Source organism: Anomaloglossus baeobatrachus, chromosome 11 (assembly GCF_048569485.1).
Source record: "Anomaloglossus baeobatrachus isolate aAnoBae1 chromosome 11, aAnoBae1.hap1, whole genome shotgun sequence".
Classification (NCBI taxonomy): domain Eukaryota; kingdom Metazoa; phylum Chordata; class Amphibia; order Anura; family Aromobatidae; genus Anomaloglossus; species Anomaloglossus baeobatrachus.
The window spans coordinates 22336206-22397581 of record NC_134363.1 but is presented as its reverse complement, the minus strand read 5'-3'; the positions used below and the strand labels follow the sequence as shown (position 1 = coordinate 22397581).

The 61376-nt window shown below is 44.5% G+C and overlaps 1 protein-coding gene across 1 annotated transcript; it reads left to right on the top strand.

Annotated features, from left to right (window-relative positions):
* Positions 1-30512: 30512 nt before the first annotated feature.
* On the top strand, positions 30513-60287 carry LOC142256711 (sialic acid-binding Ig-like lectin 13). The gene is made up of 9 exons (XM_075328563.1): positions 30513-30599; positions 36750-36907; positions 38686-39063; positions 41328-41594; positions 45163-45195; positions 45417-45674; positions 46229-46357; positions 55827-55876; positions 56869-60287. Exons 2-9 carry the CDS (start codon positions 36865-36867, stop codon positions 56917-56919), a joined length of 1209 nt encoding a protein of 402 aa, XP_075184678.1. The 5' UTR covers positions 30513-30599; positions 36750-36864; the 3' UTR covers positions 56920-60287.
* Positions 60288-61376: the final 1089 nt, after the last annotated feature.

The following is a 61376-nucleotide window of genomic DNA, read 5'->3' as shown; positions in this document are numbered from 1 at the left end:
GTCAGCTCTGCGGTCCGAGTTTAATAAATGGTTGTCTCCACTCAACCTGCAGCCTGGTAAGGCCGTGTGCAACAATCCTGCAAACCTGGATGCGGCCCTTCGCCTGGGCAAGGTGACACACGTGCCTTGTATGGCTCACGTGTTGAACCTTGTTGTCCAGCAATTCTTAACACACTATCCCGGCCTAGATGGCCTTCTGACCAGGGCACGAAAACTGTCTGCTCACTTCCGCCGTTCAACCGCCGCAGCTGAGCGACTTGCATCGCTCCAGAAGTCTTTCGGCCTGCCGGTTCATCGCCTGAAATGCGATGTGGCGACACGCTGGAATTCAACTCTCCACATGTTACAGCGACTGTGGCAGCACCGCCGAGCCCTGGTGCAATACGTCATGACGTATAGCCTGGGCCAACGAGATGCAGAGGTGGGGCAGATCACCCTGATGGAGTGGTCTCAGATCCATGACCTATGCACCCTTCTGCACAGTTTCGACATGGCGACGAATATGTTTAGCGCTGACAATGCCATTATCAGCATGACGATTCCAGTCATTTACATGATGGAGCACACGCTAAACACTATTCGGAGTCAGGGGGTGGGACAACAGGAAGGGGAGGAACTACAGGAGGATTCATATGCGCAAGACACAACAACATCACCAAGGTCCAGACGTTCATCACCACCAAGGCGGCAGGCATTGGGACCATGGGGGACAGGGATCAACAAGGGCGCATGGTAGCAGGCGAGATGTTGAGGAAGGTGCAGGAGAACATGAAGAAATGGAGGACGAACTGTCCATGGACATGGAAGACTCAGCGGATGAGGGAGACCTTGGTCAAATTTCAGTTGAAAGAGGTTGGGGGGAGATGTCAGAGGAAGAAAGAACGGTTAGCACCTCTATGCCACAAACACAGCATGGACTTGGTCCGCATGGCCGCGCAAGACACATGAGCGCCTTCTTGCTGCACTACCTCCAACATGACCCTCGTATTGTCAAAATTAGAAGTGATGATGACTACTGGCTTGCCACACTATTAGATCCCCGGTACAAGTCCAAATTTTGTGACATAATTCCAGCCCTAGAAAGGGATGCACGTATGCAGGAGTATCAGCAGAAGCTGTTACTCGATCTTAGCTCGGCTTTTCCACCAAACAACCGTGCAGGTGCAGGAAGTGAATCTCCCAGTTGTAACTTGACAAACATGGGACGGTCTCGTCATCTCCAACAGTCTACCCATACCAGTAGCACCGTATCTGGTGCTACTGGTAACAGCAATTTTATGGAATCTTTTCAGAATTTTTTTACACCGTCCTTTGCAAGGCCACCAGAGACAACAAGTCTGACACATAGTCAACGGCTGGAGAGGATGATACAGGAGTATCTCCAAATGAACATTGATGCCATGACTTTGCAAATGGAGCCTTGCTCATTTTGGGCTTCAAATCTTGAAAAATGGCCAGAGCTCTCCACTTACGCCTTGGAGATCTTGTCGTGTCCAGCTGCCAGCGTTGTCTCTGAACGTGTCTTCAGTGCTGCTGGGTGTGTGCTGACAGATAAGTGCACGCGTCTGTCCAGTGACAATGTGGACAGACTGACGTTCATCAAAATGAACAAGTCATGGATCCAGAAGGAATTTACTACCCCTGTGTCATCCTGGGGAGAGTAAATGCTTGTGGATTTGGAATGTGCTTGATGCAAATCAAAACATCCTGTTTGCAACTAGGGCACAAGTGCTGCCACTGATGGGGTGTGTGTGGGGCACAATTTTTGGAAAAAAAGGGAGACTCCGCTTGGAGTAACTCTTGCTTGCTGTGTTTTTTAAAAGGAGCCAAGATGAACAAGTCATGGTTCAGCAAAGACTTTGCTACCTACCCCGGTGTCATCCTGGGGACGGTTAAGTATGGCGTATTTTTGAATGTGCTTGATGCAAATCTAGCTGTGAAGTGTACAACTAGGGCACAACTGCTGCCACTGAAGGGGTGGGTGTGTGTGGGGCACAATTTTTGGAAAAAAAGGGAGACTCTGCTTGGAGTAACCCTTGCTTGCTGTGTTTTTTAAAAGGAGCCAAGATGAACAAGTCATGGTTCAGCAAAGACTTTGCTACTTACCCCGGTGTCATCCTGGGGACGGTTAAGTATGGCGTATTTTTGAATGTGTTTGATGCAAATCTAGCTGTGAAGTGTACAACTAGGGCACAAGTGCTGCCACTGAATGGGTGGGTGTGTGTGGGGCACAATTTTTGGAAAAAAGGGAGACTCCGCTTGGAGTCACCTTGTGGTGTTTTACATGATTTTAGAAGGGCGTGCCATGCCTATATCTGTGTCTCCTCCTCTTTTCCCTTGTCCAGCTCTTTTGTTTTCGCATGAGTATATGTCCTTGTCACTTTCCCATGTGTTTGTGTTGTGTTGTGAGTTGTTTGTCACCTTTTGGACACCTTTGAGGGTGTTTTCTATGTGTTTTTATGTGTTTGTGATTGCCTGCCATTGTTTCCTATGCGGTTCGAGTTCGGTTCGTCGAACGTTCGACGAACCGAACTCGAACGAGACCTCCGTTCGGCGAACCAAACTCGAGCCGAACCGGGACCGGTTCGCTCATCTCTACTCCTGAGAGGCATTTTGAGTACCTAGTGATGTCTTTTGGGCTCACTAATGCCCCCTCCGTCTTCCAGTCATTCATGATTGATATTTTCCCAGTAACTGATTGGTAAATTTCTGATCATCTATTTGGATATTTTGATTTTTCTCTGATGATTGGGACTCTCATGTGGAGCAAGTTCGGACTGTTTTTCAGGTTCTTAAGAACAGTGCATTGTACGTTAAGGGGTCAAAATGTCTCTTTGGCGCACACAAATTTTCCTTTTTGGGGTTTATGTTTGTCCCCTATCTTCTATTGAAATGGTTCCGGTCAAGGTTCAGGCCATTTATGACTGGGTTCAGCCTACTTCTTTGAAATCCCTTCAGAAATTTTTGGGTTTCTCAAATTTCTACCGTAAATTTATAAGCAATTTCTCTAGTATTGTTAGGCCTTTGACGGATTTGACCAAAAAGGAGCTGATGTTAAGAATTGGACCCCAGAGGCCATTATGGCCTCCCAGGAGCTTAAAAAGAGGCTCACTTCTGCCCCAGTCCTGCAGAAACCTGTGGTTTCTCCTCCATTTTAGGTGGAGATAGATGTCTCAGATATTGGAGCAGGTGCTGTTTTGTCTCAAAGAGATCATATAACTTCCAAACTGAAGCCTTGTGTCTTCTTCTCATGGAAATTTTCTGAATCTGAACAAAACTATGATGTGGGTAATTGGGAATTATTGGCTATGAAGTGGGCTTTTGAAGAATGGAGACATTGGTTGGAGGGGGCTAGATATCAAATTGTGGTGCTCACTGATCATAAGAATCCGACCTACCATGAATCTGCCAAGAGACTGAATCCTAGGCAGGTCAGGTGGGCTTTATTTGTTACGCATTTCGATTTTGTGGTCTCTTTTCTACCGGGCACCAAGAATATTAACACTAGAAGTCCCAGAGAGGGGTCATTTGACATTTCTACCATTGAAACCCTATGGAGCTCGAAATTCCTGGGATTTCTAGTGTTAAAGCAGATGCCCTCTCTAGAGGTTTCTTTGCTGATTCTCTTGATGTTGCTGCGCCATCTACCATCCTGAATGAAGGTGTGGTCCTCTCTGCCATTTCACCCGTTTTGAGGTTAGCACTTGAGAGATTTCAGGTGGACAAACCTGATAGATGTCCTGTGGGGAAACAGTATGTTCCTGATCAGTGGAGGTGTAGAGTTATGTCCGAGATTCTTGGTTCCATCTTGGCTGGTCATCCTCTGATTTTTGGTGCTAGGGATCAGTGACGCCCTGGACCCCCAGGGGTCACAGTACACTAACACCACACACACACTCCGTCCCCTGGTAGGTGACACCAGTCAACCAAAAATCCTTGTTGCCATTCTCCAGGCTTGATGGCCACACCAGGTGGGGCGGAGCCAGGCGGTTGACCCCATCCACCGAGGAGTTCACAGGCCTGGAGGCGGGAAAAAGACAGAGTGAGAGTTAGACAGTGAAAGTGAGAGAAGTGAAAACTGTCGGTGTCTGGGTTGGAGCTCAGGCACGATCAGCAAGGGCCAGGTTAGGTGATTCGATCCCCAGAGGGGATACAGGTCCATTTACGAGCCGGGCCTGGAGGCCGAAATCTTTGTGGCTCGCAGAGATGTGAACTCCCATCTCCCGACGGGCCACCCTAGCTGTGACCTGCAACCGGGTGACCTGGTGATGTACACCAGACACTGTGGGGAGAGGGGCTGGTTTGCCCTTGATGTGAAGGAGAGGGAAAGCCGCAGTGTCCCTAGGCGGCCCCAGTCCCCTCCCCCACCATACTGTCCGCATGTGGAGCTGGAGGAGTATGAGGAAGGTGACCTCAAGTAAAGGCAGCGGATCCCCGTTGCAGTGGAGCTGTTGTCCCCCGTTGGGACCCTATGTTATGTTTTCTTAACCCTTAAAAGCCCTTTTCACATGAGAAACTGCTCATGAACATGGCCGAGAACTCGCAGGCCACCCACAAACTGGTGGGCTTGTAAATAATTCCGGGCTGGAGTTCCGTTAACCCCCTCCGGAGAGGCAGGTTGGAGGAAGGACCCGCAGCAGAGCAGGCTGGGATTCGGTCACCACCGGAACCGGTGACCATCCTCTGGGGTCAGGGGTCCCCCTGGACGTGGGTCCCCCTGAATGACAACCGGGTGCGAGACACCGTACCCGTTCCCGCTTGGGCGACCTGAACCAGGTTCCTGTTTTCCGGACTAGAGTAAAGGGGTGCTGCCCGCTTCTTAGGGGCAGCATCAAGGTTTAGGTTGTTTGGGAGGGAAAGCGGAAGAACTGGGACCCGTCCGTTGTTATTAAAAACGTTTTATTACAGTTTGCAACATTTAAAGTGACATGCCTCCCATCAGGGAAGATTTGACAAAAATGCATACCGTTGTTTGTTTTTTCCCTGTTATTTATCTTTTTCAGAAAATAAAACCGGTGGTGGACGGGCAGTCCGTGGATGGTCTGCGTTTTACCAAGGGGGAGTGTGACGCCCTGGCCCCCCAGGGGTCACAGTACACTAACACCACACACACACCCCCTCCCCTGGTAGGTGACACCAGTCAACCAAAAATCCTTGTTGCCACCCTCCAGGCTTGATGTCCACACCGGGTGGGGCGGAGCCAGGCAGTTGACCCCACCCATCGAGGAGTTCACAGGCCTGGAGGCGGGAAAAAGACAGAGTGAGTGTTAGACAGTGAAAGTGAGAGGAGTGAAAACTGTCGGTGTCTGGGTTGGAGCCCAGGCACCATCAGCAAGGTCGGCAGACGGACGATGTTGGCCGTCTGCAGGAGTTGGTGGAGGTCAGCAGAACGATAGGACTGGCGTCGGGTGGTGGCCCGCCGGTACCAAACCGGGGAGCGGATTGAAGTCAAGAACCAAGGCAGGGTACTCAGACCCCGACTAGGCTAGGAGCCACCGAAAAGGTCAAATTCTCTGATTGCGGTCTGGACCTCAGGGGTTCATTCCCACCTAAGTCCCGTCAGAAGGCAACAGCCCAACCCGTCCGGATAAGTGCCACTGCCAAGGGCCAGAGATCCAAGGGCCAGCGCCTGCGGGCAAAACGGGCTCTCCCGACACGTACACACTGGGGATCGGACTACCCGTGGGAAGCCATAGGAGTCAAACACACTTACACAGGTACAAGAAAACAACAGCCACCGTCAAACCGTCCGGGGAGAGTGAGAACGTCCATCCAGCCATTTAGTTTACCAGAGACTCTGTCCTTTTGTGTCTGAGTGAGTACAACAGTGCCATCCGGCACCGCGCTGCACCGCAACGTTGCACCCACGCCCACGCTGCCTCCCCGCATCGGGACCTGCACCTATACCTCCTCTCTACCTCCCCCAACCGGGGCCCCGGGACCAACGGCCCCTACCCACGGAGGGGTCAACACCTTAGCTGCTCTCCGCCATCGCTCCCAAGATTCCCCGTCACCAGCAGCGGTGGTACCCACCATCACCACAACCCGTGGGTGGCGTCACGACCGACATCCCCAAACATCCCACCACAAACCTCCCCTTTTCACTCATGGGCGAGGAGGCGCTGCTCGAGCCTCGGGTCCGGCCCAGTGCTCGAGCCACCAAGGAGCAGAAGCACCGGACCCGAGCGCCAGCGATTCCAGACGAGCGGCGTTCCCATCCCCTCCGCCCGCGACAGATCTAGTGAGTAGCTCTTTTTGGGGGCCTTCTTTGTCTTGCGATGTCAGGAGTTTTGTGCAATCTTATGGGGTTTGTTTTAGATCCAAGCCTTGTTTATGTTCTAGTGGGTTGTTATTGCCATTGCTTGTACTTAAGAGACCTTGGACTCATATCGCTATGCATTTTATTTCGGATCTTCCTGTCTCTCAGAGGATGATGGTTATTTGGGTTATTTGTGATAGATTTTCTAAGATGGTCCATTTGGTACCATTGCCTAAGTTGCCGTCTTCATCAGAGTCGGTGCCCTTGTTTTTTCAACAGGTGGTTAGTTTACATGGTATTCCAGAGAATATTGTGTCAGACAGAGGAGTTCAGTTTGTGTCCAGGTTTTGGAGAGCATTTTATTCTAAATTAGGCATTAAACTGTCTTTGTCTTCTGCATTTCATCCTCAGAGCAATGGTCAGACTGAGAGAGCAAACCGGAACTTGGAAACCTATTTGAGGTGTTTTGTATCTGCGGATCAGGATGACTGGGTTTCGTTTTTGCCATTGACAGAGTTTGCTCTCAATAATAGGGCTAGCTCTGCTACTTTGACGTCTCCATTTTTCTGTATTTTTGTGTTTCATCCCAGGTTTTCTTCAGGGCAGGTTGAGGCTTTGACCTGTCTGAGAGTTAATTCTGTGGTGGAGAGAATGCAGCAAATTTAAGGTCAGGTAATGGACAAATTGTTTCAGGCACAGGAGAATGCCCAAAAGTTTGCCAACTGGCATAAGACTGTTGGTCCCCACTGCCCAGTCTAAAGTGGGGGGACATGGTTTGGTTGTCCTCCAAAAATATTCTTATGAGACTTTTTTCTCCTAAATTTAAGCCAAGATTTATTGAGCCATAAAAGATTTCAGAGATTATTAATCCTGTATAATTTTGTTTGGCTCTCCCTGAGTCTTTTAAAATTCACAATGTTTTTCATAAGTCTTTGTTGAAGAAACATGTGGAACCAGCAGTTCCCACGGCAGCACCTCCTGATCCTGCGTTGGTAGATGGGGATCTAGAGTACTAAGTAGAGAAAATTTTGGATTCCCACCTTAATAGACGAAAGCTTCAGTACCTTGTGGAAGGGTTATGGCCAGAAGGACAATTCTTGGATTTTTGCTTCTGACATTAACATTGACAGATTGGTTTGTGTCTTTCATCATGCCCATCCTGACAGACCCGGTGGCTCTGGTGAGGGTTCGGTGACTCCTCCTCAAGGGGGGTACTGTTGTGAATGTCATCTGAGTGCTGAGTGAGTGCTGATATGGAGCTTCCTCTGGTGGCCAGGAATGATAATGAAGCTGAGTCTGAATCAATCTGTGACTCAGACAGGTGATGGAGTTAATTGGGAATTCAGGAATTCCTATTGCAGATCAGCCTAGTGGATCTAGAAGAGCATTTTCTGCCTGGCGGCCGCCAATGATAGTTGTTTTCTTGCTGCTTCTGAAGATGGCTGGGAGTTTTCCCTTCAGTTTCTCCCATTTATTCTGTGCCTGAATCTACTCCAACTAAGTTTGCTAGTTTCTGTGCTTAATTGCTAAATTGCACTTAAGGGTGTTTCTGCTTATTCCATTCCATTCTGTGTTTGGTTTCTTGTATGTGAGGATCTGTCTCTCTGCTTTTGGGAGCAGGGCTTTTCCTCCATCAAGAATGGGAGCTTGCTCCCTGTTCATGTTTGGATTATTTGCACTCTAGAATATTGTTTGTTCTGTGATTTTGTTTCTTCCCATTATATCTTCAGTTCACTGTAAAGTATCTGGCACAAGAGTACCTGATATAGGGGGGGAAGACCCAGTGGTCTTAGTATTTTTTTCCTATCAGGACTTTGGTATCTTTTACAGGGTTTTTTACTGGCTGCAATCAGTTATCTATCCTGTACTGTCATATCTAGTAACTTGGGCCTCCCCTTTGCAAATCTATATTTTCTTTCTGTGTATTGTGTTTTCTTACATCACCATTGTTGCATGTTGGGGGCTTGCTATTTCTTTGGGGACTGCTCTGAGGCAAGTTAGGATTCCCCAATTCTATCCTTGAGGTGTAGCAAGTTTCTCCGGCAGTGACGAGGTGTCTGGGTGTGTTAGGAACATTACACTGCTACTTCTAGTGTTGTCTCATAGGGGATTGCAATCAAGTTAGTTTCCAACTACTCTTGTGGTTTTGTTTTTTCCTGATTAATGGGATTTTTTGTGATCATCCACGGTTACCAGATCATAACAGTGCGTGAGGAAGCTGCTAGGCTTCCATGAAGAAACCTCATGCAGAGGTGTGTGGACTCACTTTAGTGAATGTGTGCAAAGACTACTAAATCTCTTGAGAGGAACGGACTGAGAATCTGTGCATTAATCCTGACTGGGGTCAGTGAGATATCTGGGTGAGTCCACAGTTAAACGGACTGTAATACTGTGTACATTCCTTTAAGCCAGAAGAGGTTTTTGTGCTTAAGTTACAATGTGGATTATGCGGCTTGAAATAAACCAACTGGACTTTTAAATGGGAAAGTTTTCCTGTGTACCTCAGTTATAGCAGCCAAGTGAGTGTCCCCCAATACATTCAGTGAGCGGAGCCTCAGAATATTATACATATATAAAGTAGCAAAGTAGAGTATTTGTAACCCTCATTACCTGCCCTTGAAAATAATGTATTTTGTAGATAGACATTTGTAGGACAAATTTCACAAAAAAATGGAAATATACTGGTTATTGTCATGGATTCCATATAGAAAAGTTAGCGCTTATTAGCCTCATGTGCATTGAGCTTGTTGAATAATTCTTGGGCAGGTTCTCAACAAATCAAGCCGCAAATCTGTGAAATAAATTCAATGGTCAATCTTGACATGAATGGTCATAGGACCCCAACGATTTCTAACTCTTATTTATTCAAAGTAGCATCCTTTTCTCTTCTTAGATTTGATGCCCATAGTTTATTTTAATTAAACATTTCCTTAGTATAGATAACATCTCTATATTCCCTATTTATTCTTGGAAATCACTTTTTATTTTTATGCCCCAATGATATTTAAGTCACGATAGGATGAAGCTCAAGTATCAAATTAGTAAAAAATGTGTAACTGTATTGTTTTTTTCAGTCAAGTGATTGGTTCTTCAAAGCATGTGTTGGATCCATTCTTGTAGATATTTGTCAGAAATCCTAATACATTCTTATTTATTGTGTAGATCTCACAGAAGAACCGGTCATCTCAGATCCTGGGACCCTGATTGCTGGTATCGATAAGACCCTGACCTGTTCTCCACCAAGAAATTGCCCTGGAACATCTCTATATTTCCAGTGGAGGAAAAGTAATGTGGCCGACGTCTGGAAGAGAAATTCATCTACCGTAACATTCACCCCATCTAGAGATGATCACCAGGAACACATCACATGTGAGATGACAAACTTCAAAGGGAAGACGACCAAGAAAACCATTCTTCTTGATGTCTACTGTAAGTACGTATGAAATAACCATTTACAGGGTTAAAGAAGGCCAAGAAAAAAATATAAGATTCCCATTCCCTGGTGGACCCAGACGTCAACTGAAAATGGGCCCCAAAGGCTTAGGAAAGGGCAACCCAATTTTGACTTGATGTTTGGGTCAATCACTTGCCACTTTTGGTCTATCTCCACTTTGATGATTCATCAACAACAATATCAAAGCAAATGTGCAACGTAAGGATTACTATTATACAATAATCATATTATAATTTAATTACCCTGTTGCCCCGAAAATAAGAACGTCTTATATTATTTTTTGCCTCGAAGAAAGCGCTAGGGTTTATTTTTGTGAAAACACGGTAAATAATTATCATTCTCATTATTTTTAATATTAAATCTAACTTTACTTTACTTGGAGACTACAGCATTTAAGAAGGTGAATTATCAGTAGGATATGTATGACTCTCTCTAGCTCCTCCTCCCCACTTTTCTCTCCATAGACTATTATGAGCAGCAACTGGCATTTCCTATCTAGTAACGTGAAAGTCTATAGGAGGGGAAAAAAGCAGCTTTCTCTGAAAAACTCCTAGAGTACAATATAGTAGTTTTTAGGGAACACATTTGGAAACAAAGACGAATTAAAGGGGAAAAAGTCGAATTAGAGGGGAGAAAGCATCCAAAGAGCAAAACCGCATTATATAGGAGATAACACATCATGAATTGTTACACTGTTATAATATAAAGACTTCATCATTAATATCTTTATAGCTTGTGCTCATACAACCATGGATTTTACCATCATTATTGGGATAGTAATTGGAAATATTGCGGCCCTCATCCTCATTTTTGTGGGAACCTATTTCTTTATGAAGAAAAAAATGGAAAACAGACAATTAGGTAAGAAGATATAGTAACTGTTCAATATTATAGCGCTTTGACTTCCTATCTCTATTGTTGAGCTGTGAACTGTGACATCCTCTCACTACTAGTGATGAGCGAGTACTAAAAAGCTCGGGTGCTCGAAGCTCGGGCCGAGCCTCCCAAGATACTCGTGTACTCGGGCCGAGCAACGAGCCCAATGTTATCCTATGGGAGACCCGAGTATTTTTGTGAAATGACCCCCCGGCAGCATGGAGAAACCCTAAAAATGTCACAAAAGTCTCAGAAGAGTGCTCAAATGACATGGCAACAGCATGGGGAAGACCCCTTGAAGCATTTATCACTCAAAAGTCACAGCTGTGAACAATTTTGTCCGCGTTTCACGCCATTTTTACGGACTCACCAGAAAACCTTCCAAAATGACCCCAAAATGATTTTTCATGGCAGAAATGTTAAGGGCACATACGCAAGAGTGAGATAGAGCTGGTGTATGTTACTTTTTGAGATTAATACATGAAAGATTTTACGTGAAAACATTGTGTGGCACTCCGATGTCCCTGAGAAGAGACGTACATGAAGGCCTCTTGAGTCTAATGTGCCCATTTTGAGGAAGTGAGTCTTTGTAGTATTTTCCTTTGCCAGGGCAGTCCAAAATTGTGAGGTTCACCAATGCCCCTGCATACAGACGTGCATGAGGGCCTGTAAACCTGAAGTGCCCATTGTAAGGAAGTGGGTCTATTTTAGTATAGCCCTTAGGCAGGGCAGCCAAAAATTGGGAGGCTCCACATTGTCCCTGGATAGAGACGTGCATGATGGCCTGTAAACCTGAAGTGCCCATTGTAAGGAAGTGGGTCTATTTTAGTATAGCCCTTTACCAGGGCAGCCAAAAATTGGGAGGCTCCACATTGTCCCTGGATAGAGACGTGCATGATGGCCTGTAAACCTGAAGTGCCCATTGTAAGGAAGTGGGTCTATTTTAGTATAGCCCTTTGCCAGGGCAGCCAAAAATTGGGAGGCTCCACGTTGTCCCTGGGTAGAGACGTGCATGAGGGCCTCAAAACATTAAGTGTCCATTGTCAGGAAGTGGGTGTATTATAGTATAGCCCTTAGGCAGGGCAGCCAAAAATTGGGAGGCTCCACGTTGTCCCTGGGTAGAGACGTGCATGATGGCCTGTAAACCTGAAGTGCCCATTGTAAGGAAGTGGGTCTATTTTAGTATAGCCCTTTGCCAGGGCAGCCAAAAATTGGGAGGCTCCACGTTGTCCCTGGATAGAGACGTGCATGATGGCCTGTAAACCTGAAGTGCCCATTGTAAGGAAGTGGGTCTATTGTAGTATAGCCCTTAGGCAGGGCAGCCAAAAATTGGGAGGCTCCACATTGTCCCTGGATAGAGACGTGCATGATGGCCTGTAAACCTGAAGTGCCCATTGTAAGGAAGTGGGTCTATTTTAGTATAGCCCTTTGCCAGGGCAGCCAAAAATTGGGAGGCTCCACGTTGTCCCTGGGTAGAGACGTGCATGAGGGCCTCAAAACATTAAGTGTCCATTGTCAGGAAGTGGGTGTATTATAGTATAGCCCTTAGGCAGGGCAGCCAAAAATTGGGAGGCTCCACGTTGTCCTTGGGTAGAGACGTGCATGAGGGCCTCAAAACATTAAGTGTCCATTGTCAGGAAGTGGGTGTATTATAGTATAGCCCTTAGGCAGGGCAGCCAAAAATTGGGAGGCTCCACGTTGTCCCTGGGTAGAGACGTGCATGAGGGCCTCAAAACATTGTTCCCATTGCAAAGGAGCGGGTCTCCTGTCGTTGTAATGTCCATTCTCCAAAGAATGGGCGAAAAAATTTACCACTGGGGGTATACCTGAAACAAAGGCCTAAGTATTGCAATTTGTAACGGTCATCATCATGGTGGCGCATGAGGAGAAGGAGGAGCAGTCCAGCGATTATCCAAAGTCCAGAAGTGTGTACCCATGGGTGAGTGGAGGTACATGGCAAACTTTAAATTCCGCTCTCATTTGCTGGTGGTGTGGTGAAGTCTGGCCCAATCCAACCCTTGTTCATCTTGATCAGAGTCAGCCTGTCAGCATTTTCAGTTGACAGGCGGGTGCGTTTATCTGTAATGATTCCACCTGCGGCACTAAAAACACGCTCTGACAAAACGCTAGCAGCAGGGCAGGCCAGGACTTCCAAGGCGTAGAGAGCCAATTCATGCCACGTGTCCAGCTTGGATACCCAATAATTGTAAGGCACAGAGGAATGTCGGAGTACAGTTGTTCGATCTGCAAGGTACTCCTTCAGCATCTGGGCAAACTTAGGATTTCTTGTGGCACTACCCCGCACCTCAGGGGCTGTGGTACGTGAGGGGCTGAGAAAACTGTCCCACATCTTAAAGACTGTTCCCCTACCTTTGGCGGATTGGACTTGTGCCTCTCTCGGCTGTACGCCTCGGTTGTCCACTGATTCCTGACCTATGCCGCTAGCGTTTCGTGAGGGGAATGCTTTGCCTACTTCCGTGACTATGGCCTTCCGGAACTGCTGCATTTTGGTTGACCTCTCCTCCACGGGAATAAGAGACAAAAAGTTCTCCTTGTAGCGTGGGTCTAACAGTGTTACCAACCAGTAATGATTGTCGGCCAAGATGTTCTTAACGCGAGGGTCACGAGACAGGCAGCTTACCATAAAGTCAGCCATGTGCGCCAGACTCTTAACAGCCAGGACTTCAGTAGCCTGACCAACAAGATGACTGAACATGCTGTCTTCCTCCTCCTCCTCCTCCTCCTCCTCCTCCTCATCTACCCTGTCCTCTGGCCAGCCACGCTGAACCGAGGATATGACTGGTGTGCATGTCATATCCTCAATTTGGCTGGAGAGTTGCTCCATGTCTTCATCCTCCTCCTCGTCATAGTCCTCCACTGCACGTTGTGATGAGACGAGGCTGGGCTGTGCGTTATCACCCACACCCACTACTGTTTCTTGCTGCAACTCATCGCGCTCCGCCTGCAATGCATCATGTTTGTTTTTCAGCAGAGACCGTTTTAGAAGGCAGAGTAGCGGTATGGTGACGCTAATAATGGCGTCATCACCACTCACCATCTTGGTGGAGTCCTCAAAGTTTTGGAGGATGGTACATAGGTCTGACATCCATCTCCACTCCTCAGGTGTTATGTGTGGAGTTTGACCCATTTCCCGACGGCTTAGGTGATGCAGGTACTCAACAACTGCCCTCTTCTGCTCACATATCCTGACCAACATGTGCAGAGTTGAATTCCAACGCGTGGGGACATCACACACCAGTCTGTGAGCCGGAAGATGCAAACAGCGCTGAAAGCCGGCAAGGCCGGCTGAAGCAGTAGGTGACTTTCGAAAATGTGCAGACAGGCGGCGAACTTTTACCAGCAGATCAGACAGCTCTGGGTATGACTTTAGAAACCGCTGAACCACGAGGTTGAGCACATGGGCCACGCATGGAACATGTGTCAGCTGGCCTCGCCTCAAAGCCGCCACCAGGTTCCGGCCATTGTCACACACGACCTTTCCTGGCTTTAGGTTCAGAGGTGTGAGCCAGTGATCTGCCTGCTGTTTCAGAGCTGTCCACAGCTCTTCTGCATTGTGGGGTTTGTCACCTATGCAGATTAGCTTCAGCACAGCCTGTTGCCGCTTTGCCGAGGCAGTGCTGCAGTGCTTCCAGCTTGTGACTGGTGTGGAGGGTACAGTGGATGAGGATGCGCAGGAGGAGGAGGAGGCTGAAGAGCATGACATTCCGGAGCTGTAGAGTGTGGGTGAAACACTGACTGAGGTAGGGCCTGCAAACCTTGGTGTGGGAAGGACGTGTTCCGTCCCTCGCTCAGACTGGGTCCCAGCTTCCACAATATTAACCCAGTGTGCCGTCAACGAGATGTAGCGGCCTTGCCCACAAGCACTTGTCCACGTGTCTGTGGTTAGGTGGACCTTGGGTGAAACAGCGTTGTTCAGGGCACGTGTGATGTTTTGTGACACGTGGTTATGCAACGCGGGGACGGCACACCGGGAGAAATAGTGGCGGCTGGGGACCGAGTAACGTGGGACAGCTGCCGCCATCAGGTCACGGAATGCTTCTGTCTCCACCAGCCTAAAAGGCAACATTTCCAGCGCAAGCAGTCGCGAAATGTTAGCATTTAGAACTGTGGCATGTGGGGTGTTGGCAGTGTATTTGCGCCTGCGTTCAAAGGTTTGCTGAATGGATAACTGAACGCTGCGCTGGGACAAGGACGTGCTTGATGATGGTGTTCTTTCTGCGTAGGCAACTGCAGGTGCAGGAGTGGAGGAGGCTTGTTCGCAGGCAGCATGGACAGGGGATTGGCTCGCATGCACAACCAGCGAAGACGTAGCAGTGACATCAGCAAGCACTGCTCCTCGACTCTGTTGTACTTCCCACAAAGTCGGGTGCTTGGCTGACATGTGCCTGATCATGCTGGTGGTGGTCAGGCTGCTAGTTTTGGTACCCCTGCTGATGCTGGCACGGCAGGTGTTGCAAATGGCCTTTTTTGAATCATCTGGATCCAACTTAAAAAACTGCCAGACTCGGGAAGACCTAACATTTGTACAGGCACCTTGTGTCGTCGTGTTGTTCCGGGGAACGGTTGCCTGACTTCTGCCTGGGGCCACCACCCTGCTTCTTACTGCCTGTTGTGATGCTACACCTCCCTCCCCCTGTGCACTGCTGTCCTCGCTCTGCATATCCTCCTGCCAGGTTGGGTCAGTTACTGGATCATCCACCACGTCGTCTTCCTCTTCCGCACCCTGCTCCTCCTCCTGACTTGCTGACAATTGTGTCTCATCATCGTCCACCACTTGTTGAGACACGTTGCCAACTTCGTGAGAACGTGGCTGCTCAAATATTTGGCCATCTGTACAGACGATCTCCTCATGACCCACTTCAATATGAGCTGGCGAGAGGCCAGAATGTGTGAATGGAAACGTGAACAGCTCTTCCGAGTGTCCAAGTGTGGGATCATTAATGTCCGAGGAGGACGTGTACTCAGCCTGGTGGTAGGAAGGAGGATCAGGTTCAGAAATGTGCGGTGCAGTATCACGGCTACTGACACTTGACCGTGTGGAAGACAGAGTGTTTGTGGTGGTGCCAATCTGACTGGAAGCATTATCTGCTATCCAACTAACAACCTGTTGACACTGGTCTTGGTTCAAGAGCGGTGTACTGCTGCGGTCCCCAAGAATTTGGGACAGGACGTGCGAGCGACTAGATGTGGCCCTTTGTTGTGGCGAAATTAGAGCTTGCCCACGACCTCGGCCTCTGCCTGCACCACCATCACGTCCACTTCCTTGTTCCTTGCCAATGCTCTTGCGCATTTTGCAATGCTGTGCACTGCTGACGTGTATATTCACTACTTGTGCGTTATATCAAAGTTTCTGGAAATTGCACACAAGTGCACCTGTACGCTGCCACCAACAGGCACACACGTGCGGTTTTAAAAACCAAGCACGGACGCAATAAGAACCTAACAGGTTTTTTTGGGGAGCGACAATTACAGACAAGTCAGACACTATCTGGACTGTTTTACACTGTGTACACCAGCCCCAGATATGATGAAGGCTGGTATACGGTCACCACTACCCTGCCTGCCTGCCTGCCTGTATACTGGTACAATAGTCCTGACAAGGACTCTTCTGGTCACTAGCCTGTATTCAGACCTGGCTATACCCTGCCTGTATATAGCAACAATAGTCCTGAGAAGGACTCTGCTACTGTACTCCGACCTGGCTATACCCTGCCTGCCTGTATACAACTAGAATAGTCCTGAGAAGGACTTTTGGTCACACTGTTTGCAGCCCTGCAACTGAAAAAGCTATAAAGGGCCGCAAAGCTTTCCCTGAATCAGCGACACTCTCCCTGCACTGACAGTCTGGATAGCTGTGAGCAGAGCACAGCGCGCCGGCCGATATAAAGGCTCGGTCACGCTGTGCAGGCCGGCCAATCACTGCAATTCCACAACTAACAGGGCTGTGGCATTGCAGTGGTCTGCCAGCCAATCCCTGCATGAGGGCTGGCTCTCAAAAGAGCGCCAACATGCAGAAATGAAGACCACGAGTACAGCACGAGTATCGCGAGATTACTCGGTCCCCGCCGAGCAGCCCGAGTACAGCGATACTCGTGCGAGTACCGAGTAGTTACAAGCATGCTCGCTCATCACTACTCACTACCCTAATGCACACTAAAAATGGTTGCTGCATTCCCTGCCTTGGCTTTTATACAGTTTTTTTTCATCCCTCCCTCTTGTTTGGCTGTGTGATACCTACAATGCATTATGGAGAAGACTTTGCTGTTGTGCCTGATGTCACCTAAACCTTCTCTGACTGTTACAATCTTCCCCAGTTTGTAAAATGGCATTAGAAACCCGAGTGCAATTTGATGATTTCCATACACACATAGACTTGTATGGGTGCGCTCCATCCAATATACCCTGACAATGGTAGCATGCTGCAATTTTTTTTTCTCTTGCTAGATCATCATGAGAAAAAAAGAGCTGGTTGCCCCTGCAGTCTTAGCATAAGATTGGTCCGAGGACTCTCCGATAAAACCTCAGATAGCACTCATCCATGTAACAGTGAGGAAAATAAGAGTTTGATTTACTGCTGATTTTGCAAGTTTTCTTACCTACAAAGAAATTGTGACAGACTGAAAAAAAAAAATCGAGAATATCACGTTGTATAACTCTAACCTCTCCATCATGGCCAGGACCAAACACCTGCCTAATGACACAAGGGACAACATTTCAGACCTGCACAAGGCTGGGATATGCTACAGGACAATAGGCAAGCAGCTTGGTGAGAAGGCAACAATTGTTGGCGCAATTGTTAGAAAATGAAAGAAACACAAGATGACTATCAATCTTACTCAGTCTGGGGCTCCATACAAGATCTCAGCTTGGCAGGTAAGGATCATTCTGAAAAAGGTCAAGAATTAGCCCTGAGCTATATGGGAGGACACGGTCAATGACCTGAAGGAAGTTGGGACCACAGTCTCAAAGATTACGATTAGTAATATAACCCGCTGTCATGGATTAAAATCCTGCAGGGCACATAAGGTCCTCTTGCTCACGCCAGCACATGTCCTGGGAGATCTGGAGAAGATCTCTATGGAGGAATGACCGGAAAGATCCTGGAGAAAATATGTATGGAGGAGTGACCTGAAAGATCTGGAGAAGACCAGTATGGAGGAGTGACCTGAAAGTTCCGGAGAAGATCGGTATGGTGGAGTGACTTGAATGTTCTGGAGAAGATCTGTATGGAGGAGTTACCTGAAAGATCTGGAGAAGATCTGTATGGAGGAGTGACCTGAAAGATCTGGAGAAGATCTGTATGGAGGAGTTACCTGAAAGACCTGGAGAAGCCCAGTATGGAGGAGTGACCTGAAAGTTCTGGAGAAGATCGGTATGGAGCAGTGGGCCGAAATCTCTGCTGCAGTGTGTGCAAACCTGGTCAAGATCTACAAGAAACCTTTAACCTCTGTAACTGCAAACAAAGGTTTCTTCCAAATATTAGGTTCTGTTTTTCTATTGTATCAAACACTTATTTAATTCAATAAAATGCAAATTAATTATTTAAAAATCCTACAATGGGATTTTCTGGATTTATTTTTTTAGTCTGTTCGTCACAGTTGAAGTTACCTATGATAAAAATTACAGATCTCCCCATTATTTGTAGGGGGTGAAAACTTGCAAAATCGGCAGAGGGTCAAATACTTATTTTCCTCATTGTATGTGCTCATGTGAGTAAGACCTAATGGTGGTCACTGCAAAGAAAATACATCTGAGAAGGGTTAGTTATGATGGAATAAAGTCTGTCTATATATATATATATATGCTGTTTATGCTGTATATACTGTATATAATTAATATTAGATTATCCAAGTAATATTTATGAAAATGCGCTGCACAGTTGGATGATTAAAATACAATCTCTTTTTTTAGAAAAGCCATCTCCTGACCTTGGAAAGGAGGAAACAGAATCCACATATGAGGTAAACGCTGCTTATGGCCTAAAACACACTTCGGCAAAAAAAACGTACGTGTCTTACGGTCCGTTTTTCGGGTCCGTGTTCCGTTTTTGGGGCGTTTCTCCGGTACGTATGGCATCCGTGTGATGGCGTATGCGAGCCGTGTGTACGTGTAAAATGTCCGTGTTTGTGTGTAAAATGCCCGTGTATGTGTACGTGGAATGTCCGTGTGGAATGTCCGTTTGTGTGTTGCACAATGTCGTTGATACATGTCGGCTGACAGCAGACAGAGTTGCGCGATGAGAATGAACTCGGGTGAACTTCTCCCGACTTCATTGTCATGCCGCGGCTCTGTCTGTGTGCCGCGTACTGATTAGCGGTCACCTGTGAAGGATTCACCAGTGACCGCTAATCCACCGAGTGACTGAAGTTAGCAGCCCTCTCTCATACTTACCGCTCCCCGATCACCAGCGCGGCAAGGAACAGTTGTGCAGAGAATACGCGGCAACAATTACTTTGAATATGCTGGCCGCTCATTAATCAATCTCGTATTCCCTGCTTTCCCCACCCACAGATGCCTGTGATTGGTTGCAGTCAGACACGCCCCCCACGCTGAGTGACAGCTGTCTCACTGCACCCAATCACAGCAGCCGGTGGGCGTGTCTATACTGTGCAGTAAAATAAATAATTAAAAAAACGGCGTGCGGTCCCCCCAATTTTAATACCAGCCAGATAAAGCCATACAGCTGAAGGCTGGTATTCTCAGGATGGGGAGCTCCACGTTATGGGGAGCCCCCCCGCCTAACAATATCAGTCAGCAGCCGCCCAGAATTGCCGCATACATTATATGTGACAGTTCTGGGACTGTACCCGGCTCTTCCCGATTTGCCCTGGTGCGTTGGCAAATCGGAGTAATAAGGAGTTATTGGCAGCCCATAGCTGCCACTAAATCCTAGATTAATCATGTCAGGCGTCTCCCCGAGAAACCTTCCATGATTAATCTGTAAATTACTGTAAATAAACACACACACCCGAACAATCCTTTATTAGAAAAAAAAACACTAACAAATTGCCTGGTTCACCAATTTTATAAGCCCGAAAAAGCCCTCCATGTCCGGCGTAATCCACGGACCTCTAGCGTCGCTTCCAGCTCTGCTGCATGAAGGTGACTGGAGCTGCAGAAGACACCGCCGCTCCTGTCAGCTGCACGCAGCTAATGAAGGGAATAGCGCGATCAGCTGTATTCAGCGGTGGCCGCGAGTAACGTCAGTGACAGCTCAGCTGATCGCGCTATTTGGGCTTATAAAATTGGTGCACCAGGCAAGGCAATTTGTTAGTGTTTTTTTTTCTAATAAAGGATTTTTCGGGTGTGTGTGTATTTATTTACAGTAATTTACAGATTAATCATGGAAGGAATCTCGGGGAGACGCCTGACATGATTAATCTAGGATTTAGTGGCAGCTATGGGCTGCCAATAACTCCTTATTACCCCGATTTGCCAACGCACCAGGGCAAATCGGGAAGAGCCGGGTACAGTCCCAGAACTGTCGCATATAATGTATGCAGCAATTCTGGGCAGCTGCTGACTGATATTGTTAGGCTGGGGGGCTCCCCATAACGTGGGGCTCCCCATCCTGAGAATACCAGCCTTCAGCCATATGGCTTTATCTGGCTGGTATTAAAATTGGGGGGACCGCACGCCGTTTTTTTTAATTATTTATTTTACTGCACAGTATAGACACGCCCACCGGCTGCTGTGATTGGGTGCAGTGAGACAGCTGTCACTCAGCGTGGGGGGCGTTTCTGACTGCAACCAATCACAGGCGTCTGTGGGTGGGGAAAGCAGGGAATACGAGATTGATTAATGAGCGGCCAGCATATTCAAAGTAATTGTTGCCGCGTATTCTCTGCACAGCTGTTCCTCACCGCGCTGGTGATCGGGGAGCGGTATGAGCCGGGGGAAGAAAAAAACCGAGCGCCAATGTAAGTATGACTGAGAACAGCAGAAAAAAAGGTAAGTATACTGAATTTAATAAAAAAAAAAATAAAAATAAGATCGCTAGTGTAAAAACGCACACGCACGAAACGTGCTGAACACGGACATACTCCGTGTGCGGTACGTGCAGGCACGGACCCATAGACTAAAGCGGGTCCGTGCCTGTGTGCTGCCGGCCAAACACGGACATGTTGTCCGTGTAGAAAAGCGCACACACGTACTTACCACACGGACACACGTTCCGTGCGATTTTACGTGTGTGTGCCATCTACCATAGAACAACATGGGTCTCCGTGTGTACGTGTCTCCGGTACGTGCAAATACGTACCGCACACGTACAAATTACATGGATGTGTGTTGCGTGTCTATGGGAAAGTAACATTATTAGTTTTTTATTCTCCTTTCTTTGTATACGGAAAGTATTTAGGAGAAATAATTATTTTTTGTAAATTAAGTTTCCCAATAAAACATAAAACCAAATGATTATTTCACAGCCTAATGTGTTGTCTTCGGTCTTCAGCACCACTCCACTATCTCCTGGCTTCCGATTAATGCGGGTGGTGTCCTCCTGAAGATTGACAGTTGAGACCATCATTACAGCTGCATCACTGGTCTGATTTGTGCTCTCTTTGATGGCATGGTGTTCTCCTGAAGATTGACGGTCCAGACCATCATTACAGCTACAAGACTGGTCTGAATTGTGCTCTTCTTGATGGCGTGGTGTCCTCCTGGAAATTGACAGTCCAGACCATCATTACAGCTGCATCACTGGTCTGATTTGTGCTCTCTTTGATGGCATGGTGTTCTCCTGAAGATTGACGGTCCAGACCATCATTACAGCTATAAGACTGGTCTGAATTGTGCTCTTCTTGATGGCGTGGTGTCCTCCTGGAAATTGACAGTCCAGACCATCATTACAGCTGTATCACTGGTCTGATTTGTGCTCTCTTTGATGGCATGGTGTTCTCCTGAAGATTGACGGTCCAGACCATCATTACAGCTACAAGACTGGTCTGAATTGTGCTCTTCTTGATGGCGTGGTGTCTTCCTGGAAATTGACAGTCCAGACCATCATTACAGCTGCATCACTGGTCTGATTTGTGCTCTCTTTGATGGCATGGTGTTCTCCTGAAGATTGACAGTCCAGACCATCATTACAGCTACAAGACTGGCCTGAATTGTGCTCTTCTTTATGCCGTGGTGTCCTCCTAAAGATTGACAGTCCAGACCATTGTTACAGCTGCACCACTGGTCTGAACTGTGCTCTCTTTGATGGGGGTGGGGTCTTCCTGAAGATTGACAGTTCAGACCAGCATTAAAGCTGTGCAATCGTCTGGACTGTGCTCTCTCTGATGCAACTCTACTGCTATGGTCTGATCCAAAACTTGCAAACTATATAGGAAGCAGCTACTTCTATGCCTTTTTACTGACCCGAGGAGTAAGAGAATAGCACCTCCTAATGAGCAAAATAATTACAGCATCTCTGACAATGTCTTTGGCTGAAAATAACGTTCAGAACCAAAACACTTTTACATATCTGGTGGCTAAAATAGGTCATGAATTGACATGACTTAACATGTAGTATCATTTTTAATAGTGGGGGAGGTTTCTGCTGCAGCAGGCTGCCGCCCAGTCAAAGACAGAGAAGCATAAACTTCATCCCTTTTTCTAAAAAAATTATTTCACACACATTTACATTGAAGGGATTATGAGCTTGTGTGATTGGATGTGGGTAAGCCACCTGACTTGTTTTTAATTTTTTTTTTTGCAGAGCCTTAAATTGGAGTTGCTCACTTCATTCATGTAAAAAATAAGATTTTCTTTTCTTTTTTTTAGGAGTTGACAGGACAAAAAAATGACGTCTACCAGAGCTTTAAAATGCGGTGAAAAGTAAAAGCCGGAATTTTGTCAGAATTCAAGTTAGAAGAACTGCAGTGATACAAAACAATACTTGGAACCAGGGTACCACACTGCTGCCAACCACGCATAAATGCTTATTTCATGTGGTAAAACTCTGAATAATCTAAAGCCTCATTCAGACGTCCATGTAGCCCAGTCTGCTTATGGTCCATTAAACATAGAAGGGCCCAGATCTCTTTTTCCAAGTTTGACAGTCTCATCGGCATAAAGATCACTGCCATGTTTAGGTCAGTAGACCAGATGCCAGTCCATGTATCACTGTCCATAAATGGACTGTGCTACATGGACATCTGAAGGAGGCTTTACATCAGCCCTACAACTGACCCAAGACATGGACATATGAATGAGGCTTTACACCAGCCCTACAACTGACCCAAGACATGGACATCTGAATGAGGCTTTAAACCGGCTCTACAACTGACCCAAGACATGGACATCTGAATGAGGCTTTAAACTGGCTCTACAACTGACCCAAGACATGGACATCTGAATGAGGCTTTACACCAGCCCTACAACTGACCCAAGACATGGACATCTGAATGAGGCTTTACAGCAGCCCTACAACTGACCCAAGACATGGACATCTGAATGAGGCTTTACACCAGCCCTACAACTGACCCAAGACATGGACATCTGAATGAGGCTTTACACCGGCCTTACAACTGGCCCAAGACATGGACATCTGAATGAGGCTTTACACCAGCCCTACAACTGGCCCAAGACATGGACATCTGAATGAGGCTTTACACCAGCCCTACAACTGACCCAAGACATGGACATCTGAATGATGCTTTACACCAGCCTTACAACTGGCCCAAGACATGGACATCTGAATGAGGCTTTACACCAGCCCTACAACTGACCCAAGACATGGACATCTGAATGAGGCTTTACACCAGCCCTACAACTGACCCAAGACATGGACATCTGAATGAGGCTTTACACTCCCTGACAGAAGTTCTGTCGCTTATCCATGTTATCTAAATAAAAGCTTATAACTTGACTTTAAATTCAACCATTGGTTTAATAAATTACTCTTTTGAAAGCTGAAACCCTCCCAAACTTGATTTAGGTTATGAAACTAAAGTTTCTGCAAAGCTGAAATATGGATCATTTAATGAACACAGAAAGGTCAGATTTTGGCAAGACAAAAGTTTTGTTGCCTTGTCATATAATGCACCCAATCTGAGTTTACGTCCTCACCTGTGCTCACTAAATGATCGGTTAATTAGTGGGTGTGTATAAAAAGAAACCCAGCACCCCAGACCTTCAGTTGAACTGCAACTTGACCTCTGACAACATGTCAAAAATCCACCCTGCAACCAAAGCCTTGACTATCAAGAGGCTGAAGACCAGATCCACTGCAGAGGAGGCTGGCACCTTTAATGTGTCTCAGAGTGAAGTACAAAGAATTAAAAAAAGATTTGAAGAGACTGAAGATGTTTTTTGACAAGCCCAGGTCCGGCAGACCCCGCATGACAACTGCTCAGGAGGAACGTTTTTTGGTTAGAAAATCCAAAGCCAGCCCCTCTACCACTGCAGCAGAGCTCCAAAAGGCCTGGCCACTTCAAGTGCCTGTGTGAACTAGAACAGTTTGTAGGATTCTGTCTAGAAATGGCCTCCATGGTCGAATCAGTGCCCAGAAGCCAGCACTAAACAAAAGGCAATTAAAAAAGGTGTGGCATTTGCCAAGTCCCACAGCCTGCTAAACAGATGGACGCTGGAAAAGTGGCAGAAGTTGGATTTCTCTGATGAATCTTCAGTTGAATTACACCACAGCCGCCGCTAATACTGCAGGAGACCTACTGGAGCCCATATGGATCCAGAAAACAGTTAAATTTGGTGGTGGAAAGATCATGGTCTGGGGTTACATTCAGTATGAGGTGTGCAAAACATTTGCAAGGTGGAAGGCAATATCAATAGCCTAAAATATCAAGAAGTATTAGTTACCTCTTACATTCCCAATCAAAAAAGGGGTCAAATTCTACAGCAGGATGGCGCTCCATCTCATATATCGATCTCCACAACAGAGTTCCTCCTGGCAAAGAAGATCAAGGTGCTCAAGGACTGGCCAGCCCAGTCACCAGACATGAACATCATTGAGCATGTTTAGGGTAGGATGAAAGAGGAAGCTTGGAAGACAAAACCAAAGAATCTAGATGAACTCTGGGAGGCATGTAAGACTGCATTCTCTGCTATTCCTGATGACTTCATCAATAAATTGTATGAATCATTGTTGAACCACATGCATGCAGTCCTTCAAGCTCATGGAAGTCACACAAAATATTAAATATGGCTCTAATAGCACCACAACTTCATTCACCAATGTTATGCAACATATCTTTGTATTAGAAGTTAATTATTTGTTTCAATTTCACATTACTTTCTGTGGGCAACAAAACGTTTGTCTTGCCAAAATCTGACCTTTCTGTGTTCATTAAATAATCAATATTTCAGCTTTGCAGCAACTTTATTTTCATAACCTAAAACAAATTTAGGAGGGTTTCAGCTTTCAAAAGAGTAATTCATGAAACCAATGGATGAATTTAAAGTCAAGTTATAAGCTTTTATTTACATAACATGGATAAGCAACAGAACGTTTGTCAGAGACTGTACACCAGCCCTACAACTGACCCTTGACCTGGACATCTGAATGAGGCTTTACACCAGCCCTACAACTGGCCCAAGACATGGACATCTGAATGAGGCTTTACACCAGCCCTACAACTGACCCAAGACATGGACATCTGAATGAGGCTTTACACCAGCCCTACAACTGGCACAAGACATGGACATCTGAATGAGACTTTACACCAGCCCTACAACTGGCCCAAGACATGGACATCTGAATGAGGCTTTACACCAGCCCTACAACTGACCCAAGACATGGACATCTGAATGAGGCTTTACACCAGCCTTACAACTAACCCAAGACATGGACATCTGAATGAGGCTTTACACCAGTCCTACAACTGGCCCAAGACATGGACATCTGAATGAGGCTTTACACCAGCCCTACAACTGACCCAAGACATGGACATCTGAATGAGGCTTTACACGAGCCCTACAACTGACCCAAGACATGGACATCTGAATGAGGCTTTACACGAGCCCTACAACTAGCCTGTGACATGGACATCTGAATGAGGCTTTACACCAGCCCTACAACTAGCCTGTGACATGGACATCTGAATGAGGCTTTACACCAGCCCTACAACTGGCCCAAGACATGGACATCTGAATGAGGCTTTACACCAGCCCTACAACTGACCCAAGACATGGACATCTGAATGAGGCTTTACACCAGCCCTACAACTGGCACAAGACATGGACATCTGAATGAGACTTTACACCAGCCCTACAACTGGCCCAAGACATGGACATCTGAATGAGGCTTTACACCAGCCCTACAACTGACCCAAGACATGGACATCTGAATGAGGCTTTACACCAGCCTTACAACTAACCCAAGACATGGACATCTGAATGAGGCTTTACACCAGCCCTACAACTGGCCCAAGACATGGACATCTGAATGAGGCTTTACACCAGCCCTACAACTGACCCAAGACATGGACATCTGAATGAGGCTTTACACGAGCCCTACAACTGACCCAAGACATGGACATCTGAATGAGGCTTTACACGAGCCCTACAACTAGCCCAAGACATGGACATCTGAATGAGGCTTTACACCAATCTCACCACAACCGTGGGTGGCGTCACGGACAATAATTCCCCCAAAACCATCCACCCTTTCACTCACGGGCGAGGAACGCCGCTCGAGTCCCCGGGATCCGGCCCACCGCTCTAGCCACCGCCGAGCAGCAGCAGCAGCCGGACCCGAGCAGTGTGGGAGAGCGTAGCGTCCCCTCCTCCGCCCGCGACACATAGCGCTAGAGACATGTTGAGACAAGCATAATTGCTTCTATGGACTCTTAATCTGTATTAATAAAGGTATGTTTTTTATTGAAACTCGCTTTGTACATAATTTTTGACTAACAAAAAATTGTATAGCTTTACATTACATGCATGAAAGAACCTGAAGATGTGCCTGGTGAGGGACGGGGTAAAATGGCCTGGTCTCCAACTGGATAAACTAAAGGCTGCTTTACACCAGGCAATCTATCGTGCGATAGATCGTCGGGGTCACGGTTTTTGTGAAGCACATCCGGCATCGCTGGCGATGCCGGCCTGTGTGACACCTCCTAGCGACGCAGTATCACTCACAAATCGTGAGTCGGGTACTGCTCGTTAGGTTCCATAATATCGTTTACTTTAGTTGACCATCGTTTCCGTGGTAGCACACGTCGCTCCGTGTGACACCACGGGAACGATGAGCAGCTCACCTGCCTCCCGCGGCGGCCGCCGTCTCTATGTGGAAGGAAGGAGGTGGGCGGGATGTTTACGTCCCGCTCATCTCCGCCCCTCCACTTCTATTGGCCGGCGCCCGTGTGACGTCGCTGTGACGCCGAACGTCCCTCCCACTCCAGGAAGTGGACGTTCGCCGCCCACAGCGAGGTCGCACGAGAGGTAAGTATGTGTGACGGGGTTTACTAACTTTGTGCGAAACGGGCAGCGATTTGCCCGTGACGCAAAAAGGACGGGGGCGGGTACGATCGATTGTGAAATCGCACAATCGGTCGTACCGTGTAAAGCAGGCTTAACTGTAAAGAGGTTGTCCGCTACTTAAACATTGACAACCTCTCCAAAGGATAGGCCATCAATGTTTATCAATGTCTGATTGGTCTGACTCCGACACCGTGCACCCCCAACGATCTCTTTTGATCTGATTGTCCGTCCAAATCAAAGTCATCAGTGATCACATGGAAAAATTGAAGTGCAATATTTATATGATATATATGAATAATAATCTACTGAGAACACAATCCAAAGTTAAGGCCCCGTTACACGCAATGATGTATCTAACGATATATTGCCGGGGTCATGGATTCCCTGACGCACATCCGGCATAGTTAGCGACGTCGTTGCGTGTGACACCAACGAACGTCCGTTAACAATCAAAAATACTCACCTTATCGTTGATCGTTGACACGTCGTTCATTTTCAAAAAAATGTTCATTGTTGCAGGACGCAGGTTTTTTCTCGTTCCCGAGGCAGCACACATCGCTACATGTGACACCCCGGGAACAACAAACTACAGCTTACCTGCAGTCGCCGGCAATGAGGAAGGAAGGAGGTGGACGGGATGATATGGTCGCTCAGCTCTGCACCTCCGCTTCTATTGGGCGGGCGCTTAGTGACGCCGCTGTGACGCCGCACGAGCCGCCCCTTTAGAAAGGAGGCGGTTCGTTTGCAACAGCGACGTCGCTAGGAAGGTAAGTATGTGTGATGGGGACTAGCGATATTGTGCGCCACGGGCAGCAATTTGCCCATGATGCGCAAACGATGGGGGCGGGTGCTTTCACCAGCGATATCACTACGTGTAAAGCCCCCTTTACATCTGTGGCCTGGGACATAATGTCTTCTGTGTATTTATATAGAAGGATTTACAGCCTTGGGATACAACAAAAAAGCAATAGCAACCAAAATGATGGATATCTCACACTCATGTTTGTCTAGGACGGTGAGATTATGATCAGAAAAATGCCGGTCATACTATGTCACTAGAATATTACAGTAGGAAAATAGGACATAGAATATAATTATGTCCTGCACCTATTTTTCCTTGCATACAATTAGCCATCCTGTTTTCTCTTGACCATGAGAGGAGTGTGGATGAAACCCTTTGCAGTATCTTCTCCCAAAAAAGTCTCATTGTCACATATCAGGAGATTACCAAGGATTGTGGATCCTTCCCAATTTCTTCAGTAACTCCTTTGCACCCAATTGAAAAAGTTTTCTTTCTCCATTTTTGTTTTATACTGTTTTTGCTTTTGTCTTTTTGCTATTTCCTCTTTGTAACTTCCACCTTTTTTTCATATGGTAAATCTAAAATGTAGTAAGTCGGTTTCTTGTTGCTCTAAACACAACCACAACCACGAAGATGGAAGATATAGACCGAACAATTCTGGTTGACCGCGCAGCCACTGGAAGAGTAGTCACGCCACACTGTCATACTATTTAATAGAAACTTTATTATGTAAAACTCTTTTTTAAAAAAATAGACTAATACAAAGATCAGTGTAATAAAGAGGGGTTTACATAGTGGGTGAAGGAGGGCCAATATTCAAAGACACGCCCTACATGCGATCACGCGCCGCCTCATTATGCATGGGCTCACTCAGCGCAAGTGAATTGAACAAGGCCACAAAGTCTAGTCGGCATGTGAATGCATGTATGCAAAATACCTACAACCACAGGTCCGCCCTATGATGGGGGTTGTGTATAATTTTGTGTAGGTTTGTATATTAGGTGTGGTGCTCTGTCCATTCTGTGTTTTCCTTGTGTCTACATTGTCCTGTTTGCAGGTTAATCACCCCCTCCCTGGCTTTTGTCCCTAAGTCTGTCAAGGGGGGCCTGGGATCCACCTAAACTCTCTGCTTACCTGAGGGATTATTCAGTCTGGTTGAGAAAGACAAGAAATAAGGAGTAAAGGTGGCTTTACATGCTACGACATCGCTTAAGCGATGTCGTTAGGGTCACGGAATTTGTGACGCCCATCCGGCTGCTTCAGTGAATTCGTTGTGTGTGACACCTATGAGCAATTTTGAATCATTGCAAAAACGGTCAAAATCGCTTATTGGTGACATCCCCCCTTTTCCCAATTATTGTTGCTGATGCTTGGACGATGTAGTTCGTCGTTCCTGCGTCAGCACACATCGCTACGTGTGACACCGCAGGAACGAGGAACCTCACCGTACCTGAGGCCGGCGGCAATGCGTAAGGAAGAAGGTGGGCGGGATGTTACGTCCCGCTCATCTCAGCCCCTCTGCTTCTATTGGCCAGCTGCTTAGTGACGTCGCTGTGACGCCGAATGAACCGCCCCCTTAGAAAGGAGGCGGTTAGCCGGCCACAGCGACGTCGCTAGGCAGGTAAGTACGTGTGATGGGTCTGTGCAATTTTGGGCGCCACTGGCAGCGATTTGCCCGTGTCGCACAAACGATGGGGGTGGGTATGCACGCTAGCGATATCGGTACCGATATCGCAGCATGTAAAGCCCGCTTTAGATTGATCCTCTGACACCCCGAGAGACAATAATAATAATAATTTTTATTTATATAGCGCCAACATATTCCGCAGCGCTTTACAATTCAGAGGGGACATGTAAAGACAATACAAAATAACAAAATTCAGATACCAAGAGGAGTGAGGGCCCTGCTCGTAAGCTTACAGTCTATGAGGAAGAGGGGAGGGGAGGGGAGGCACAAAAGGTGAATGGGGGGGGGGGGAGACTGAAAACAAATGAAAAGTCAAGAAAGAAAAATGGAAGTGAAGTAAACTGAAACACACAGCGGAGAGGCTCCATAACTGGAGATCATCATGCCGAAAAGGAAAGCCGCCATTTCTGATGTCGCCCCAAACAGCACCAATCACCCCCCTAGTAGCGACCTCGCACATGCTGGGTAAAGGCTGGGCCCGTGTTGGGAGTGAGTGGTTGGCAACTATTTAGCTGTGACTGTGAGAAACCCCAATTTCCATGGAAAAGGACTGCTGGAGGATTATGACTAAACTTCTGGGACATTTATTCCATTACTGGAATACATTATCCTCTGTGTGGTTGATTTTTTAATAGACATTCTGACTTGCCTGGAATAAATGTTCTTTGGATTGTTCAATCATCTCTCTTTCTGTTGATTGTGTGATATGGGAGGACCCCGTGACACGCCCGCTCCTATTGCCGACCACTGGAGAATCCTCACAGCTTGTATTGTGCGCACTTTGAGGATTCATAAGTCTGCAGTCACACAGAGTCACTGCAGACTTGTACCACAAGATCTGAGAACCCCTTTAATGTCATATACCACATAAGACAATTGAGAAGAGGACAGTGAAGTAAAAAAAAAAAGAGGAAACAGAGGAAGAGCGGCCGGGAGGAAATTACAATATACAAACATTAGGCAATGAGTCTGAAAAAATAACACAGTAAGCAAATCAAGAGGAAGACTCGGGAGACAGAAACTGAGGGGCAGTGGGGACTGGATCTTATTCTTCTAATGTTATATACTTTACAAGGTGAGTGCAGACTATTATTTATATAGACCATATGTGGGCAAAGCGCAGCCTGAGGGACACATGGGGCCCATTAGCAGTTCTGGTGCGACCCGCAGCCCGAAAACTCTCCCTTTCACTTGTATCTGTATTCTTAGGATGCAGACACCAGTGATGAAATGGGGAGCTCATGGCTCCCCCTTCATCATCGAGCCTGTGTGTCTGAGAGCACAGCAGACATGATGTCACTACATCGCACCAGCTGTGCCTAAGAACACAGCATAGACCGGAGCTGTGGAGGAATGAGGTTATGTGAGTAGTTTAGTATTATTCTGTGGGGAAAGGGAAACGAGGATAAAATAATGTAACGGGGTAATGTGGGAACTTTTTTTGAATGGGAGACTGTGTGGAGACATAATACCGTGTAATGGGGCAGAGTGGGGACATCTTTCTGAGTGTAGGACTGTGAGGGGGCAAAATACTGCGTAAGGCTGCAGTGTGAGGACATGTTTCTCAATGGGGGACTGTGTGGGGACAACATTCTTGTGTAAGGGGGCAGTGTAGGGACATCTAAAGGCCCCGTTACATGAAACGACGTATCTAACGATATATCGCCGGGGTCACGGATTCCGTGACACACATCCGGCATCGTTAGCGACGTTCTTGCGTGTGACACCAACGAGGGGCCGTTAACGATGGAAAATACTCACCAAATCGTCCCTCGTTGACACGTCGTTCATTTTCAAAAAATCACTGATTGTTGAGGACGCAGGTTGTTCGTTGTTCCCGAGGCAGTACACATCGCTACGTGTGACACCTCGGGAATGACGAACTACAGCTTACCTGCGGCCGTCGGCAATGCGGAAGGAAGGAGATGGGTGGGATGATACGGCCACTCATCTTCGCCCCTCCACTTAGTGACGCCGCTGGACGCCGCATGAACTACCCCCTTAGAAAGGAGGCAGTTCACCGGCCACAGCGACGTCGCTAGGCAGGTAAGTCCGTGTCACGGTTACTAACGATATTGTGCGCCACGGGCAGTGATTTGCCCCAGACGCACAAATGACGGGGGCGGGTACACTTCCTAGCAATATCGCTGCGTGTAAAGCAGCCTTTACTGAAGGGGGGACTGTGTGTGGACATAATACTGTGCAACAGGGATATATGGGGGCACAATATTCTGTAAGGGGGCAATGTGGAGACATCATTCTGCATAGGAGGCTTTCTGAGGATATAATTCTGCATGAGGAGCTATGGTGGTGACATAATACTGAGGACGGGAGACATGGCATGAGCCAAGGATGGGAGACATAATTACAGGAAGAAGCTGAGGATGGGAAACCTAATTAGAGAATGGAGCCAAGGATGAGGGATATTATTCTCATGCGCTGTCCGGATCCGCACACGAGAATTACTTCTACGGCGTCAGAATCTGTTCACATTTCAGAGTCCGACAGGCAACCAGGACTTTCTTGAGTGCTAAGCTCAGCTGGGCATTGGTTGAGTTGTTCCACTGCTCCCAGCCATGCAGGAGTTAAATGTTTTTGGAGAAGTGTGCAAATTGTCTCTCCAGTAAAGGAGACAAACTCTAGCACAGCGCCACCTATTGGAAGTAGCGATCCTAAAAGTCACAAGTGGATTTTCAACAATCCTTTGAAATATGACTCAGGATATATAAGCCAGATCAGAATCCCAATTTGCAGACACGGTGTTTCGGGGTGCTTGCCCCTCGTCAGTGCAAAGTATGGGGGTGTCTGATCTGGCTCATGAGAAAGCTATGTGGGGACCACGGGGGAACACTATTCTCCTTAAGGAGACTTTGCAAGCCAGTCTGGCTGCCAGGTAAGGGGACTTATAGCTGCAATGCCCCTCTGGGAAATATTCAAATTGTCTCTCCAGTAAAGGAGACAAACTCTAGCACAGCGCCACCTATTGGAAGTAGCGATCCTAAAAGTCACAAGTGGATTTGGAGAAGTGTGGTACTCTTCTGAGAGCCAGGTTGTTGATACCCTCCCACAGCTGATCTCCTCCTATTTAAGGCTGGGGAGTGTAGTAGGAGGCTGCTGAAGATAGTTTCTGCTTGCAGTTGTGATATCTCAGCATCCGTGGCGATCCTCTGTTTGGTGACCAGCGATTTGTTATCTGTGCTGTATGATAGCTCCCTGGTGTGACTTTCCCCTTCCCTTTGGTTCATTCCCTCTGGCGTATTTTTGTCTCTTTTCTGTGGATATCGGAGGTGTGAGTTTGAGTTTTACCCCCTTGTCTTTGTCTTGTGGGAGATGTATTTCTCTGTGTCCTTCTCAACCCTGAGTTGGGTGTATGGGGTATTAGGTCAGGGCCCAACAGGAGACAGGGCCAAATCGGGGACCCGGACCTCCCTACCCTTAAGGGTACCTCCGGGGTGAGGGTGAGCGTAGGGGTCACAGTCTTAGAGCCAGCATAGGTTTCCTTGTGTCCCCTAATCACCCATGACAATTATTACAGGAAGGAGCCGAGAATGTGAGACATAATTACAGGAAGGAGCCAAGAATGGGAGACAAAATTACAGGAAGGAGCTGAGGATGGGAGACATTACTACAGGAAGGAGCCATTATTACAGGAAGGAGCTGAGGATGGGAGACATTACTACAGGAAGAAGCCGAGAATGGGAGCCATTGTTACAGGAAGGAGCTGAGGATGGGAGACAAAATTACAGGAAGGAGCCGAGAATGGGAGACATAATTACAGGAAGGAGCTGAGGATGGGAGACATAATTACAGGAAGGAGCTGAGGATGGGAGACATTACTACAGGAAGGAGCCGAGAATGGGACACATAATTACAGGAAGGAGCTGAGGATGGGAGACATTACTACAGGAAGGAGCCGAGAATGGGAGCCATTATTACAGGAAGGAGCTGAGGATGGGAGACATAATTACAGGAAGGAGCTGAGGATGGGAGACATTACTACAGGAAGGAGCCAAGAATGGGAGCCATTATTACAGGAAGGAGCTGAGGATGGGAGACATAATTACAGGAAGGAGCTGAGGATGGGAGCCATTATTACAGGAAGGAGCTGAGGATGGGAGACATAATTACAGGAAGGAGCTGAGGATGGGTGACATTACTACAGGAGGCTAGTACAAATGACATTTTTACAGCATAGGGGCAAGGACGGGATATTATGACCAAAAGGGGGACATTGTTACAGGATAGGGAATATTATAATCATAGTGGATTTTGTTCAGCAACAGGATGATGATTATATTCTGACCTTATGTGATGATAATATATTCTCATTGTTTGATGGTATTTATCCCCTTTAAGTTGATTATTAGTTTAGATATAACAGACTTTAGTTCAGTAACAATATGTGTGACTACTAAGCAGAAGAATTAATTAGAAAATGATTTTATTGCTATTTACTGTATATATGTTATGTACATTCTTATTCTTTTGTTTAATGAGGGGTTGAAATACAATTGTCTTGATGGTGTTTAGAATGCTATGGAGGCCATATATCTGACCAACAGAAGTTGGGGGGTACAAGTCAAAATTTTGTACCAGAGCCCATAAGACTTTAGTTATGTCTTTTACTGTAGAATTTATTACTACATAAGAAACTTGCAATGTTTTACTCTCTTAGTCAGGATCAGTGAATATGACAATAATCACATAGGCTATAAATCACAATTTATATGTTGGTTTTTCTTAAAGCTAAATAGTTCCAAATTATTTAACTTCTAACTACTAATGTGACACAGACTAGATCTGATATTTATTCTACCTTTTCTTTTTTTACAAAAAGTCAGCACTCAAGTTAAAAAATGGTAAAAAGTTGATTTTTAACCTACCAATTAGTAGATAGATAGATACTGTAGATAGATAGAGGGATAGATAGATAGATAGATAGATAGATAGATAGATAGAGGGATAGATAGAGGGATAGATAGATAGAGGGATAGATAGATAGAGGGATAGATAGATAGATAGATAGATAGATAGATAGATAGATAGATAGAGGGATAGATAGATAGATAGATAGATAGAGGGATAGATAGATAGAGGGATAGATAGATAGAGGGATAGATAGATAGATAGATAGATAGATAGATAGATAGATAGATAGATAGATAGATAGATAGATAGATAGATAGATAGAGGGATAGATAGATAAATAGATAGAGGGATAGATAGATAGATAGATAGATAGAGGGATAGATAGATAGATAGATAGATAGATAGATAGATAGATAGATAGATAGAGAGATAGAGAGATAGAGGGATAGAGGGATAGATAGATAGAGAGATAGATAGATAGATAGAGAGATAGAGGGATAGATAGATAGAGAGATAGAGGGATAGATAGATAGAGAGATAGATAGATAGAGGGATAGATAGATAGATAGATAGATAGATAGATAGAGGGATAGATAGATAGATAGATAGATAGATAGATAGATAGATAGATAGATAGATAGAGGGATAGATAGAGAGATAGATAGATAGAGGGATAGATAGATAGATAGATAGATAGATAGAGGGATAGATAGATAGATAGATAGATAGATAGATAGAGAGATAGAGGGATAGAGAGATAGAGAGATAGAGGGATAGATAGATAGATAGATAGATAGATAGAGGGATAGATAGAGGGATAGATAGATAGATAGAGGGATAGATAGATAGAGGGATAGATAGATAGAGGGATAGATAGATAGAGAGATAGATAGAGGGATAGATGGATGGATGGATAGAGGGATAGATGGATAGATAGATAGATAGATAGTTAGATGGATGGATAGATGGATAGATGGATAGATAGATAGATAGATAGATAGATAGATGGATAGATAGATAGATAGATAGATAGATAGAGGGATGGATGGATAGATAGATAGATAGATAGATAGAGGGATGGATGGATAGATAGATTGTAAGCAAAATACATTCCTCCTTTGGCTTTTGAACTCCAAATTAATAAGATTTGTTTTACGAGCGCTTGGGAAATCAAATACAGCACACATGCTTAGTATGTGTGATGATACAGGCCGGTATCTGCTTTGGCAGCGTTCCAGCCCCAGCCTGATCATGTCAAGGGTTAACATTAGGGATGATTGAACAACCCTAATATTCACTTCGCCGAATATCCGGTGAATACGTCACCGCTATTCGACTATTCGCGAATATTCGACGCCCAATGTAAGTATATGGGCAACCAGAACACTCTCTCACCTCTCTCTCTCTTCTATCTTTCTTTCTCTCTCTCCTCAGAAATTACGCCAAACCTGGAGGCTGGAAAACGAGCCCCAGGAAGTCACAAATTAAACTAAAAGTATCGGAGCAGAAGTATTTTTATCCTTCGGATACCGAATAGTGGCGAATACATTCGCTCATCCCTAGTTAACATCCCTCTGCCTCATTCCTGATTCCGGGACATTATATCTGGCCACTGCTCCTTTTATGCAGTGTCAGTTATAGTCTCTGTCTATAGCATATGTAGCTGGCTCTCGTGAGTTCCCTGATCCGTCCTACCGCATTCCTCTGACTTCTTGACTCGTATCTGTCAGCCTGCTCCCGGCCCCGCCCCTCCTACCTTATCCCCTTGTGTATTTTGACTTCCCGGTATTTCACGTAGGCCCCATCCCTGACTTGGTTCTCTCCCTCTCCTTTGCTTTCTCCATACTGACCGGCTCCTGACCCCGTAACTTTCCACTCTGTGTTTGGTTTTTCTCCATGTACTTTGTTTTGACCTCAAATAACTGACTCAGATCTCTGACTATTCTGCTGCCATCTGGTGGTGACTTTCCTGTACTACTCCTGGTCTGCTATTGTGCAGGGTTACTTGTCTCTATTAGCACTCTGCTGTCATATAGGGGAGTTTACGCTGTACTGCTCAGGATTTCCCATAGTGCAGTGGGACAGTATGGTGTACTTAAAGAATTCCCCTTTATTAGTACATGTGACCAGTTTATATAGGGTCACAGACAAATGAAAAGTTCCTCTCAACTATGCACCAATTTGAGGAGGGGCGTGAACGGAAATGTGAAACTTCCCCGGTCATCAGTGTTAACTGAACCCTATGACGTCATTAGTTATAAGACAAGATGGAAACAATGACACAATTTGGATTCTATTCTCTCGCATAGATCTAGTTTTGGCAAGTTTTTTATTCACTTTTGCTTTTATCCTACAGAACAACAGAACAGAGAAAGTGAGATCCAATCTATTCAATAGAATCTAAAATCTACTCAACAACTCAACCAAAAGATCATCTCAGTATCAAGAGGAGGCGCATAAAGCCCAGCATCATGTGGATTAGTGTTGTGGTTCTCCTCCCTCTCTTCTGGAAAGGTAAGTACTACTTCATACAGCATCGATAACTTGATGCAAGGTTTGTTTTGAAACAGTTTGAATAGTTTTGCCAATTTCCAATTTGTTTGCTTTATTTTGCCAATGTTTAGTGTCTAGGACTCGAGCAAATAGGGTGATGGGATGCATTAGAAGAGGTCTGGGGGCACGAGATGAAAACATCATTCTCCCTCTGTACAAATCACTCGTCAGACCACACTTGGAGTATTGTGTGTAATTGTGGGCAAGTAGAATATTAAATGGAGTGGATGCATTACAATACCCAGAAAGGTTATCAAAATTAGGTCTATTTACTCTAGAAAAGAGAAGACTTAAGGCCGCTTTATACGCTGCGATATTGGTACCGATATCGCTAGTGTGGGTACCCGTCCCCATCTGTTGTGCGACACGGGCAAATCGCTGCCCATTCCACACAACATCGCCCAGACCCGTCACATGTACTTACCTGCCCGGTGACGTTACTGTGACCGGGGAACCGCCTCCTTTCTAAGGGGGCGGTTCATTCAGCGTCACAGCGACGTCACAGCTGCGTCACTAAACCGACGCCCAATAGCAGCGGAGGGGCGGAGATGAGCGGGACGTAACATCCCGCCCACCTCCTTCCTTCCGCATTGTAGGCGGGAGGCAGGGGAGAGCTTCCTCGTTCCTGCGGTGTCACACGGAGCGATGTGTGCTGCCGCAGGAACGAGGAACAACTTCGTTACTGCTGCAGTAACGATATTAGAGAATGGACCCCCATGTCACCGATGAGTGATTCTGCACGTTTTTGCGATGATGCAAAATCGCTCATAGGTGTCACACACAACAGCATCGCTAAAGCGACCGGATGTGCGTCACCAAATACGTGACCCCAACGACTCCGCATTAGCGATTTCGTAGCGTGTAAAGCCCCCTTTTGGGGAGACCTATTAAATATGTACAAGTATATCAGAGGGCCATAGAGAGATCTCTCCCGTGATTTGTTTGTACAAAGGACTGTGACAAGAACAAGGGGGCATTCTCTTCCTTTGGAGGAAAGAAAATTCCTACATCAGCATAGAAGAGGGTTCTTCACGGTAAGAGCAGTGAGGTTCTGGAACTCTCTTCCTGAGGAGGTGGTGATGGCCAACTCACTGAAAGAATTTAAGAGAGGAATGGATGCTTTTCTTGATAGCAAAAGTATAGAAGGTTATGCATAACATAATATTACAGGTAGAGAGGTGACCCAGCTTAGGAGTCGGGAAATATTTTTTTCCCTATGAAGAAAACTGGCTTCTACTCTGTGGGTTTTTACCTTCCCCTGGTTCAACAGTTCAGAAAAGCTGCACTAAAATTGGCTGGACTAGATGGATATAAGGTTAGCCTTAGAAACTATGTTAGTATGTTATTATGTTAGCACTTGCCCAAATGATTAAAATATATAAGTTTTTTTAAACAATTAAAATACTCTGTACTTGACTTGAACCCTAAGAGCAATCACTAATTGGGCAGTTCAGCGCTCCGCCCACTTGTTTTACACCTATTTCTGCCTTTTTCTGGCTCTATTAAGCCAGAGCTGTCAATCAAAGAAGTGGGGTGCAGATATAGTACAAGGCAAGGTGCACGTAAACGTTTGCCCATTCAGGGATGCACTTAGCAGCACCTATGCTTGGTTTGAACAGTCATTTTGTGCTGACAGAGTCCTTTTAAGAAACAAAACTCAAAATATTTATATAGTTGTGAAGTATTTGATACGTGGATTTCCCGATATGTAACAATGATACTTTTTTGTCCTTCTACAGGTATCACAGGCCAGATACCGGGATATTCTATCCAAGTGGATTCCAATGTCACTGTACAGGAGGGTCTCTGCGTCACGATTCCCTGCACCTTCATCGCTGATAATAGAAGTCTGTTCAATAATTCCACCGGATACTGGATACAGAGGTGGGACCCATTCTATCGATATTATATCGCAGCCACTAATGATAAATCCAGTGATGTGAAAACAACAAACTTCCGTCTGACGGGAAATCCCGATAATGGAGACTGCACCCTGACCATAACTGACGCCAGGAAAGAAGATGAGGGGCGGTATTTCTACAGATTTGAAGAAAGCAAAAACAGTAGAGTGAAATATAGTTATGGCTATAGAGGACCAATCGTCATTACTGTGACCGGTAAGAGAATCTTGATACAACTGTGACCTGTGTGTGCTCTGTCTATGTCACTGTGCTGCATATTATATAACATCTAATAACTTAGGAGTAAAAGATGTTGCACCTCATGAAGTATTTCCAGGCTGTGATCTCCACATTAAACCATGTTATTCTATCACAAATAAATTAAGAAAAAAACAGTCTTGAAAAAAAAAACAAAACAAAAAAACGTGGCTTTGTGTCTGCAGACATTACGCAGTCCAATATGTCTCTATAGTCAGATGACAAAGAATCCTTTGCATGCCCGTACTCTGCAGCGCTGCGTCACCTCTGTCCCAGGAGCGGACACTGAATGGCTCTTATATTGGGCCAGAGTTTGTTCCCCCCCCAAACACACATATTTACCTGTATATATATAAAATACCTTTTGATTTAATTGATTTGAGTGCATCCCAGGACAGTGAATAATAGAAAGAGGATATCATCCCTGCACAGTTCTTTCATTTGGGCGCCAAATGCAGCAAGAGCTTTCCGTCATAGAGGCGCGGCCGGTGCAGGTTCAGTCACCGCTAAGCACATAGTGAGTAGCGGCTGTAACCGCGCCCCCAGTACTGACTGACAGCCGGATCTGCACTGATGCGCCGCAGAGTCGTCTTCCCACTGAGTTTCTCCTCCCCTTAAAGAGATTTTTCTATTAATTTATCTTTTACTTATGTATTTATTTTTTTGGCAAATACATATATTTTGTTATTAGCTCTTTACATGTTAATTTTGATGCTGTGCTATTTCTTCAGCACACACACATACACACACATATATATATATATATATATATATATATATATATATATATATATATATATATATATATATTTATTTATTATCTTTAATTTTTCTCTTCTTTCATCTCTTCTTTCATTTCTTTCATCTTTCTTGTAGCCGTAGACGTCTTCTCCACCGAATTTCTCTTCCTTATATACCCTGTAATGGAGTCTATTGTCTCAATATTTAAGCCCAGTCTGTTCTCTCTATTGCTCACATTGTTTTTTGCAAATTTTCTTGCTTTTTTAACGATTCAAGGCATTTTTACTACTTTCTGCACAGTGAAGTTTCCCTCCATGTCATTAATATTTGGTGGCATTGCCCTGACACTGTATGACTTGAGGGAAATGTTTTGGATCCTTCCACAGCTTCTCACAATAGTTGGTAGGAATTTGGGCCGATTCCTCCTGACAGAACTGGTATAACTGAGCCCTGTTTGTAGGTCGCCTTGCTTGCTGGTTACAAAGTGGCTTAAGGATAACAAAGTCATGGTTTTGGAGTGGCCGTCACAAAGCCCTGATCTCATTCCTATTGCAAATTTATGGGCAAAGCTGAAATTGACTTAGTTTTAGTTGTCTGCATTGGTGTTTTTCATACATAAAATACTTTAATAAAAGCTTAGGGGGTTTTTGCTCTTTTTTTTTTTTTTTAATAATTATTTCCTTTTCACTATGCATTGTACACTTACTACTATTATTATAGAGGTGCCCACTTTTCTTAAATCTCCCCTGCAGCAGTTTTTTTAATTTCACCCCTGGAGTGGTGCTTCAAATCAAAGTTCCCTGATCAAAGTTCTCATACTCACCCTCCGGTGGCTTCATTGTCTATCACCGCCGCTCCTGACGGTCTTTGTTAATTTGTGACCTGCCGGCAGCTCCACTGTTTAATGGAGCACGTTGGAGGTCACAACTAGAGATGAGTGGACCTGAAGTTTAAACTTTGATGTTTTCGTAATGAACACATAACTTGCAAAAAAAAAAAAAACAGTGTTTGAGTTTGGGTTCTTCACATATGCAAACAACTCGATCGATCTGTGCTGTGATTATGAGTGCTTGGGGCTCAGTGTTTGAACGTCTCACACTGGTGATAAAATCAATGTTATTAGATTTACTGTATACAAAAAATACAAATGAAAAAACCTTAGAAGTGCTCCGCTTATGGCTAGCTATATGTGGGCAGAGACCCGAACTGCCCAATCAGTGACTTCCAATGGGATTTGGGTCAAGTTCAGGTCTAGAACAGAACTTTATCTAAAGTTCGGATAAACCTGCAGAACCTAAACTTCATCGGGTCCGCTCATCTCTATTCACAACTCAATACAAGTCTATAAGAGTCTTGTTCTGGCCTCATTACACCTCCCATAGTGAAAAGATCCTAACGTTTTCTAATTTTTCCAATTTCTGTTGGATCCATTCTTGTAGATATTTGTCAGAAATCATAATAAATTCTTATTTCTTTTGTAGATCTCACAGAAGAACCGATCATCTCAGATCCTGGGACCCTCATTACTGGTATCGATAAGACCCTGACCTGTTCTCCACCAAGAAATTGCCCTGGAACATCACTATATTTCCAGTGGAAGAAAAGTAATGTGGCCGACGTCTGGAAGAAAAATTTATCTACCGTAACATTTACCCCATCTAGAAATGATCACCTGGAAAATATCACATGTGAAATGACAAATGCCAAGGGGAAGATGACCAGGAAAACCATTCTTCTTGATGTCTACTGTAAGTTCTTATGAAATAACCATTTTCAGGGTTGAAGAGGTCCAAGAAAAAATCTAAAGATTCTCTTTCCCTGGTGGACCCAGACTTCAACTGAAAATGGGCCAAAAAGGCTTAGCAAAAAAGCAACCCAATTTTGTCTTGATGTTGGGGTGACTCACTTTCCACTTTGGTCTATCTCTACTTTGATGATTCAGCAACTACAAAATATATGATGATATCCGTCCTGTATGTAGAATAATAACATATTTTGCAATGCAATTTGCGTTAATATACGACACTCCTCGAGATTGGGTCCAAAAACACAGGTTCTAATCTGTAGAAGCCATACGTTTCATAAACTCAGCCCTCCTTAAGGTTGAGGTGATGCAAACACTTTATGACACAATCCAAAATAATGCACACTGATGAGCAAAAGGGTAACAATGTTTTGAAATTTTGGCTCCATATCTCACCATCAGGCTTCATATCTCATCTTCCACTACAGCTTCAAATGTGAGACGACCTTCATTTTATAGACAGTCATCTTGGCTATCTCATACATAAAGTTGACTTGCCACTACTTAGCATATGATTTGTTATGCAGATTCTTGTCATAGCGCAGCATCATTACTGTTTTGCTTCTGGTCGAGAAAAAAATCTTTTTTTCCTGTATACTACAAACTACAACTTGTTCTCAAACTCCCTAATAGCTGAATGTGTTATGAGGTTGATTCCCAAGTGAAAGTTACTGGTTCAAATCAAGGAGCAGCCATGAAGATCATTTCCCAAGAAAAGAAAAACAGCGTCATCCAGCTCATCGATAGCGGTCTCTCGGCCAAGCACATTGCCAAACTACATCATTCGAGGTCATGATGTTGGAAAAATGTGAAATGAAGTCAGTTCATCCATTCAAAAGCCAAGAGGTGGACGCCCAGGCAAAATATTGGAGTCACAAGTAAGGTCATCACAAGGTCTATCAGCTCTGGGGCGACAAACACGGTAGTGAAAGTGGCTTGAATGCTTCCTAATAGTGAGATCACAGATGTCTATGGAAACACCATGGGATGCATGTTCCACAAGTCTGGAATGGTGTCCCGAAAAAAGTGAAGAAGCCTCGACTTCAAAATCATCATAAGAAGCGTCAGCGTGAGTTTGCCAAAAAAGTACAAAAAGTGAACAGTAGAAGATTGGAAATGGGTGTGTCTGGCAAGGAAATGCTCAGCATGTGATGCAATAGGAGAGGAACACCAGGGAAATGATATAAAGGAGGCCCTGGTGATAGGGGAAGGGGTCACTCCTTAACACTCCCCTCAGTCTGATCCCTGCGATCCCTAACATCCCTAGATGGGTCCTTCTCCCTATGCGCGATCATGTGCCCAGGCCCTGGCTGACCTTGGACTCACCTTAGCTTGTGTGTAGAGCTCCAAGATGCTAGTCATACTACTGCAATAAGACAACACATGGAGAGAGGTGAACTGGCAGGACAAAACACAAAAAGAACTCCAAGGCTTCTCTACTAAGGGAATTCACAGCTTCTACTGGAAAGAACTCCACAGTTTCAACTGGGACAACTTCATCAGAGTGGTCAGCATAAAAGATCTATAACTGGTATAGGATAGATCTAGGAGTGAGTTTAAATAGAAGACTAATAAGGTCATAAGGTCCAGCAGCTGAGATAACTACAAGGACTTTCAGCAAAGAAACAAAAGAACTCTTAACACCTTCGACACTGAAAGGAAATAATTTCACTTTATGCAAGATTATTGCCAAAAGGGCTCAAAAGAGTATGTGATCAGCCAAACGCCATGACCTTCTGATCCCAGGTACCTTAGAGGTCACAGCAGGGTGTGACGTACTCGTGAAAGGGTGATTTGGATTGATAAGATGAAAGTCAATAGACTAGGCCATGGGTCCCCAATTCCAGTCCTCGAGGGCCGCCAACAGTGCAGATTTTCAGGATTTCCTTAGTATTGCACATGTGATAATTTATTCACATGCACAGTTGATGATTCCAACACCCATGCAATGCTAAGGAAATCATGAAAACATGCACTGTTGGCGGCCCTCAAGGACTGGAGTTGGGGAACCCTGGACTAGGCTCTGATGGGCACAAATGGGTCTAGAAAAAAAACTAGAAAAGGGGCTAACCGATCGAGAAATTGAAGGACCTGTTAAGTTCCTTGGAGGGAGCTTTATAATATGGGGTTTATTGCTCCATAGCCAAAGGCGTTGAATTCTTGAAGAGGATGTATGATGGTTTCAATACTGAGCTATATTTGAGTATCCTACAAGACGAGTTACTTCATACAGTCAAGTACTATGGGTAGAAAAAGGATGACATAGTGTTCCAGTGGTACAACAACCCAAAGCATACACTGAGATTGGCAAAGAAAGGGTTCAATGACAAAGAAGTAGAGGAGCTGAATTAGCCCCACAGTCCCCAGACCTCAACCCAATTCAACACTTTTGGGTAGAGTTGAAGAAAAAGCTGTATACATACTAGAGATGAGCAATCCTGATCGGCAAAGATCGGAAAATGTTAAAATCATATGATCTTTAGCCGGATCAGGATTGGACTTCTGAACATTTACCGCAAAAGTCAGCAATCTTGCCAAGGATCGGTAAATGTTCGGATGGCAAAAACCATCCTCTTACTGCCCATCACAGCCATGTCAAGTATTGCCATGGCTGTAATTGGCTACTGTAAAAAAATGGAAGCAAAAGAGTTAAAGCAGTACATAATTACAGAGTCTCCCTGTAGCTTCATTGCTACTCCAGAGGCGGATAATTATCCCTAATGCATATTCACTGCTTTTCCCACCTACCGGCATCTCTAATTGGCTGCAGTCAGGCCATGACCCCCACCCTCTCTGAAACATTCTGCTGATGTAAAATAAATAAATGTAGAAAATGCAGTGCAGTTCCCCTATATATTAATACAGCACAGATAAAGCATTAAGCTACAGGCTGCAGCCCCCAGCCATGTGCTTATCTAGGCTGTTTATCAAAATAAGAAAATAAGAGGAACCGTATGCGGATCTTTAAAATTTAAATAAATAGTTTAAAAAATTGGCATATGCCCCCCTCCAATTTTTATACCCACCCAAGATAAAGCCCGACAGCTGGGGGCTGGTATTCTCAAGGCTTGGGAGACCCATGCTTATTTGGCTCCCCCAGCCTAAAAATAACAGCCTGCAGCTGCCCAAAATTGTCGCATCCTTTACATGTGACAATCCCATCACTTTACCAGGCTCTTCCAGATTGCTCTGGTGCGGTGGCAATCAGGGTAATAAGGGGATAATGGCAGCTGAAAGCTGCCACTAAGCCCTAGATTAATAATTAGTAATAAGGGCTGTCTATGAGATCCCCCATTACTAATCTGTAAGTGAAAAGAAAGAAACGCAAAAAGAAAAAAATCCTCTATTTGAAATAAAATACAAAAAAACACCATCTTTCACCACTTTATTAACCCCCCAAAGACAAGGGTCCTACGTAATCCACACGAGGTCCCACAACAATACCAGCTCTGCTACCTGTGAAGGCATAGGTATCCACAGGTATTTAATGTATCCTCTTTATTCTGTTGCAGATTCTACTGTTGCCATCACTGGAGAGGTCATCGGTAAGACAAAATTTTTACATAAGGAACAGAAAATAATTTTCTCACTTGCTTTATTTCTCGTGAACTGGGATAGGTCAGGGGCTTGGGTTCTTAAAGGTTTTTCACAACATGATACAATAAATTGTTAAAAAATTGCAAAATGCTTGTAAATCAAATGGAGGGATTTATATTTTCATTGCTTAATGCTCACAATGGTTGCAAACTTTCTTTTTTATTTCCAGAAAAAGGAATAAATAAATCAAACAATATCATCAGAGCTGAAGAAGGTTCATCAGTGATAATTAACTGCTCAGCAGAAAGTGGCCTATTTCTTAATGACACCGGGACTGATAAGAAGAATAAAGCTTCCCAGCATGGGACTGGTAAAGAGCTGGTGCTCAAACTAGACAACATGGCGACGGAACGTACCGGTGTCTACACCTGCTCAGTAATGACTAAAAAAGGGATAAAAAGCAAAAATATCAATGCAATTGCGCAACGTAAGTATTATCATTATACAATAGTTATATTATAATTTAATTTCCCTGTTTCCCCAAAAATAAGATGACGTCTTATATTATTTTTTGCCTTGAAAAATGCGCTAAGGCTTATTTTCGGGGTAGGTCTTATTTTTGTGAAAACACTGTATATAATTATCATTCTCATTATTTTTAATATTAAATCTAAATTTACTTTTGTTGGAGAATACAGCATTTAAGAAGGTGAACTATCAGTACGATATGTGTCACTATCTCTAGCTCCTCCTCCCCAGTTTTCTCTCCATAGACTATTATGAGCATCAACTGTTATTTCCTATCTAGTAACGTGAAAGTCTATAGGAGGTGAAAGAAGCAGGTTTCTCTGAAAAACTCCTAGCATACAATATAGTAATTTTTAGAGAACATATTGGGGGATAAAGATGAATTAGAGGTAAAAAAGACGAATTAGAGGGAAGAAAGCATCAAAAGTACAAGACCGCATTATATAGGAGATAGCACATCATGAATTGTTATACTGTTATAATATAAAGACTTCATCATTATTATCTTTATAGCTTGTGCTCATGCAACCATGGATTTTACCATCATTATTGGGATAGTAATTGGAAATATTGGTGCCCTCGTCCTCATTTTTGTGGGAACCTACTTCTTTATGAAGAAAAAAATGGAAAACAGACAATTAGGTAAGAAGATATCGTATCTGTTCAATACTTGTCTTCCTATCTCTATTAATGAGCTGTGAACTGTGACATCCTCTCACTATCCTAAATCACACTATAATGGTTGCTGCATTCCCTGCCTTGGCTTTTATACAGTCTCTATTCATCCCACTTGTTTGGCTGTGCGAAAGCTACAAGGCATTATGGAGAAGACTTTGCTGTTGTTTCTGAGGTCATGTAAACCTTCTCTGACTGTTACAATCATCTGCAGTTTGTAAAATGGCATTAGACATCCGAGTGCAAACCAATGAATTCCATACACACGTAGACTTGTGTATGGGTGCGCTCCATCCAATATACACTGACAATGGTAGCATGCTGGAATTTTTTTTCTCATGCTAGATCATCATGAGAAAAATAAAGCGTTGGTCGGCCCTGCAGCCTTAGCGTAATATTGGTCCGAGGGCTCTCCAATAAAACATCAGATAGCACTCATCCATGTAACAGTGAGGAAAATAAGAGTTTGATCTGCTGCTAATTTTGCAAGTTTTCTCACCTACAAAGAAGGGAGAGGTCTGTAATTTTTATCGAAGGTATACTTGATCTGTGACAGACTGAAAAACAAAAATCGAGAATATCACAATGTATAATTCTAACCTCTCCCTCATGGCCAAGACCAAAGAGCTGCCTAAAGACATAAGGGACAAAATTGTAGACCTGCACAAGGCTGAGATGGGCTACAGTTCAATAGGCAAGCAGCTTGGTGAGAAGACAACAACTGTTGGAACAATTATTAGAAAATGGAAGAAACACAAAATGACTGTCAATCTTACTCAGTCTGGGTCTCCATGCAAGATCTTGACTCAGGAGGTGAAGTTGATTCTGAGAAAGGTCAGGAATCAGCCCAGAACTACATGGGAAAACCTGGTCAATGACCTGAAGAGAGCTGGGACCACAGTCTCAAAGATTATGATTAGTAACTCACTACGCCGTCATGGATTAAAAACCTTCATGGCACACAAGATCCCTCTGCTGACGCCAGCACGTGTCCAGACCTGTTTAAAGTTCACTAATGACCATCTGGATGATCCATAGAAGACATGGGAGAAAGTCATGTGTTCAGATGAGACCAAAATAGAACTTTTTGATGTTAACTCTATTTGCCGTGTTTGGAAGCACAAGGATGAGTACAACCCCAAGACCTTTGTTCCACCCTTGAAACATGGAGGGGAAACATCATACTTTGGGGTTGCTTTCAGCAAAGGAAACAGGGCAACTGCCCTGCATTGAAGAGAGGAAGGATGGGGCAATGTAACACAAGATTTTGGCCAATAACCTTCTATCCTTAGTAAGATCATTGAAGATGGGTCATTGCTGGGTTTTCTAGTATGAGAATAATTTGAAACACACAGCCAGGGTAACTAAGGTGCGGCTCCATAAGAAGCATTTCAAGGTCCTGGAGTGCACTAGCCAGTCTCCAGACCTGAACCCAAGAGAAAATCTTTGAAGGAGCTGAAACTCAATGTTGCCCAGTGACAGCTGAAACCTGAAAGATCTTGAGAAGATGTGTATGGAGGAGTGACCTGAAATATATGGAGAAGACCTGTAAAGATCTGTATGGAGGGGTGACCTGAAAGACCTGGAAAAGATCTGTATGGAGGGGTGAGCTGAAAAAAGACGTGGAAAAGTTAGTTATGGTGAAAAGGTTTTACAGTCGACTATAGGTCAATTGTCATAAATCCGAGTCACAATTTATGGAGTTTAATTCTGAGGACAACCCCAGAGATTAGGTACTGAAGATCTGTATCTATGGCAAATTAGCCACTAGATACAGCCCAAGTCTAAACTATCTATGGATTGATCGATACCTCTCCCTGGTAACTGGACCTTCTCCCATTGAGAGAGAGAGAGAGAGAGAGAGAGAGAGAGAGAGGGAAAAAAAAAAAAATCCCGGATCCGGATCGTGCACCCCAAATCTTGGGTACTGGTCGTACTCGGATCGGACTCGCGAACCGTGCTGATCCGGATTTTGCCAATCCGGGTCCGCTCAACACTAGTTCTTGAATATTGGGAACATTCTGGATACCGACTACCTGTTCCATCTTATAAACACAGGATTATACCTCTTTGAAAATAACCCAGGACCACAGCTGTATCAGCTTATTGAGATTGCCATTCCAGTTTCCTTTGTCAAGAATGATGGACACATGAATGGTTGTATATACGCCAATTTGATACATTTTGTATGATGTTACTGATCCCTGAAGAACCTCCTTCTGGGGAAGAGAAACGTGTCGGGACAAGTTCTTTAGTGATGTAACGTAACAGTAATAATATATTGGGTGTATTTTTTGTTTCTTTTTCTCCTTTAAACTTTGAGTCATAAAAATTAATTTGACTTATGCCTAAACTCTCTCGCTATATCATAATAGGTAAATGATACACAACAGGGGTTATGCATAACATCTAACTAAGATCCTTGTGATCCAAATGGCTATATTATTATATTAATATTGTCTGGGGCTGTATTTAGAATTAAATTCCTTTAGATCTATTAGTACCTAGTCAATCTATACATAGTTTAGACTGGGGCTTTATCTAGTGGCTAATTTGCCATAGATACAGATCTACAGTCCCTAATCTCTGGGGTTGTCCTCAGAATTAAACTCCATAAATTGTGACTCGGACATATGACAATTGACTTATAGTCGACTGTAAAACCTTTTCACCATAACTATAGCCCGACTGTGTCCTTATTAGAGTTGAGCGCGGTTCGTGGTTCGTGGTTCTCCAGTTCTAGGCTCGAGTGATTTTGGGGCCTGTTCTAGATCGAACTAGAACTCGAGCTTTTTGCAAAAGCTCGATAGTTCTAGATACGTTCGAGAACGGTTCTAGCAGCAAAAAGCAGGGCTTTTTACAGCTACAGTGTGCAGGAGCCATCGCTGAAAGCCTGCCAGAAGCTGGTAACCAAGATAAACATCGGGTATCCAACCAAAGCGCTTTGGTTAGTAACCCGATGTTTATCCTAGTTACGTGCAGGAAGCCCACACTTCCCCGCTCAGCTCGCTCCACCCCATCCTGCCCGTGGCATGTACACATACACACACACACACACACTCACACACACACACACACACACACACACACACACACACATGGCCCCGCTCGGCTTACCTGCGGTGATGAAGTCCCGCCATCCCGACCTCAGCGCTGTCACTGTCCTCTATGGCTGCCACTTGTCACATCCCTTCTCTCGCTTCCGACCCGAGACTGACTAGCGGTGATGTCACGGGCCTCTCGCGATACTTGGAGTGAAGGCGCCGGTCATTGAACTCAGTGACAGGGGCTGTCAGTGTGCTGGAGATCAGCGCAGGTAATGTACCTCACTGACAGCAGCACTTGTCATCCCCTGCAGTTACCTGGGCTGACCCATTGATGTTAGCTCAGGTCACTGCACTGCTCTCCCAGCCAATGGGGAACATCCTGCTCTTCATTGACTGGGACAGTGTGGATCGTCATGGCAACCCCTTGGATTACACCAGACCTGGATTTGTTTTTCATTCTAATAAATTGGTTAAAGAGGGAATGTTTTGGGGAGTGTTTTTTCAAATAAAAATGTGTTTGTCGTCTATTTTTTTTTTTATTACTGACTGGGTTGGTGATGTCGGGTATCTGATAGACGCCTGACCTCACCAACCCCAAGGCTTGGTGCCAGGTGACATTACACATCTGGTATTAACCCCATATATTACCCCGTTTGCCACCGCACCAGGGCGCGGGATGAGCTGGGGCGAAGCACCAGGATTGGCGCATCTAATGGATGCGCCACTTCTGGGGCGGCTGCGGCCTGCTATTTTTAGGCTGGGGAGAGTCCAATAACCATGGACCTCCCTAGTCTGAGAATATCAGGCCCCAGCTGTCTGCTTTACCTTGGCTGGTGATCCAATTTTGGGGGGACCCCTACGTGTTGTTTTTTTTTTAAATTATTTATTTAATTTAAAATAACAGCGTGGGGTGCCCTCAGTTTTGGATTACCAGCCAAGGTGAGGTTGCCAGCTGTGGTCTGCAGGCTGCAGCCGTCTGCTTTACCCTAGCTGGCTACAAAACTAGGGGGAACCCTACGTCATTTTTTTTTAATTTTTTTGGCTAAATACAAAGCTAAGCCCCCTTAGTGCCACATGAAAGGCACCAAAGGGTGCTCCACTTTTTCTCCACTTTTTCTCCACTTTTTCTCCACTTTTTCTCCACTTTTTCTCCACTTTTTCTCCACTTTTTCTCCATTTATTCTCCACTTATTCTCCACTTATTCTCCACTTATTCTCCACTTATTCTCCACTTTTTATCCATTTTTTATCCACTTTTTATCCATTTTTTTATCCATTTTTTCTCCACTTATTCTCCACTTATTCTCCATTTTTTCTCCACTTATTCTCCACTTATTCTCCATTTTTTCTCCATTTTTTCTCCATTTTTTCTCCACTTTTTCTCCACTTTTTCTCCACTTTTTCTCCACTTTTTCTCCATTTTTTTCTCCATTTTTTCTCCACTTATTCTCCATTTTTTCTACACTTATTCTCCACTTTTTCTCCACTTTTTCTCCATTTTTTTCTCCATTTTTTCTCCACTTATTCTCCACTTTTTATCCACTTTTTCTCCATTTTTTCTCCACTTTTTCTCCACTTTTTCTACATTTTTTCTCCACTTTTTCTCCATTTTTTTCTCCATTTTTTCTCCACTTTTTCTCCACTTTTTTACATTTTTTCTCCTCTTTTTCTCCATTTTTTTCTCCATTTTTTCTCCACTTATTCTCCACTTTTTCTCCACTTTTTCTCCATTTTTTTCTCCATTTTTTCTCCACTTATTCTCCACTTTTTCTCCATTTTTTCTCCACTTTTTCTCCACTTTTTCTACATTTTTTCTCCACTTTTTCTCCATTTTTTTCTCCATTTTTTCTCCACTTTTTCTCCACTTTTTCTACATTTTTTCTCCACTTTTTCTCCATTTTTTTCTCCATTTTTTCTCCACTTTTTCTCCACTTTTTCTACATTTTTTCTCCACTTTTTCTCCATTTTTTTCTCCATTTTTTCTCCACTTTTTCTCCACTTTTTCTCCACTTTTTCTACATTTTTTCTCCACTTTTTCTCCATTTTTTTCTCCATTTTTTCTCCACTTTTTCTACATTTTTTCTCCACTTTTTCTCCATTTTTTTCTCCATTTTGTTCTCCACTTATTCTCCACTTTTTCTCCACTTTTTCTCCATTTTTTTCTCCATTTTTTCTCCACTTATTCTCCACTTATTCTCCACTTATTCTCCACTTATTCTCCACTTTTTCTCCACTTTTTCTCCACTTTTTCTCTGTTCTTTTTCTATGGTCGGTCTACCCATTAGCTCTGCCATGCATACTGTAGCTCTACACCTACTGCACATGTTACTTTATGATTGACATCTCTTTCGTACCAGAGCTGTCTAAGCCTACTCTGACCCGATATTTGTCATTACTATATTGTCCTTGTACTGTATTATGACATTTGTATCATGTGTTTCATTTCTTGCTCTGTTGCAATTTTTTTGCTGCATCCCAATTGTACCTCTACATTGTTCGAGTTTATGTTATTGTTCTCTCACTCTTATGTGATACTGATTATTGTCATTTTTCATGATTACATGCAGATAAGTCCAATCTGACGAAGGCTCAGGCCGAAACGTCATTTGTAACTTGTTTTGGACAAAAACATATATGCTTATGAAAAAAAATGTTTTTCTTAATACGGACCAATAAAGAGTGATTTTGCATTACTATCCGTTGTGACTTACTGACTTAGTCTGGGAGATTTAGAGTGCCGAGGTTACTCACTAATTTTATCTATTATTACCTCTGAGCACCTATATACCAGTGAGCAGAGCTTCCTCTACAGTAGTTCTCCTGATTAGGCATGCCCTTACCTCATGAGCAGGGCATTGCAGCTTTGGTAGCAACCATTACGACATGGACTCTGCTGCTGTGGACCCGAGAAGAGTGAGTGCAGATTCATTGCACCCACACTCCTCACATGAAGGGTCCGCACTCCTAGAAAATGGGGGATACGTTCCCTGAGTGTCTCCCCCCCATATTCCAGACGGTCCAGAGTCGTCGTGGGACCCCTTTATTTTTTTTCTTACAATAAATTGGTGAAAGAGGAAATGTTTTGGGGACTGTTTTTTCAAATAAATTTCTTTTGTCGATTTTTTTTTTTTTGTTAGTACTGACAGTTTATGATGTTGGGTATCTAATAGACGCCATGACATCACAAACTGCTGGGCTTGATCTCAGGTGACTTTACAGCTAGTATCAACCCGATTTATTACCCCGTTTGCCACTGCACCAGGGCACGGGATGAGCTGGGGTGAAGCGCCCGGATTGGCGCATCTAGTGGATGCGCCACATCTGGGGTGCCTGCGGCCTGCTATTTTTAGGCTGTGAAGGCCCAATAACTATGGACCTTCCCACCCTGAGAATACCAGACCACAGCTGTCCGCTTTACCTTGGCTGGTGATCCAATTTGGGGGGGACCCTACTTTTATTGTGTAATTATTAATATTTATAAAATGATTATAAAAAAGAGCCTGAGGGGACCTCCACATTGGATCCCCAACCACGGTAAAGCTGCCAGCTGTGGTTTTCAGGCTACAGCCGTCTGCTTTACCCTAGCTGGCTATCAAAAATGGGGGGACCCAACGTCATTTTTTTTTTAACTATTTTTTAAATAGAAAAAATTAATGGGCTACCCTGTATATTGATTGCCAACCAAGGTAACGGCAGGCAGATGGGGGTGGCAACCCATAGCTGTCTGCTTTATCTGCGCTGAGAATCAAAAATACCGCGGAGCGCTACGTCATTTTTTTAAAGATTTATTTTTACAGCACTGTGATGTCCAGCAATCAAAATACAGGGAAGCTCATTTTATTTGTAGTTATTTAAATAAATAATTAAAAAAAATATATATGGGCTCCCACTGCATTTTTTGTATTGCTAGCTAAGGGTAATCCAAGCAGCTACTGGCTGCTAACCCCCACTGCTTGGTGTTACCTTCACTGGCAATGGAAAATCCAGGGAAGCATTTTTTATTTTTTTTGCCAAAAAACTACAAAAAAAGGACGTGAGCTTCACCATATTTTGTATGCTAGCCAGGTATAGCAGGCAGGTGCTGGAAGAATTGGATACAGCGCCAGAAGATGGCGCTTCTATGAAAATGCCATTTTCTGAGGCGGCTGCAGACTGCAATTCGCAGCAGTGGGGCCCAGAAAGCTCAGGCCAACCTGTGCTGCGGATTCCAATCCCCAGCTGCCTTGTTGTACCTGGCTGGACACAAAAATGGGGCGAAGACTACGTCATTTGTTTTCTAATTATTTCATGAAATTCATGAAATAATAAAAAAAGGGCTTCCCTTTATTTTTGGTTCCCAGTCGGGTACAAATAGGCAACTGGGGGTTGGGGGCAGCCGTACCTGCCTGCTGTACCTGGCTAGCATACAAAAATATGGCGAAGCCCACATAATTTTTTCAGGGGGCAAAAAACTTCTGCATACAGTCCTGGATGGAGTATCCTGAGCCTTGTAGTTCTGCAGCTGCTCTCTGTCTGTATGGAGAAGAGCAGACAGCAGCTGCAGAACTACAAGGCTCAGCATACTCCATCCAGGACTGTATGCAGAATTTTTTTGCCCACCAAAAAAATGACGTGGGCTTCGCCATATTTTTGTATGCTAGCCAGGTACAGCAGGCAGCCACGGGCTGCCTCCAACCCCCAGTTGCCTATTTGTACCCGGCTGGGAACCAAAAATATAGGGAAGCCCGTTTTTTTTTAATTATTTCACTTATTTCATGAAATAATTAAAAAACAAATGACGTGGGCTTCGCCCCATTTTTGTGTCCAGCCGGGTACAACTAGGCAGCTGGGGATTGGAATCCGCAGCACAGGTTAGCCTGAGGTTTCTGGGCGCCTCTGCTGCGAATTACAGTCCGCAGCCGTCCCAGAAAATGGCGCTCTCATAGAAGCGCCATCATCTGGCGCTGTATCCAACTCTTCCAACAGCCCTGGAGCCGGGTGGCTTGTTTGGGTAATCATGAGTTAATACTGGCTTTGTTTTACTAGCCAGTATTAAGCCAGAGATTCTTAATGTCAGGCACGTTTGACCCGGCCATTAAGAATCTCCAATAAAGGGTTAAAAAAAACACCACACAGAGAAAAAATACTTTAATAGAAATAAATACACAGACACATTAGAGACTCCATCTTTATTACCCCCTGTCAGCCCTCCACGATCCTGCTCTTCTGTCTTCTTTGTAGTGTAGTAGTAGTGACGATTGTAGTGAGGATGATGTGCACCAGCCCATCACTTGGGGCTGGGGAACCTCATCCTCACTACAATCCTCACTACAATCCTCACTAGTGTAGTAGTAGTGACGATTGTAGTGAGGAAGGATGAGGTTCACCAGCTCATCACTTGGGGCTGGGGAACCTCATCCTCACTACAATGCTCACTACAATCGTGCAGCCTTCACTCCGTGAGTGATCAGTGCTGGCTGTCAGCGGTAACAGCGGTAACGCTAACAGACGCGTTACCATAGCAATGGTGCTCTCGGAGCCGCGGTTAGCGGTGACGTCACCGCTAACTGCGTTGCTATGGCAACGGTGATCTCCGTTAATGACCGGCTGTGTCAGCCGGTCGCTAACGGGACGGGGAGTCGACCGTGTGCTAAAGCATGTCGCCGGTACACGGCGATACACATATGTGCACCGTGTACCGGAGAGATGCACTCGCAGGTCCTACATGACGCGTCATAGTCATGTGACCAGTCTGTAGCCAATGAGATAATAGCCACGTGACTGGTCACATGGCTATTTTGACGTCCCGATAGGTCCTGCATCACTGCTGGCAGTGCCGGTCGCCGGGAGGATTCAGCGATCATCGGATGGAATAGCGGCAGGAGCCAGAGTGCAGAAGGGATCGCGATGACTGGTAAGTGTTATGGCAATGTTTATTAACTGTTTGTGTACATTTATCATGCATTTTTATGTGTTTGTGATTGCCTCCCATTATAGCCTATTGGCTCGAGTTCGGTTCGTCGAACGTTCGACGAACCGAACTCGAACGGGACCTCCGTTCGGCGAACCGCCTCGAGCCGAACCGGGACCGGTTCGCTCATCTCTAGTCATTATTATTATCAAGATTGATGGGTAATATTCAGGTATAAGGCCATCCTTGGGAGAAATGTTATTATTGGTTCACTTGTTGGTGAAATGCTGTCTTTCATATCTGTGAAGTGTTTTAATATGTCCCTTTTTCAAATAATAAAAAGAAATGTTTTCATAACAGAAGCTTATTTGTGAGAATATATATATATATATATATATATATATATATATATATTAATAATTAATATTAGATTATCCACTCAATATTTATGAAAATGCGCTGCACGGTTATTCGACTTAAAAAGGATCTCTTTTCCTAGGAAAGCCATCTCCTGACCTTGGAAAGGAGGAACCAGAATCCACATATCAGGTAAGTGCTGCTTTTGGGAAAGTAACATTATTATTTTTTTATTCTCCGGTGTACGGAAAGTATTTAGGAGAAATAATTATTTTTTGTAAATTAAGCTTCCCAATAAAACATAAAACCAAATGATTATTTCACAGCCTATATTGTTGTCTTCGGTCTTCAGCACCACTCCACTATCTCCTGGCTTCCACTTGATGGGTTGATTTCCTCCTGAAGATTGACAGTTCAAACTATCCTTACAGCTTCACCACTCATCTGAACTGTGCTCTCTCTGATTGGGTGGTGTTCTCCTGAAGATTGACTGTTCAGACCATCGTTACAGCTGCACCACTGGTCTGAATTCTTTCTTTGATGGGGTTGGTGTCCTCCTAAACACTCACAGTTCAGGCCAGCATTACAGCTGCACCCCTGGTCTGACCTGTGGTCTCTTTGATGGGGTTGTGTCTTCCTGAAGATTGACAGTTCAGACCAGCGATAGAGCTGTGCAATGATCTGGACTGTGCTCTCTCTGATGCTATTCTACTGCTATGGTCTGATCCAAAACTTGTAAACTATATAGGAAGCGGCTACTTCTATGCCTTTTTACTGACCCGAGGAGTAAAAGAATAGCACCTCCCAATGGGCAAAATAATTACTGCACAATCCCTTACAATGTCTGTGGCTGAAAACAACCTTCAGAACTAAAACGCTATACATATCTGGTGCATAAAATAGGTGATCAAGAGGTGTGATTTGACAGGCAGAAGAGGGGGAGGTTTCTGCTGCAGCAGGCTGCCTCCCAGTCAGAGACAGAAAAGCATAAACTGCATCCTTCTTTCCAAATAAATTATTTCATATACATTGACATTGAAGGGATTTATGAGGCTGTGTGATTGAGGGGTGGGTAAGCCGCCTCACTTTTGTTTTTAATTTTGTTTTACAGAGCCTTAAAGTTGCAAATTTGTCACTGTGTTCATGAAAAAAATAACATGATTTTTTTTTTTTTTCATTTTTAGGAACTGAAAGGACAAAAAAATGACGTCTACCAGAGCTTTAAAATGCAGTGAAAAATAAATGCACCCAAACACAATGAGGACGCAGCTGTGCTTGGTCAGATTTAACACTAGAACTACTGGACTCGTGACACCTTTATAGAAATACATGGTGCAAAGTAGTCAAACTGACTACCTCAGTAGTTCTAGTGTTAAACTGCAGTGATACAAAACAATACTGGGAACCACTGGAGCACAATGCTGCCAACCATGTAATCCTAATTTCATGTTATGCACCCCAGAACAATCTAAAGCCTCATTCAGAAGTCCACATAGTCAAATCTATTTATGGTCCATGAAACAAGAACGGACCCAGGTCCCATATTCCAGACTTGACAGCCTTGTAGGCATAAAGAAGACTGCCAAGTTCATGTCAGGAGACCAGTGGCCAGTCCATCTATCACGGTCCATAAATGAACTGTGCTACGTGGATCTCTGAATGAGGCTTTACTCCAGCCCTACAACTGACCCAAGACATGAACATCCAAATGAAACTTTACACCAGCCCTACAACTGACCCAAGACATGGACATCTGAATAAGGCTTTACAAAAGCCCTACTACTGACCCAAGACATGGACATCTGAATAAGGCTTTACAAAAGCCCTACTACTGACCCAAGACATGGACATCTGAATAAGGCTTTACAAAAGCCCTACTACTGACCCAAGACATGGACATCTGAATGAAGCTTTACACCAGCCCAACAACTGACCCAAGACATGGACATCTAAATGAGGCTTTACACCAGGCTTACAACTGACACAAGACAAGGACATCTGAATTAGGCTTTACACCAGCCCTACAACTGGCCCAAGACATGGACATCTGAATGAGGCTTTACACCAGCCCTACAAGTGACCCAAGACATGAACATCCGAATGAAACTTTACACCAGCCCTACAACTGACCCAAGACATGGACATCTGAATAAGGCTTTACAAAAGCCCTACTACTGACCCAAGACATGGACATCTGAATGAAGCTTTACACCAGCCCAACAACTGACCCAAGACATGGACATCTGAATGAGGCTTTACACCAGGCTTACAACTGACACAAGACAAGGAAATCTGAATTAGGCTTTACACCAGCCCTACAACTGGCCCAAGACATGGACATCTGAATGAGGCTTTACACCAGCCCTACAACTGACCCAAGACATGAACATCCGAATGAAACTTTACACCAGCCCTACAACTGACCCAAGACATGGACATCTGAATAAGGCTTTACAAGAGCCCTACTACTGACCCAAGACATGGACATCTGAATAAGGCTTTACAAAAGCCCTACTACTGACCCAAGACATGGACATCTGAATAAGGCTTTACAAAAGCCCTACTACTGACCCAAGACATGGACATCTGAATAAGGCTTTACAAAAGCCCTACTACTGACCCAAGACATGGACATCTGAATGAAGCTTTACACCAGCCCAACAACTGCCCCAAGACATGGACATCTGAATGAGGCTTTACACCAGGCTTACAACTGACACAAGACAAGGACATCTGAATTAGGCTTTACACCAGCCCTACAACTGGCCCAAGACATGGACATCTGAATGAGGCTTTACACCAGCCCTACAACTGGCCCAAGACATGGACATCTGAATGAGGCTTTACACCAGCCCTACAACTGGCCCAAGACATGGACACCTGAATGAGGCTTTACACCAGCCCTACAACTGGTCCAAGACTAATATTCCCAGCATGACAGTCATTGAAAAAGAGCCAATATCAATGTTGATGGTCGAGAAATACTAACTGATGAATTAGAGTGCGACGGAGCAAATGAACTATCCTCAAATGAGCAACAAAAAAAGCCGTCCTGTTACAGTAACGGTTAAAAAAAACTGTCAAAAAACTAATTATTTGTATGGTCCAAAAGCACAACAAAGAAGCCCCGATTTTCAAAAATTTGATTAACTAGTTCTTATGTGTTGCCGGTAAAAAAGAATGATGGCACTCCCAAAATGCAGTCTGAACAGTTGCAAAACTGAACATAACAAAAAAAGACAGTTGCACTCTGAAATGCTAAAGCATGAAAACAATGAATGCAAAAATATAGATATGCATTACGTCTTCAGTAAATCTAGGAAAAATTGAGATATTTAGCATACAAAAATGGCCATTTCTATATCTGCCCAGTAGCCATATCAAGGCATATCTCGTATACTGGGAACCTACACTAAACTGAAGTCTTTCTCTGGGTTACAAACCGCCATGTGTATGGGCAAGTAGGAACCTTCTACTGAAGAAAATCACCTGTGGCTAATGGGGGAGGGGTGCACAGTCAGAGGGCATGACTCCATGATCTACACAAAAAGACTGACGGCACTCCCAAAATGCAGTCTGAACAGATGCAAAACTTAACATGACATGTAATAACAAAAAAAAGACAGTTGCAGTCTGAAATGCTAAAGCATGCAAACAATGAATGCAAGAATATAGATATGCATTACTACTTAGGCTACTTTCACACATCAGTTTTTTTCCATCAGGTACAATTCCGAAAAAAACGGGTTAAACGGATCCGGTACCGCATCCGTTTTATCCCCATAGATTTGCATTGTTACCGGATTGTGCCTGATGGCTTTGCGTTGCATCTGGTGTTTTCCGGATGCGGCAAAATTAATTAAAGCGGCGACCGGAGGCAACGTATCTTGCAACGTTTTTTTGTCCGGCAAAAAAACCGCATCGCGCCGGCGTGTTTTACAATGGAAGCCTATGGACGCCGGATCTGGCGCAATGCGGAAAAAAATGGATGCGGCTGCCGGATCCATTTTTGTAAACTGCGCATGCTCCAATGTTTTGAAAAAAACGCATCCAGCAAAAAAGCAGACAAAACGAATGCAAAACGGATCCAACGGATCAGTTTTTTTACGCATCCGGCATAACGGATCTGTAAAAAACCGGATCCGGTGGATACAGTTTTTACATTTTTTGCCGGATCCATTGGATCAGGAAAAAAAAGGATTGTGCCTGAATGCAGAAAACTGATGTGTGAAAGTAGCCTTAAGGAAAACTAGGAAAAATTGAATATTTTTTTTTTAGTCTGTATGTGTTGGGACTGGAAAACTAAAGTTAGACCTACGGTATCTAGAAAATTTTATGTCTTGTGTCCGTAAGGTGCATTTTTTTACTTCTTTAAACTTGGTTAACTATTGTACTGTTTCTCCTTTACCGCACTGTACACTTTTTTCTTTCCCCCTGTTTTGTGTTGCCTTTTTCTTTATTTAATTTCTGATTTTTAATTGATTTTATATGAATTATTGAACTCAAGAAACATATAATTTTATTTCAGTTGTGTGCTGGCTACTTTGGTGAATCAGTGCTATAGTCTTTTTTTACGTACACAGCGTGGATATTTATTTTTGGTTGGTGAACTTTAATATCTTTAATTAAAGAAGTTAAACTAACCTCATCTGCTGTATCGCATGTCTTCACGTAGGTTTCAGGTTTTTTCATTGACCCTTTCTGTAAAAACAGTACAAAACAGAGGTCTTGCATTTCCTACAAAGACTTCATTTTATGGACTGTATTGAGTCCTTTACAGTATACATTTTTTAACTGAAAATATTCTTCCCTGTATTCTGGAATAATCCCTTGTGAAGATCTGAGGTCGTGGGTTGTATTAGTCACCAAGTCAGGTGAACGATGCAACCATTTTTATTGACAATAGTCCCTCTACTCCTCCAGATGACAGATATCAAAAATAGTTCTTAGGATAGTTCCTCAGATCCTGATGACATATATCAGTAATAATTCTTAGGATAGTTCCTCCAATCCAGACGATGAATATCAGAAATAGTCCTTAGTATAGTTCCTCAAATCCAGACCATAACATGTGTATTCAGCTCCAATCTCTATAGTCCATTCATGGTCACCAAGACCTGGCAACAGCAACAGATCCTCGCTCTTTCACATCACAGCATCAAATCACTAACTAAGCATGTGGTTCACTCTTCCACCTCTACTAGGATAAGCCCCCTGGTATAGGTGAGATGATCCCGTCCCATCCCTTTAAACAATTACTACATGTAACTCAAGTATGAAGAAGGTTCCAGAAGCCAAGTCTGAAAGATGGAGGAACAGAGATTTACAGCCCCCCACCAGATACAGGATAAAGTGGATAAATGGTATAAAGATCTGAGGTCGTGGGTTGTATTAATCACCCAGGCAGGCTAACGATGCACCAATTTCTAGTTACAATACACCTTATGTTCCTCCGGATAACGGATGTCAACAATAGTCCTTAGGATAGTTCCTCATATCTAAATGACCAACATCATGATCGTAGCACATGTATCCAGCTTTACAATCATGGGCAACAATACCTGGTCACAGCAACAGATCCTCTCCCCTCCATGTCACAGCATCAACTCACTAACTAAGCATGTGGCTCCCTCTTACGCCTCTACTGGGTCCAGCCCCATGGTTTAGGAGAGATGATCACGTCCTAGCCCTT

Coding starts and splice junctions, on each gene's coding strand:
- LOC142256711 (XM_075328563.1), top strand. CDS start 36,865: ATGTGGATTAGTGTTGTGGTTCTCCTCCCTCTCTTCTGGAAAG. Junction 36,908..38,685: donor CCTCCCTCTCTTCTGGAAAG/GTAAGTACTACT, acceptor GTCCTTCTACAG/GTATCACAGGCCAGATACCG. Junction 39,064..41,327: donor AATCGTCATTACTGTGACCG/GTAAGAGAATCT, acceptor TTTCTTTTGTAG/ATCTCACAGAAGAACCGATC.